Raw genomic sequence first — 51,931 nt, forward strand, 5'->3', positions numbered from 1 at the left:
ACGGGCTTCCCACGCCGGGCCGCAGAGGGGCCCCGGCACCGCAAAGAGACACCTCGCGGCGCAGCCGCCCCACGCACCGCTCCCACCTCCGCTCCGCCGCGCTGCGCCACCGGAAGCCGGAGCCCCGCGGGGCGGCCCTTAGAGGGCGGCCGGAAGGACCGGCCCCCACCGGCCCCTCCCCCGCGCCGGACCGCCCCCGCGCCCAGCCGTTGAGCGCCAGCGCCCCCTGCTGGCCGGGCCGCGCTCAGCTCGCGAGGGCGCCGTGGGCCGGGCGGGGGGGGGACGCGCCGGCTCGGGGCCAGCTCCTTTCGGGGCGAGCGAGCGAGCGGGAAACCCCTGCGGGCCCCGGTCACGGCCGGGCAGAGCCGCGCGCCCTCCGAGAGCTGCTCAACAGGGCTGCCCCTCGTGACACATACCGAGCCGTCCGCGACGGGAGCGGGCAGAGGAGGAAGGGGCCGGCGGCCGCGGGGCCCTGGCCGCAGGCACGGCGAGGGGTGGGGGGCTGGGGCCCGTGGGGCCGCCCTGCTGGGTCACTGCCCTGCGCCGCACCGCGCTGGGGGCTGGGGCCCGACCGGCGCCGGGGGACCGGGGGCAGCCACGAGCAGAGGGCCTGAGCTTAGCCACGGCCAGCAGAACACCCCGAAGCGTGAGACGCTGCAAGGCCAAGGTGGTCCTTGGCAATGGGGGCGCCTGGGCTCGGCCTCCGCCTTACCTGTCCTGGGTCTGCGTGGCGTTCCAGGGGAATGGTGTTTTCCTTGTGCGGAAGGTGGGCTGGCCGGTCGGCCGTGCCCCGGCCGTTACCGATCCTGCCAAAGGCGCTCGCACGCTCTGGCCCATTACTGCTGCGGTGCCGCGCTGTAGCGGAAAGAAGAGGTGTTGTGTTATCTCACAAAAAGCCTCCTATGGTCAGTTGAAGAAATAACCTCTTTCCGTGGCACTGACTCTTTTCGTACAGTCCATAGCCGGCTTTCGGCTTTTGTCTTTACAGCATTCAGTTTGCTTTCTGCCAAGCTTTCTACCTGCTGTGAAACATTTGGATGGTTTTTTCTTTTTGGTTTTTTTTTCCCCTACTTGCTCCACAACTCCCACACCAACCACCCAGCGCGGCTCGCCTTTCAGCCCCCAGACCGAGGAGCCTTGCCCTGGGACGGCCCTTACATGTCAGCAGAGTTGTTCCAGCTCTCACCCTGTCCCTACCCAGCTGAGGACGTCTGTGTCCGTGGGAGGCACCCAGAAACTCCCCCTGCTGCGTGGCAGTCCCCTGCCCCGTCAGAGAAAACTGCGGCAATATCGGCTAAGTTTAAAAGCGTCGGCAGGAGGTGCAGAATACGTAAATAAAGCGGCGGTTGGCTGCCGGGTATGGGTGCAATATAAATACATTTTGTTTGGCCTTCGTGCCTATTCAGCGTTGAACGGCACCGCAGCCCACCCAGCCCGGGGCTCGGAGAAGGGTCTCTCCAAGGGCACAACCTAAGGCAGCGCAGGAAGCCCAGCTGCCACGCTCCCAGTCGCTACGGGACGCTCGCTTACAGTTACACTAACGAGGGTACGGATGAGGCTGGAACTAGCAGAAATGCTGACTCTTCTGGCCTTTTATTCGTGGAAGGTACAGCGCGCGAGCCTCGGCAGCTCACAGGAGAAGCGTGCAGTGCTGCCTGACTCTCATTCTCAGCTCACGTACTACTGCCAAAGCTCCTGCCCTGTGCTGTGCCAGATGCCGGCTGGCGTGAGCACCTGGGCTCCTGAGGGACCCCCTTGTCCTGAGAGCCAGAAGTACTCACTTCCCTTTGCATGAGGCCTGTAGGAGATATACCCTGCAATTTAAAAAATCTGTATCAAACGTGGCAGACTCAAAAGAGGGCATTTTTAAAAAGGCAGGTTTGTTTTCTTTTTTAACTTTACGATCTACAGCCTAGCAAAGAGAGCTCCCTTTCAGTGTCAGTCGCTTGGCTTTCTCCCCTACTGACGAGGGTCCCAGCCGCCCGGTGAGATCTCGCTGGAGATATTCTCAGTTTCCCTCGAGTACGTGGCTGCCCTGGCCCGAGGCCAGCGAAGAAGCTGACTTTGCCCGTGCCTGAATCAGCAACACGTCCAGCAGGCGACTTGCAGAGCCCAGGGAACCCTCGTAAAGAGGTTTGGGGGTGGGGCGCGCCACATCTGCGGCATCGGCCGTGGGAAAGGACCGGCGCAGTAAAACAGGTGGGTGAAACCGCGGCGCGCGCCAATACGTGCTGCTGCCTGGGGCATCGCTTTGCTGCGGGTCAAGTCAGATGCTCTCTGTAAGAGCGGGTCAGGGTAAAGGCAGCAGCAGATTTCTTTTCTGCTCATTTTAACAAAGGCTGGACGGAGCCCATAGAGGAAGGCACTACGCGTCTTGCTGGGTTTGTTTCCCTGCCTTCTCGTAAGCTGTCGCGGAAACTTGCACGAGGAAAGCCTGTGCAAGCTGATGATGACAGCCACACACGGTTGAAGAGGGAGCAGATGGTGAGAGCAGAGGTACGCGCTCAGGCTGCGCGCTGGAAGCTAATGCTAATGCTGCAAAATAAAGAGTGGATTTTCTTTTTTGGGTTTAGGTGAGCGCTAAACATTACACGTGCGTGTGTGCGTGTGTCTCTCGCAGGTTTTTGTCATACACCCCACCCTCCCACCCCAAAAAAACAACCCACACATGCCACGCGTTAAACAGTGGTTTTCCATTGTATTTAGACGTGCTTACATAGGTGTGTTGGTTTGTTACTTTTTTTAATGCAGAAACAGCAATACGATAGATTTAATACAGCTAGCAGTTAGACGGGTGTAGCTTTAGAGCGTCGGCTGTTTACAAAGCAACTGCACACCTTCTTTAACTCACAGTTTAAACAAATGAACTTGCAGTGCATCACACGTGCTTTGTACAGTCACGTTCCACACGGCAGGTCAGGTGCTTCACCCTGCCTTGTCCTTGTTCCCCCGACTCCGACGGGACCGCCGAGGCCATCCTGGGGACAGCGCCGCTTTCTAGCAGCTGGGTTGCTTGCCTGGACGCCCCACAGACAAACAGTCATTTCCCCACTGAACCTCTTCTCAAATATTTTCCTACCCCTGCAGGCCCCACGTCCTTTGGTTCATATTTCCTTTTTTCCGGGCTTTATGCACAGGACCGATGATTTCCAGAAATAGAAACAGAGGCTGATTCAGTCCAGGCTAAACATTCTCTGACCTAAACCAAACTGCCTTCGAAGAGATAGCTGTACTGTGGGCACCACCTCGGGAACAGAAGTTGCCCTGTCATAAAAAAAAAAAAAAAAAAAAGAAGGAAAACTAGGCATTTCAGGCTGAGGAGGCTGAACGGTGTGCTGGGGGCGGTGGGGAGTTGGAAAGAAACAGTTCAGACGATCAGAGCGAGCTTAGCGTTGCAAAGCGTGCCATTATTTTTAATTTGGCAGTCAGAAGAAAATAGATTCCGACACTGATTTCCTGTGTGCTGCGGGAGTTCTCGCCTCAGCATTCCTGTGCACCATTTTACTTTTGTGTCCCGTCTGCTTTGCTTTTGCGCTGTAGCTCTCCGGTTCTAGCTACGCTTCCCACCACCCCCGTTACTCTTTGACAAGCCCAGCTCTCACTGTGCTTCCCTTCCCGTATGCGCGTGCAGGGAAAAGCCCGCGCGTCTGCCACTACAGGACACGCTCTGGGAGGCAGGAGAGATGACGACGCTCCCTGACAGAGGACACAGCTGAGGGGCGGTCCGCCGGGGCTGGGGAGATGGCAGCACCTTCCCTCAGCTGCCCCATCCGAGCACGGGTGCAGGTGAGCACTGAGGAGAGACAAGCAGGCAGGAGCCGCAGAGCGAGAGAGAAAATAAAATTCACGGGTGGGTGCTACTTACGTCTCATTTTTAGCGCAAGGGATGAATTCTCAGCACATTCTTGGAGCTGCCCCTTTGGGACTCACGGAGAAGAGGGAGGTTGGCCACGCGGTGCAGCCCAGCTCTGCTTCCCCTAAATGGTTTTACTGTTCAGGTGTTGCCCTAATCTGGCCGGTACCCCTGCAAAGAGTTTGGGATTTCTGCTGCCTCTCCGGGCCAGCCGCAGACCCTGACTTCATCGCAGCGAATGACCCTGCACTCCTCAGAGCGGTTGCCGAGTCACATCCCGCTGCCTTCCCTGCAGAACTGGAGACCCTTTTTCAGCCCTTGCCCCCTCTTCTCTCAGCTCGTTGCCCATCCCTTTTTCAGGGCCGGCACCGATCCCGCCTCCAGCTCGCCCTGTCTCCACCTGCGAGCGCCCAACAGGAGCTAAATGTCTCCTCAAGGACGCACGGAAGAGACGCGCAGGCAACCCAGCACAGACCCCCTGCAAACATCTTCTTTCCATTTTCTTTCCTCTCCTGACACGAAGAGATGACTTAGGAAAAGCGTACTGCTCGCATTTCACCTGCACTGCTTCTACTTTCACTTTCGCTCTCCTTGGCAGTAATTAATAGCGGTGGTTGGGGAGGGCTGGGGCATTCCCCCAAAGCGGCTGCAGTTACATCCGGGCGGTTGTGGCACTCCATTAGCTTTGTCATTTTAAATCTAAATCTTCTGGAATTGTTAGTTCTCGTCAGGAATCACCCGCACCTGCAAATTTTCTTAATGCCTACGCTTGAACCCAGCCACTGTTTAACAGCTCACCTTTATTTCTGTTCATTTAAGAATCTAAAGCTTCGTTTACTGCTTGGGTTGGAAGCAGGAGCTGTCGCTGCCTCTGAACTTTCTAACAGCCCTGTTACAATTTCAGTATTACCCACTCCCAATTTAGCTTTCCAGTTCAATTTTCATTGTAGATTCTAAAACTGTCCTTATTTTGTTTCTGATCAGGAGTCATTAATGCCTGCAGTTGATGTAATAACGGCTGTATTTAGATTGAGCTATTAATGACTCGCAACTCTATTTATGGCATAAAAAAGGACTGCCTTTATTTTTTTTTTAATTACAGATTAGGAATAATGACTGCCTGGTTTGCTCAGTAATAGGTGCGATTAAATTTAGTCACGACTCCTCCCTAAATAAAATGTATTTATTTGCACTCTAACAATTTAACCTTCCCTTTACCGGCCAGGGGCACCGACAAGTGCCCGTGCGTACCTCCGCTCCCCCTGCGCCGGCTCCCCAGGGAACAGCCTCTTACCCTGACCAGAGCCTGCAGCGGCCCGTTGTCGTCCCAGCTCCTCGCCCTCGAGAAAGCGGCCGCCTGAAGCGGCAGCAGATCCGCTGCTGCCCAAAGGGGACGGAAATGGCGCGGGGTAAATGATAATATGAAATGATAAATGAATGAAATGATCTCACAAGGGGGAAGAAAACCAGCAAAGCAAAAAACAAACCCCAAACAGAACACCATACCACTAACCCGTCTCACCGCCCCCTCAGCGCCCGAAACAACATCCCGGGAGAAAAAAAGCAAAGCAGGCCACAAGGGACCTTTCTAGTACAGATGCTGCCAAAGAGTGCCAAGCTCTGGAATCCTTACCTCAGGCAACGCCTCCGCTTCTCTAAACGCCAGAGCACGCCTGCGCGGGGGGCTGAGACAGCCCCAAAGCTGCGACCGCCCGAGGGAACACGGGAGCACCGACGGCAGAGAAGCCCAGGGCCAGAGCCGGGGCTCTTCGACCCCCGGGCCCCGCCCCCGCCCTTCCCACAGCGCCCCGCAAAAGGGGCGGGCCGAGCCCCCCCCGAGGGATGAAGGCTCGCAGGGTGGCAGCAGAGAGCAAAGTGCACCGCACAGCACCAAAGTGGGTGGGTGGGGCCAGGTGGGTCGGACATCAGACGGCCCGCCTGCCCATCGCCGGGGGCAGGGCCCGTTGCTAAGAGCGTGGCGAGGGGTATCAGGACCGCCCTCAACGGGCTATCGCAAGGGGTCAACACCTGTCGCTAGGGGCTGTGCCTACACGGTTCCGGCCCCCACGGTGACGTCACCACGTAGCGTGCGGGGGGTCACTAAGTGGCGTGGAGAAGTGAGCGCGGCAAAATGTCGCTACAGCCCGTGCACGGCTGCTGGCTGCAGTACCGCGGTTTGGTCGCACGGTGGCAGCAGAGAGCTAAAAGGTCGCCACTGCGCATGCGCGGCTGCCCACCTGCGGTACGAGGGTTTGGGCGCTCGGTGGAAGTAGGGGGCAGAAAATAAAGCGCCACCGCGCATACGGAACTGCCTGGCTGCAGTACCGGCATCTGCTTGCACGGTGGGAGCAGCGACCAGAGGAAAACTTCAGCCTGGGGAACGGGCAGCTTCCCGTCTGCAGTAGCCGGTTTTGATCGACCGGTGACTGCCGCGATCGGGTAAGGGGCGGGTGGAAATCTCTACCAGGGTAGCGCAGCTCCCGCCTGCAGTCCCGGGGTTCGGTCGCTTGGTGGAAGCAGCGAGCAGAATACAAAGGGTGGCCACTGCGCATGCGCGGCTGCCCACCTGCAGTACCGCGGTCTGATCGCTCGGTGGCAGCAGAGAGCAAAAAGGCCCACTGCGCATGCGCGGCTGCCCACCTGCAGTACCGCGGTCTGATCGCACGGTGGCAGCAGAGAGCAGAAAGAGACGCCACTGCGCATGCGCGCCTGTCCACCTGCAGTACTGCTGTTTGATCGCACGGTGGCAGCAGAGAGCATGAAGAGACGCCACTGCGCATGCGCGGCTACCCACCTGCAGTACCGCGGTCTGGTCGCACGGTGGCAGCAGAGAGCAAAAGGGCGCCACTGCGCATGCGCAGCCGCCCACCTGCAGTACCGCGGTTTGGTCGCACGGTGGCAGCAGAGAGCAAAAAGGCGCCACTGCGCATGCGCGGCCCCCCACATGCAGTACCCGGGTTTGATCGCACGGTGGCAGCAGAGAGCAAAAAGGCGCCACTGCGCATGCGCGGCTGCCCACCTGCAGTACCGCGGTCTGATCGCACGGTGGCAGCAGAGAGCAGAAAGAGGCGCCACTGCGCATGCGCGGCTGCCCACCTGCAGTACCCGGGCTTGATCGCACGGTGGCAGCAGCGACCAGCAGAAAAGGCGCCACAGCGCATGCGCGGCTGCCCACCTGCAGTACCCGGGTTTGATCGCACGGTGGCAGCAGAGAGCAGAAAAGGCGCCACTGCGCATGCGCGGCTGCCCAGCTGCAGTACCGCGGTCTGATCGCACGGTGGCAGCAGCGAGCAGGAAGAGACGCCATTGCGCATGCGCGGCTGCCCACCTGCACTACGAGGGCTTGGGCGGGCGGTGGAAGCAGGGGCAGAAAGTAAAGCGCCACAGTGCATACAGAACTGCCTGGCTGCAGTACCGGCATCTGCTTGCACGGTGGCAGCAGCGACCAGCGGAAAACCGTCACCGTCGGGAACGGGCGGCTGCCCGTCTGCAGTACCCGGTTTTGAGCGCTCGGTGACTGCCGCGAGCAGGGTAGCGCAGCTCCCCCCCGTGCTGTTCCGCGGTTCGGTCGCTCGGTGGCAGCAGCGAGCACAAAAAGGCGCCAGTGCGCATGCGCGGCTGCCCACCTGCAGTACCGCGGTCTGGTCGCTCGGTGGCAGCAGAGAGCAGAAAAGGCGCCACTGCGCATGCGCGGCTGCCCACGTGCAGTACCCCGGTCTGGTCGCACGGTGGTAGCAGAGAGCACAAAGGCGCCACTGCGCATGCGCAGCCGCCCACCTGCAGTACCGCGGTTTGATCGCAAGGTGGCAGCAGCGAGCACAAAAAGGCGCTACTGCGCATGCGCGCCTGCGCACCTGCAGTACCGCGGTCTGATCGCACGGTGGCAGCAGAGAGCAGAAAAGGCGCCACTGCGCATGCGCGGCCGCCCACCTGCAGTACCGCGGTTTGATCGCAAGGTGGCAGCAGCGAACACAAAAAGGCGCTACTGCGCATGCGCGCCTGCCCACCTGCAGTACCGCGGTCTGATCGCACGGTGGCAGCAGAGAGCAGAAAAGGCGCCACTGCGCATGCGCGGCTGCCCACCTGCAGTACCGCGGTTTGATCGCACGGTGGCAGCAGAGAGCAAAAAGGCGCCACTGCGCATGCGCGGCTGCTCACCTGCAGTACCGCGGTCTGATGGCACGGTGGCAGCAGAGAGCAGAAAGAGGCGCCACTGCGCATGCGCGGCTGCCCACCTGCAGTACCGCGGTCTGATCGCACGGTGGCAGCAGAGAGCAAGAAGGCGCCACTGCGCATGCGCGGCTGCTCACCTGCAGTACCGCGGTCTGATCGCACGGTGGCAGCAGAGAGCAAAAAGGCGCCACTGCGCATGCGCGGCTGCTCACCTGCAGTACCGCGGTCTGATGGCACGGTGGCAGCAGAGAGCAGAAAGAGGCGCCACTGCGCATGCGCGGCTGCCCACCCGCAGTACCGCGGTTTGGTCGCACGGTGGCAGCAGAGAGCAAAAAGGCCCACTGCGCATGCGCGGCTGCCCACCTGCAGTACCGCGGTTTGGTCGCACGGTGGCAGCAGAGAGCAGAAAACACGCCACTGCGCATGCGTGGCTGCCCACCTGCACTGCGAGCGTTTGGGCGGTCGGTGGAAGCAGGGGCAGAAAGTAAAGCGCCACTGTGCATACGGAACTGCCTGGCTGCAGTACCGGAATCTGCTTGCACGGTGGCAGCAGCGACCAGCGGAAAAACTTCACCCTCGGGAACGGGCGGCTGCCCGTCTGCAGTGCCCGGTTTTGATCGCTCGGTGACTGCCGCGAGCAGGGTAGCGCAGCTCCCCCCGTGCTGTACCGCGGTTCGGTCGCTCGGTGGCAGCAGCGAGCACAAAAGGCGCCACTGCGCATGCGCGGCCGCCCACCTGCAGTACCGCGGTTTGATCGCTCGGTGGCAGCAGCGAGCACAAAAAGGCGCCACTGCGCATGCGCGGCTGCCCACCTGCACTGCGAGCGTTTGGGCGGTCGGTGGAAGCAGGGGCAGAAAGTAAAGCGCCACTGTGCATACGGAACTGCCTGGCTGCAGTACCGGCATCTGCTTGCACGGTGGCAGCAGCGACCAGCGAAAAAACTTCACCCTCGGGAACGGGCGGCTGCCCGTCTGCAGTACCCGGTTTTGAGCGCTCGGTGACTGCCGCGAGCAGGGTAGCGCAGCTGGCCCCCCGTGCTGTTCCGCGGTTCGGTCGCTCGGTGGCAGCAGCGAGCAGTGACACATCGTCGCCACTGCGCATGCGTCTGTTCCGGGTGCGGTACCGCACTTTGGCCGCACGGTGTCAGCAGGGTCCACCATCGCCACTCCGCATGCGCGATTCCCGGCTGCCGTAGCACAGCACGGCGCCAGCGGCACGACGTCCGTCACTCTTCTCTGGGGCAAGACCCGCGCCGGCTCTGGGTCACGTTCGCCGGGATAACGGAACTGTTACTGCGTGCGCAGAGCTCATGTTTCTCTGCACCTTCCCCACTCCCGCAGCCCCAGCAGTGTCAGTCATTGCCTCCGCACCGCCCACCACCAAAGTGCCTCGAGCATTTTAGTCCTTCCGTCTCGACTGCTTTAAAAATCAGGTGGCCGTTACCGTCCTCCCTCCTGCCCCACTCACCCCCACCCCACGCCCTAGGGAGGAGAAGCAGCACAAACGACCTGGGGAGAAAGGTCCCCTTTCCCACCCCCCACCCCCCCGGAGTGAGCCCCATCAGTTGCTGTAGGCCTGCGGCATCAGGGCTGTGACAGGGAGAGCAGCAAGTCAACAGGTCCTAGAGGGTTAAAGAAGAAAATCAATCAGGGGAACACAGCTGCCCTTCCGAAGGCAGGCTGCCTGCGGTGAGGGGGGCAGCTGTGCGTCAGGGCACGGGGCAGCCAGGCAGACCAGGTGCCAGTGGCTGACCTGCAAAGGACTTGTGCGCTGCTGAGCCTTGGGCTTCGTTGGCTTGGCAGCGCCTCGCCTCGCCTCTGCACTGCCAGGACCCTGCTCTGCTCATCCTGCGTAAGCACAAGGCTTCAGCGAGCACAGAACAGGAGGCCAGGGAGAGGGAGGACGTCACCGGGGGAAAAAAGAGTCATGCGGGGGGGCCATGTCAGGGGAAAGCGTTTGGGAGGGCACAGACACACGCAGAGGGAGGGCGGGGGAGGAGGCGGACACCGCTGGACAGGGGCATGTCTGGGCAGACACGCCACGGGGAACATGCATGGGGATGACTGACACCAGGGGGTCCCCCCAGGATAATCCACAACGGGCAACTCACCTGGGCTAACCTGCAGCAGATGATCCGCTCCAGATAACTGACCCGCTCCGGCGAATCCATTCCAGATAAGCCCCAGCAATGCCCCTCAAACTGCCGGTGTTTCACCCCAAATTTTCCCCAGTTTAGCGTTTTCGGTGGTTTATTTAGTTTTGGTGATTTCCGGTTGGATGGTTTGGCTTTTTTTGTTGTTGTTCGGGTTACTTTGGTTTTGTTCGTTTGGGGTTTTTTTTTTTTTTTGCTTTTCCATAAGGTAAAAGTTGGGATTGCTTTTCCAAACGGTTCACTTCCGGGTTTTTTTCACCCTTTCCACAACATTGAAATTGGCGATTTTTTGCTTTTGTGCATGAGAATGGTTAGCAGGGTTCCGCCCCCCCACCCCCGCTTTTTTTACCCCCCTCCTTTCCAACTGCACAAACCCAGCAGGAGTGGGCTTTCCCAAGAGCCCCGAATTGTTGTCTTTCCCCCAAACCTGTTTGGGGTTTTTCACCCCCCATTGCAGACCCAGACTCAGGGGCTTTGGAGTGTGTGTCTGCCCTGGCAGCAGCTCCCAGGCTGCCTACGCAGCCCCAGAGGGGAAAGTCCCCATTTGGGGGAATCGGCCCCAAATCGGGATGGGAGAAGGAGAACGGGGAAGGGGCAGCATTTGAAAGCGCTTTTGTGCCTTCAGTTGATTGGGGGGTGGGCTGTGTGTCTAATTTTTAAATCTTCTCTATAAACATCTCTATCAACGTGGTTTCTTTGCATTTTAAAACCTTACATAGCATAGACATTTGCACTATGTGTCTACTTACACATCCTTACGGAGTACATCTATATTTTATATATACTATCTGTTTTACATTTACATACAACATCTGTTTAGACTTAGCTATTATATTTACACTTACACCTATTTAGGCTATTTACACTTACACAGAATATCTCTTTACACATACCTGTTTAGACTTCCATATTAACACGTACATAAAACAGCTATTTAGGCTAGCTATCTGCTTACTTACCCTTTGACACTTCAATCTTTTTCGACTTCTCTATTTAGACATCTACTTACAGTTATACCTCGGCTTATTTCACTCTATATAACCTCTATTTAGATTACACATCTACTTAGACTATGTAACACACACTAAGCGTAGATGCTCGCTCTAGTCAGACTTTCTTCTGCTTTGAATTCCTTCATCTATCCTTTTCACTTTAAACTCCTTTATTTTTTGATCTAGATATATAGACGGTCGAGTTACTTTTGTGTTTTAAAACCCTGCATCTCGATGCAGAATTTTTGTATCCCGAAATCCGTTATATAATATAGGAGAGATAAGTTCTTATCTCAAAATCCCTTTATGCATCTATAAATTAATATTACACATGTCAATATATATAAGAGGTTTTTGTAATAGCCCCCCTGAATTTTCAGGCATTTTGGGGCTGTAACCCCCCTTTTTGGGGGGGAACCCCTACATGACGCCCCCACTCACCTGTTCCTCTGACGCATTATCAGCTCCCCCAGTGACACCGGGGCACCCCACATGACATCGTCACACCCCCCCCAGGACTCCCCCAATTTTATTCACCCCCAAGAAGGGCACTAAACAAGGGAACCTGCTCCAACCTGCAGCTCATTACTTTAATAGTGCCATTTACAAAGGTACACGCACACCCCTCCCACACCCCCCAGAAAAGGGGGAGCTCTGCTAAAATCTAAAAGGTGGGGCAGCCCCCCCAAACAGCTGCAGCCCCCCCAGCCCCTGTCCGCAGGCTGGCGCCTGCCCCACGGCAGAGCAGGAGCGTGCCAGAGGACGGTGTCACGTCTCTCTCGGGCTCCGCTCGGACATGTTCCCGCACTGGGACGGGCTCCCCGGGGTGACAAACAGCCCCGGTCCCTGGGGGCCCCGACTCTCCCCACCGGGCAGCCCTCGCGGCCGCACCTGCGGGGCACCCGCTGGAGACAGAGCCAGGAGCCTCCAGGCCGAGGGATGGCCCCTTACCTTCACCACGCTTAACGACCGGCAGGCATCTCTTGAGCATCACGAGACACTTAGACGACATCTGAAAAACAGAAATCCCAAACTATATTTCAGCACGTTAATAAAATAGCACAGAAGAAAATGGAGGAGCTCAGTCAGCATACGGGGTAGGAAGGAAATTGAGCCGCAGCAAGATTCCAGGCAAACGGGTCACGTCAAAACACAACACATCCTTTAAAAGCTAGAGTGATTGGAACGCTTGAAAACGGTATTAAGACTAACCGATACCATTTTGAACAGATCCTTCGCGTAACACTGAACGCTCTGGCTGGTGCTGGAAAACGTCTCATCCCTTCCTTACGGCACCGCTGCGGGGAGATAACCCCGTGAGGCTGCGGGGCAAAGTTGTACCGGAACCGGAACCTCCGCTTACAGACCCACCGCAGCAGCTACAGCCCTCGCCCTGCCGCCGCACGTCTTGCTGCCTGGCTCCACGAAGCCTGAAGTGAAGCGTGTCAAACTTGAAAGAGTAACGTAAAAAATTAAGAATAAATCTCAGTAATTCACTTTGTGCTGAGAAGGCGGGCGCGTGTTTACGCACATCCAATATGAGCGTCTAGGCTCTAAAAGCTTTCCATTTTCCTTCTGCGTTCATTCAACTCGCACAGCCGTTCACGCCCGCCATAAGATTATCTATCTCCAAAATACACAGCAGCAACGTGACTGGGGGGTTTTGGCGTGTTACGGAGTCGGGAGGGACGTCCGCCCGGCTGCCCCGCCCAAGAGATGCTGCTGAACTGCCAGGGAACCGCGCGTCGAAAGCGAGACTGAAATAAAATACTTAAGAGCGCTCCCTCAAAATACCGGCAGGAAACACCCCCCCACAACATTCAGTCGCCCCTCATTAAATATTTACAACAAATACCTACCTGCTTAAGTACACCTAACAAATCGTACCCTACATCTGCTTGGCAGTTACAGCTGAAAGAGCGCAAGTCACATCGTAAATCAGACGATGTTAGCTTTTTTTTAAACTTTCATTTATGACAGAAGAATCGGTGAGTGAAGAGATCCCCGATACGGTTTTACTTTTTTTGGGGAAAAAAAATACCACAACAAAAAACCACGCAAATCAAATCCCCACTGTTGCAATACACGGGGCTACCAAGAAGGACCGGCAGACCTGCTAATGCGTTCGGCTGTACCGAAGCATGCAGGGGAACCGCATTTTATGGTATCTCGACTGTTACAACTGAGAACCCAAGCACTACCAATGCCATCAACCTTTGGAGTATGTGCTGTGCTTGGATCTCCGCAAGGACCATGGATTTTTTTGTCTTTAAAAAAAAGCAATACTTTGCAAGTCTTGTGCTGATGAGTTCTGCTGACAAAGACACTGTCTCTAAGATGCACTCTGATGGCAAGTTCATAGAATGCAACCTCACTGAATAAGAAATATCTCAATTCTTCAAAATCTCTTCCTAACAAAAGTCACACTGTGGGGCTTTCAGATGGGTCAGATTATGCATCCTTTCACAACAAGAAACACACCAGCTAACCAGGATATTCTTGCAGTGGCCAGGTGCCTCTTCATCATGTAAAAAAGGAAAAAACCCAGAGCCAGCAATAAGTATCACACAGGTCAACACAGATCTCTTCCAGAGCACCCCCCTCATCAAAACGAACATGCCCATCGGCTCACCTGCTCTGCACAGATTCCAGCATCACACCCCGCTTCCGTCATCGCTTGTGGCACCAAACGTATCAACACACAGTAAACTACCGTTACGCTCGTGAGAAATCACCGCCCCGTGACTTCCTCATTACTACCCAGCTCACTTCTAATGCTCATACGCCGTTCCAAAGACGGCCCACGTGTTACCTACAAAACTGAAGAGCTCGACGACGGACCACAGCATTCTCTGGTCTTAGATGCTGGCCGCTGCCCCACCTTCTCAGACCTCTCATAGGCGTGCGGCAGCAGCACTCCGAGCCTGCCAGCGGCACCTGCAAAAAGCCAAGCGAAAAGGCACCTCCTGAGATGCTGCCCGATGCCACAGCCTGCCCGCACCGATCCCCGTCTCGCACCCCTTTCCCTCGACAGCCTCCCACCCGGCCTACGTCACTTGCAGCTGAACACGGCACCTCGCCCGCCGTCCGTAACACCCAAACGACACGCGTTGCTTATAACTTCACCAGCAACACAACACCTCAGAAAAGAGCTGCTACTTCAGCCCACCAATCACCACTCGCCTTGCTCGACTTGCCTCCTTTGCTCATTGCTACGCTACTTCAAAACCAAAACAAAAGACAAACGCAAGGAGCAATGGAGTCATAGAGGCATCGGTCACATCTTCCCTCTATATACACCACGCACCGACTCACCCGCTTACATCGGTCCCCTCAGTTCCCCTCCGTCGCCCTGCACGACTCGTCCCTCGGCATCTCCAAAACCAATACGAAACAAGTCGCCTGGTTGCACAGCAGTACCTTAACTGTTCCTGAACACCGACTATAACCTGCCATTAAAAACAAACATATGACATCAAACATGAAGCCCTACGCACGTACAAGCTTGAACACCCTGCAGAGGTAATCTGCTCAGCTGAACTCTAGCTGCCTCTCCCAGATAGCCACGGTCACGGCCTCCGAGCCCACAAAACGTCACGGTGATTACGGTCCTTGCCTGCTGAGGAGGGCCACTCCATCCGAGATGACGGTACCACCTTTCCCCCAACAGCCTTAGCACAGCAACAGATGAACCCTAAGCTCTCATCGCTGTGCCACCTACCCGACTCTACACGGCCAGCAAGGCGGCTCCGAGCCAAACTCACAAAACGCACACACCAACGCTATGAGAAACACTACAAACTGCGCGCCTCCAAGACGAGAGAACGCTCTCGGCAAACACAGAGACAACTGGACGGAAGAGCTCGTCCAGCAACAAGACCTGCAGAACCCTGACAGGGATGCAAGGAGGCCCTAACGAGATCCAAAATGATTAGAAGAGCGTCAGGGCCCGTGACAAGAAGTTCCTCTCAAAACTGAGAGGGAGGAGGCACAAGAAGCCCAGCTACAAGACCTAAGAACGTAAGGATGCAGGGAAGAAATCACGCTCCCTGAAAACAGACAGCGACAGAGCAGAGCTGTTCACGCATCTGGGAACGACGCCGCAGACGACAACTGCCCAGAAACTCCTCAAACATCAGAGCGATCCACGCTTTAAACTGTAACGCAAAAAGAAGCACCCGATGGGCGCCGGCCCCACAATTAGAACCTTGCCAGCCCCTAGGGATAGCGCTGTGCTCCTGAGAGCAAAGAGAACAAAGTCACCAGCCCCATGCGCCCCCTCACTGCGACCCAGCTCGCCTGAAATGCTCCTCAAATAGCCTTCGGTCGCATCTTCCCTTTAATCCCGCACACGGACCCGCTGCCTTAGTGTGCTCTACTCAGCTCTGCTCCATCACCCTGCACAGCTCCATCTTCATCCTCTGCAAGAACAGCATGATAGAACAAGTCACCTGGACGCACAGCAACAGCTTAACCATTCCACAGGTCTTGCTTCCACGTAGGAATACCATCTAGAGCCCAACTACTGCATGCCATTAAAGGAAATACCTTCAATCAAATGTTAAGCCCCACGCACGTACAAGCTTGAACAGCTGAGAGGTGCCCTCTGCTCAGCTAGCACTCTAGCTGCCTCTCCCAGGCAGCTACGGTCATCCCCTCGGCACCCACAAAACACCCCGGAAATTACCATCCTCGCCCGCTGCCAACGGCCACTCGCTCCGACGAGGGTTGTACGGGCGTTGCCAAAACAGTCTACGCATATTAACATTAACCATATACTCTTATTGCTATTCTTTCCCCCGCTCTACCATTGCTACACCCCCAGGCGGAGCAGCTCTGACACAGGCATCGACGTGCACGGACCGACACCGCTCACAAATACTACAAGCGACGCGATCGAGGCACCTAAGAAAACTCTCACCGAGACGACGGACTTCCGGCCCAGAGATGCCACCGGGCGAGAAGATCTATACGGCAGTGAGGAAGAAGCTATAGCATCCGCAGAGAAGTCACCTACCATCATCACCTGCAATAAAACCATATACCCACAACTAGGACGACGTACGAGCGACAAGCCACTCTTAAAGACCTCAGAACGTTCAGGTGCAGGGAACAGGTCCCAGAAAAGGGCTCTGCGTATTCAGACTGCTCCTCAGCAGCAGTATCGAGGCCGCCTTAATCACCGCTGCAAAAAGATGACCTTCTATAAAGGTCTAATATTTCAGACACAAGACAAATCTATGCAGTAGACTTAAAATGCGAGAAAGGAAGCTCTCGGTTACCATTATGCCGATGAGCCAGGGCTTGCAAAACCCTCAATATTGCTACCTAGGTGCCTGCTCAGCACGGAGAACAACAGACACATCGAGACCCGAGTACAGTAAGGAACAAAGACAGACTACAAAATCCACACAACAGCACAAGCACAGGCAGGAACTCCCCCTGCCTGGCAGATGCTTCTGTTTTGCAGAAAGGACACCACAACCTCTCTCGGCCCAAACGTGTCCGGTCTCTGAACGGTACCCTCCGCTGATTTTACAACCCCTGCCTGCCCCACCTGCGCTTCCCCCAACCGACCGGCCACCCGCACAAAGACCGCATCGGCCCCTCAGCTTCCCTTCCAAATCTGGGGGCTCAAAAGCCATCCTTTAAAAAGGCCACACAGGCTACGTAGGATGGGGCTGCGGTCACACGGATACTCTTCATCTCCAAACGTGCGGTGCCATCACTCAGCATCGCACCACTCAACGCCGGCCACTTCCGCAACAACAGCCTCCTCGGAAGCGCCGTGAACTTCCGCTCCCCCACGCTCTAATGAGGCTGGATGTCGCGGCCGCCGCCACCTACGGTGCCTAGAGAACCAGAGAGACAAGGCGACCCCTGCGCCTGGAAGCGGCCGCCCGCTCACAAACAATTCCACACCTCAAAAATAACAGCTGCTACGGCTCCCTGTTCATCGCTCACCTTGCCCAACGAGCTCGGGGCAGACATCCCGCTTTGCATATAGTTTTGTGAGTCCCTTCATTAACTAGTCACATAGGTGCTCACACTGCACGACCCCTCCGTTGTCACGTGCTGACCTACCTTCTCACGATGCTCTGTTCGCCCCCTCCCTTCCGTGTCCGGCTCCCTACCGCGCATCTGCACCAACAGCCACATTCCAGACTCATCCTTTCCCCTACCGTGCCAACACGGCTCCGCTCACCTCCCAATCCGTGCCTCCCGGGTCAGTGGCCACGTCAGGTGCCTGCTCGCATTCTCGGTCCGTCCCCGATGGCTGGGGAACCGTCACTCACCTTCAATGCCGGGCCCACTTCTGGGGAAATACGGAGAGGCACACAGATGTTGGACACTGCTTTCCAAAAGCAAGAGCTCACCACGCAAAACAAACTAACAAATCCTTTTGACCGACTTGTTCGGCAACACAGAGACCCCAAAGGCAGAAATCCCAGACGAGTGACCTCACAGCCCGCCCCGTCACAGCACACGACGCCATCTGCTCGCCTTTGCCGTCACGCCTCGCTCGACTGTCCTGCTTAACCCTCGACCTGTTACTTAAACTGCAAGAAAAAGTCAAACCACGCAACACACAAAAATCACAGTTCGTGTCAGATGACTCAAGCGCAGGCGGACACTGATAGGCCAAACACCAAAAGCAGTATGGGAAGCAAACAGGCGTGGCTGGTGTAGCGACACACTCCTTTTGTAGGTAACTCACTCCTGAGCGACTCCATGAACAGCCGCGTGGAGAACCTCTTGGCAGACAGCACGCTCGAGCGGCCGCGCTGACACATACGGGGAAGGAGACTGGGCTACCGGAGGCTGCTTGCACACAGAACACGACCATTAGCTAACACTTAAACACCCCTTTCCCAACCATTCCCCGGTACCAAGACTTCAAAAACCCCTCCTCTCCTCCTGAACTGTCAGGGAAGGAACCTCACTCCTTCCCGACAGCTCCTGCCCTGTATTTGCACCCCTAAAGCCCCTCTGTCAGCCGCTCCTCGGGAGCTGCCCTTCCCACCTCTGCCCCGCGTTCTGCGAGCACCTCCCACCTTCCGGCTTCCCGCAGACTCCGTGCTCTCTACAGGCCCACAAAATAACAGAAGCCCTGATGCTTATAATCTACGAGGGACCTGCCGCAAGCTGCAAAGGTTCTCGGGACAACGTGGTACTCTGCGGGCGATCGGGAAAGGCGACGAGCAGTCCCGTACACCGACACACACTATGCGTTACGTCCCTGCTGCTTTCTGAAGGAAGGCTAGAGCTCCATATACAGATGTGTACAACACACTCACCCTAACCCCTACCGCAGCATCTCACCATCAGTCCTATTGAGAGATAACGTCAACAACTTGCACAACACAGGCAAAACTGGTGGAAAAAATATAAGGTTCTACCTTCAGTCAAGTCAAAATTCCTGGAAAACAAGACAAAACAAACAAAAAACCTACCACACACAAAAAAACCCAACAAACCACAAACAAAAAAACCCAGACAAAACCATAACACCCCCACAAAACCAAATAATCCAAAACACACTATTAGACCATCTTGCTACCCCTGAACACCCAACAAAAACTTACTGACCCAAGGGAAAACAAAAGCTCGTACAAGTGTACTTCCTAATATATATCTGCTGCTCAACTTTGACTGCTCCTTAATCTCTTACCTCAACCAGAAACCTCCCCATCTCTGAATGTCAAAACACACCTACCCAAAGAGCTTAGACAGCTCAAAACCTGCAACCAACTCAAGGAACAGTACCAGAGAAGCCCAGGAGCAGAATGAGCCTCCTGAAAAAAGGCTGGGGCTCATCTACCCCAGCGGAATGGCAAAGCAGAACGAAATCTTTTAAGAACCCCTTCTCAAAAAATATCTCTGGTTATAAAGTAAATCATTTATTGTAAAGCCATCAACCATTCGGAGTCACCTCAACGCTCTCTCTCGCTCAGTCCCTTAACAGAACTAGATCAGTCTCAAAGGACAAAAAACACGAAAAGAAACGTGGAAATACACAAGCGTATCGGGAACCGTATGAAGCAGCTAAATTAACACCTCAGTAGCTGGGGCAAAACTAAATTGTAAAGGACAACAAAAAAACACCCCAGGAGACACATGGATTAAAACAGATGAAGGCTCTCTCTTCTCGCAGAAGCTCAAGAAGAGACCTGAGCCAACGGTACACAGCTCTGGGGTATCGGATACCGAAAAGAAACATACTCGAGACAGAAAACAGACTGCTGTGGGGCACAAAGGTGGCTTTGGCAAAGGTTCTGCCGGGACAAGAGTCACAGTTACAGGGAACGGACAGCGGCCGGCAGGGGAAACGCCGTCGGCGTGGAGGGGCCAGCGGGGGAAATGCCGCCCTCAGCTAACGCTGCGCTATCAAGCCTTAAGCGAAAACTGCAGAGTAGTTACAGGAGACGGGCATAAGATGGATGCTGAATATCACTTGATGGTCACAAAATCTCATGGGGATGGGCACCACGTAGCCTCACGGACACCCCTTAGACCCAAACGCTTAACGAAAGACGCTTCTTGCCAAAACACAAGCTCGACGAGGAAAAGCCAAAGCTGATGCGGGGGCAACTACTAAAATCTCAGTACGTGAGCAGGCATTACTTAAGATGGTGCGGTGGTTCTGCTGGGTCCGTCCAACCTGAGCAACGGGTTCTAACGCCTGTCCAGCAGCGTCCATGGTCTCTCTCACGGCCTCCCACATCAGAAACCTCCCCTGCCCAGGACCGCGTTTTGCATGTTCCACCCCTCCCCATCCCCGCAATGAAAATCAAACACAACAAATAAGCAGTCTACTTCATCTTCTTGGCCTCCAAAAGAAGCTTCCTTCCTCTGCTGAGCGTCGACACCAACATCCTCGTGCCGTTCCTCAAAAGCAAGCTGGTCCTCGGGTGCCCGTACTGCCAAAAGAAGACAAAACGATTATGCTCTTATAACGAGCTCCATCATCCTCTCCTCCTTCAGGAAATCGAGTCCCGATTGCTACATACCAGAAGTTTGTGCAGTAGATGGCCGAGGCCAGCCCCGTAAATGAAGCACTCTGTGACCCTGCTTTCTCTTTTGGCCACAGCACCCGCCACTGGGGAGCCCCAAACCCCTTCGTGACTCCCTACGAAAACCAGATACAACTAGTTCAAAACATCTGGCAGGTGAGAGATGACCGACAAACACGTACAGCCCACCTTACCCTCAAACCAGCCAGAGAGCTGACTTCCTCCCCCACTGAACTCTCATCTTCGACAAATTCACCAAACAGAACAATGTTTACACTGAACAGAACAAAACCCTTACCCTCTGACACTCTGAAACGGGTTTGTGCACCCACAAAATATATATATTCATGCTACCGACCCACGTACCACACTTCCTCAGGGTCAGCCCCACAAAGACAGGAGAACGCCCAATGCTCTCTCCATGGATACCCCGATGCTCCGCTCCCTTCTTTGCTGCTCCTGTCACGGGAAAACGCTGGGAATAAAAAAAGGTTCAGAGAAGCAAAACAATAAACAATAGGGAGAGGGACCAGCGCAAAGGAATAGAGAGAGGAAGAGACGAACAGGAAGGACAGACAACCCCATCCTGAGCACAGCCTCTGGGAGAGGGAAAGAGGAAACAGCAACCGTTATTACCGCAGATCAACCCTGACCAAAGCCTCCTTCCACAGGGGCTTCTGGACACACCGCTCCTTCCCCGCGCTACTGCTACGGGCCCCTGCGCCGAGGGGGAATCCAGTGCAGGCAGAGAGAGGCAGAGAAAAGTAGCCACAGGCTACAGGACAGAGAGAGGGAGGACTGAAAAGACGGGGAGGCAGGGAGCCACTCAGAGCGAGATGGAGAAAGAAGGTGCGGGGGGGTGCAAAAAAAAAAAAAAAAAAACAAACAAAAAAAAATTTTGCAGCAGGTAAGGAAAGAGACGGGGCCGGGGGAGAGACAGGGAGGGCCCAGGACGCACAAGAGAGGCAACGGGGCCCCAGTGGCCCAGGACTCACCGCGACTCTCGCTCTCAGCGCTGCTGGCACAATTTAGCCGTTCACATGCTTCTTTCCCCTCCTCTCCTCCCTGCCTCTTCTGCAGCTCCAGACTCTAGGCCGACCTCCACCTGAAGAGGATACGTGGGTGTCTTACCGCTCTTACGAGATGAGGCTTCCTCGGCACGTAGCCTAGCTCGCTCGTGCACTACACGCCCGTACCCAACTCCGGGTTACGCGTACGGACCCTGCGGTGCACGTTGGTGGCCTGGCCCGCTGCGGACTATGAAGGGGGATCCTTCCTCCCTCACCTGCAGGGACAGGCTCTCTCTTGCCTGCAGCAGGAAGGCAGCTGGCAGCCAGAGCGCCTTCAGTTTCTTCTGCTTTACCTTTCGTTGGCGTCTCCAGCTTCAGCCGAGGCAGCTCCTGTCCACAGCCGGGAAGGGCTCTGTGTGTCCCTTTTCGCCCCGGCGCCGCGAGGATGGCAAAGCCGGGCAGAGAGAAGCCACGCAAGCCTGAGACGGCCGCAGTCGACGGCGTCCCCGGGGGAAGGACAGACAACCACGTCCTCAGCACGGTCTCTGGGAGAGGGAAAGAAGAAACAGCGACCGTCATTACCGTCGATCGACCCTGACCAAAGCCTCTCCTTGCGCAGGGGCTTCCGGACACAGCGCCCCTTCCCCGCGCTACTGCTAAGGGCCCCTGCGCCGAGGGGGAATCCAGTGCACTTGAGGGCCGGCTCGCTGCCTTCACGACAGGGCCTGGGGGCGGCCAAGGGCTACGCAGCACGCTTCAGGGGAGGTGCCGGGGCTGGGGGCAGGCGCACGGGGCAAGGGGGGGGCAAGGGGAGGCTGAGCGGGAGGCTGAGCGGGAGCTCCGGCGAGCCGGGGAGGCGGCCATCATCTGCGCCCTGGGCAGGGGGAAAAGGTCCTCCTCCTTTCCCTCTTCCCTTCTGTCAGCTCCCGGGGAACTCACCGCTTCTCGGGGAGCGGCCGCACCTGCAAGCCCCCAGAAATCAACATGAATCCAACCCCAAAAATACACCGCGCCTACCGTACGCGGCACGGCCGCCCGGCACCCGAGCGCCGGAAGACCGCGCCTCCTGCCACGCCCCGGCGAACCACGTGACAGGGCCGGCAGCCACTGCGCCAGGACTACACCTCCCGGCATGCTCTGCGCCACAACACGGCCGCCCGGCAGCCGCGCGCCGCAAGGACTACACCTCCCGGCATGCTCTGCGCCACAACACGGCCGCCCGGCAGCCGCGCGCCACAAGGACTACACCTCCCGGCAAGCTCTGCGGCACAACACGGCCGCACGGCCAGCCTCCAGGCGCACCACCACAGCTCCCGGCACGCCGCCAGCCCGCCCTCCCCGCTCTCGGACCCTGCGGGCCACCGTCCCGGCCGCCGATGCACCCGGAAGCCCCACCGAGCCCTCAGCACAGCCTCGCTCTCCCCACCGCCCGCTCCGACCCGGCGCTGCCCCGCCGCAGCCCTCCTCGGGGCTTGACCCGGGACGCAGCGCTCCACCACCCAGCCCCCGCTCACCTCCACCCTCGCTACAGTCGCAGCCCACTGACGCTCGGCCACAGCTCCGCTCCGCTCCGCCCTCGGCTCACACTGGCCCCCCAGAGCCGGGCACCACCCCTTTTCCAGGGAGGAGCCGGCACCATCAGCCCCACCGCCCGCACCTGGGGCTCCTCCAGCCCCCGCGCGCAGCTGAGGCACAGCAGCAACGGGGGGCCCCCTCCCCTCACCCCCACAGTGCACCACCTCCTCCCCTGGGCTCCATCACAGCCCCTTGCCCCACGCAAAGGCAGCGCAAACGCAGCCCTGAGGGCAAACGAGAGGGCAGGTGTTTGTGCAGGCGCGCACGTAACAAGTCCCAGGAGCCATTCGTGGGTCAGGGTCCCCAACGCTCCCCCTGCCCCAAGGCCACCTCGGCCGCCGTTGCCGCAGCCGCACGGAGCTGGTGTTGGCTGCGATAGTGCTCATTTTCTCCACAGTAGCTAGGAAGGGATACGTTTTGGATTTATGCTCAAAACACCGTTAATAATGTAGAGATGTTTTCGTTCTTGCTGAGCACTGCTTCCACAGTCAGGGCCTCTTCTGGTTCTCTCAGTGCCCCACCAGCAAGTAGGCTGGGAGAGGACACAGCTGGGAAAGCTTTCCCAGCTAACTGACCAAAGGGATATTCCATACCATTTGACATCACGCTCAGCACACGCAGCTGGGGGAAGAAGGGGGAGTCCTTGGGGGCTACGGCATTTCTCTTCCTAACTAACCGTTACACATGACAGAGCCCTGCTTTCCCAGAGGTGGCTCAACACCTGCCCGCCGAAAAGGAGGAGTGAATTAATTCCTTGCTTTGCTTCCACGCACAGCTTTTGCTTTACCTATTAAACAGCCTTGATCTCAACCCATGATTTTTCTCACTCTTACCCTTCCAGCTCTCTCCCCCAGCCCACTGAGGGTGGAGCGAGCAAGCAGCTCCCTGGTGCAGAATAGCCAGCTGGGGCTAAGCCACGGCACGCGCTTGTCCCGGTTTGGCAGGGAACGGACCGTCCGTCGCCTGGCTCCTGGGGCGACGGGCTGCTGGGCAGAGGGGGAGGCCACCAAAGGTGAGGAGCAGGGCACGGGACAGTAGGAAGAGAGAAGAGAAGAGCGGCATCCGGCTGGACGGGCGGGGGGGCGTGTGTGCATGTAGTGAGAAGGCACGAGGCAGGGAACAGGACGGCCAGAGAAGGACAGGGAGCCTGACGGAGGTGGAGATAAAAGCAGCAGAGAGAGGGGAAGAGAGGCAGCAGAAAGAGGGAAGAGCAGGACACAGACCAACAAAGAAGGAAGAGGAGCAGGCTGGAGACGCACAAAGAACCTGGGGCAGGCAGCACGACAGCGAGGGAGGAAAGAAGAATAGGGGCAGGAAGCTGGACCGAGCGCGATGGAGAAAGACAAGATAAGCGACAAGAACAGGGCAGAAAGGGAAGAATGAAGCCACGGGGACAGGGAGCCGAGACAGCCAACGACGGAGGGAAGGGGCCGGGGAGGGAACACCACAAAACAAACCACGGGGCTACGTGGTACAGAGCACGAGAAGGCAGAGAATTAAGAATTAGGGACAGGGAGCCAGAAAAACAACAACAAAACAACACCCAAAACAAAGGGAGATGGGGAGCAAAAGGAATCGCAATGCGTACAGAAAGAAGAGAGAAACAATTCTAAAAGAGGGTCACGGGGAAGCCAGAGACAGCAAGATGGAGAAAGGACAAAAGCTACAGGCTACAGGGCAGAGAGGGAAGAATTAATGGATAGACACAGAGAGCTGGGCAGAAAGAGGTGGAGAAAGGCTGACGATCACACGGCCAACAGGGAAGAGAGAAGAGAGGGAGGAATTTTAAAAACAGGGGCAAGAAGCCAGAGAGAGGGAGAGAGAGGCAACACTAAAATGGGGACAAGCCACAGGGCGGCGAGGAGGGAACCGATGAATAAGAACAGGAGACCAAAGAGAACACAACGTAGAATGGAAAAAAGGAACAGCGGCCCAACAGGGAAGGAGGAATTAAAGATCAGGCACTGGGAGGCAGACAGAGACAAACGAAGAAACAAGTGGAAAAAAAAAACAAAACCAAAAACACAACAACAGCAATGGGCTACAAAGACAGAGAGAGAGGGAAGAAAGAAAACATAGCAGCAAGGAGCTGGACAGAGAGAGATGAGGACAAACAAATAGCACGGGTCTACGTGACAGAGAACGTGGAATTAGAACACAGAGAGAGGGAGCCGGACAGAGAGAGAGGCCGAGAGAAACATCTAGACGGGCTACAGCGGGCAGAGGCAGGAATTAAAACCTAGGGACAGGGAGCTGGACAGAGAGAGACGGAGGTCACAGGGAACAGCGGCGGGTGCAGGAAGAACAGGAATTCATGAACAGGGAAAGGGAGCTGGACAGAGAAGAACTCAGAAAGGCAAGAACAGTAGCAGGGTACAGAGCAGACGAATTAAAAAGCGCGGGGGGAGCGTTGAGGCAGACAGAGAGATTAAGAAAAAAGCCACGGGCTACGTGGCAAAGCAGGAGGAATTCAGAAACGGGGATGGCAACCAAGGGAGAGTGAGCTGGTGAAGGACAACGGGCATTCCAAGTGAGGGACGGGGAGCTGGGAAAAGCGAGGCAGAGAAAAACAGAATCACAGAGAGAATCACACAAAGCCAAAAAAGAAGAAACTGAACAACAGGAACAGGTGTAACCAAAGCGATGAAATCAGCCAACCAGAGACGGTGTTCCATTACGGGAACATGGAGCGTACGAATCAGCGCACCTGTTGATCTGCATTTTAGTCCCTAGGCGATCGTTAACGTCAGCAGAACAACAGACAACGTGCTTCTGTCAGAAAAGGACGACAAAACGCGGTTTCGTGGAGCGGACTGAGAGAACTAGCCAAGACTGCCAAGATTAACAGCCAAGAAGGTAAAAGGCAATTCTGGCAGGGGGAGATCGCGACCACCGACTCACGGACCACCACCGAGCCTGCGCAGCGATTTACATACGGAACGAGCAAGTTTGTACCGATCAGCAGACAGGACAATAATGAATACGTATGAATACGTAAAATTTTGATCTACAAATTGAACGGGAAAGGTGCGTGAGGTACGCACGCCAGGAGGAGCGATCCCCCGTGCATCCGGCGCCGTGAATGAAGAATGCCTGCTCTTTAATACTAAATTGGTCTTGAGGAGTTGTTTCCGATTTTACCGCGTTTTTCGGTAACACAGGGAGTCAGACCGAGAGAGCCAGAGAAAGACAAAAATACCGACAGGCTACAGGACAGAGCAGGAGGAGTAAAAAAATAAAAACGGAGCCAGAGCCAGGCAGAGAGAGGCGGAGAAAGAACAAGTAGCCACAGGCTACAGGACAGAGAGAGGGAGGACTGAAAAGACGGGGAGGCAGGGAGCCACTCAGAGCGAGACGGAGAAAGAAGGTGCGGGGGGGGGGCGCAAAAAAAAAATAATTTTGCAGCAGGTAAGGAAAGAGAGGGGGCCGGGGGAGAGACAGGGAGGGCCCAGGACGTACAAGAGAGGCAACGGGGCCCCACTGGCCCAGGACTCACCGCGACTCTCGCTCTCAGCGCTGCTGGCACAATTTAGCCGTTCACATGCTTCTTTCCCCTCCTCTCCTCCCTGCCTCTTCTGCAGCTCCAGACTCTAGGCCGACCTCCACCTGAAGAGAACACGGGGGTGTCTTACAGCTCTTACGAGATGAGGCTTCCTAGGCACGTAGCCTAGCTCGCTCGTGCACTACACGCCCGTACCGAACTGCGGGTTCCAACTGTGGGAAGAAGGGGGAGTCCTTGGGGGCTACGGCATTTCTCTTCCTAAGTAACCGTTACACATGACAGAGCCCTGCTTTCCCAGAAACAGCTCAACACCTGCCCGCCGAAAAGGAGGAGCGAATTAATTCCTTGCTTTGCTTCCACGCACAGCTTTTGCTTTACCTATTAAACCGTCTTGATCTCAACCCATGATTTTTCTCACTTTTACCCTTCCAGCTCTCTCCCCCAGCCCACTGAGGGTGGAGCGAGCAAGCAGCTCCCTGGTGCAGAGTTGCCAGCTGAGGCTAAGCCACGGCACACGCTTGTCCCGGTTTGGCAGGGAACGGACCGTCCGTCGCCTGGCTCCTGGAGCGACGGGCTGCTGGGCAGAGGGGGAGGCCACCAAAGGTGAGGAGCAGGCCACAGGACAGTAGGAGGAGAGAAGAGCAGCATCCGGCTGGACGGGGGCGGGGGGGGGCGTGTGTGCGTGTAGTGAGAAGGCACGAGGCAGGGAACAGGACGGCCAGAGGAGGACAGGGAGCCTGACGGAGGTGGAGATAAAAGCAGCAGAGAGAGGGGAAGAGCAGGACACAGACCAACAAAGAAGGAAGAGGAGCAGGCTGGAGACGCACAAAGAACCTGGGGCAGGCAGCACGACAGCGAGGGAGGAAAGAAGAACAGGGGCAGGAAGCTGGACCGAGCGAGATGGAGACAGACAAGATAAGCGACAAGAACAGGGCAGAAAGGGAAGAATGAAGCCACGGGGACAGGGAGCCGAGACGGCCAACGACGGAGGGAAGGGGCCGGGGAGGGAACACCACAAAACAAACCATGGGGCTACGTGGTACAGAGCATGAGAAGGCAGAGAATTAACAATTAGGGACAGGGAGCCAGAAAAACAACAAAAAAAACACCAAAACAAAGGGAGATGGAGAGCAAAAGGAATCGCAATGCGTACAGAGAGAAGAGAGAAACAATTCTAAAAGAGGGTCACGGGGAAGCCAGAGACAGCAAGATGGAGAAAGGACAGAAGCTACAGGCTACAGGGCAGAGAGGGAAGAATTAATGAATAGACGCAGAGAGCTGGGCAGAAAGAGGTGGAGAAAGGCTGAAGATCACACGGCCAACAGGGAAGAGAGAAGAGAGGGAGGAATTTTAAAAACAGGGGCAAGAAGCCAGAGAGAGGGAGAGAGAGGCAACAATAAATGGGGACAAGCCACAGGGCAGCGAGGAGGGAATCGATGAATAAGAACAGCAGACCAAAGAGAACACAATGTAGAATGGAAAAAAGGAACAGCGGCCTACAGGGAAGGAGGAATTAAAGATCAGGCACTGGGAGGCAGACAGAGACACATGAAGAAACAAGTGGGAAAAAAAAAAAACAAACAACAACGGCAACGGGCTACAAAGACAGACAGAGAGGGAAGAAATAAAACATCGCAGCAAGGAGCTGGACAGAGAGAGATGAGGACAAACAAATAGCACGGGTCTACGTGACAGAGAACGTGGAATTAGAACACAGAGAGAGGGAGCCGGACAGAGAGAGAGGCCGAGAGAAAAACCTAGACGGGCTACAGCGGGCAGAGGCAGGGATTAAAACCTAGGGACAGGGAGCTGGACAGAGAGAGACGGAGGTCACAGGGAACAGCGGTGGCTGCAGGAAGAACAGGAATCCACAAATAGGGAAAGGGAGCTCGACAGAGAAGAACTCAGAAAGGCAAGAACAGTAGCAGGGTGCAGAGCAGAGCAGACGAATGAAAAAGCGCGGGGGGAGCGTTGAGGCAGACAGAGAGAGATTAAGAAAAAAGTCACGGGCTACGTGGCAAAGCAGGAGGAATTCAGAAACGGGGATGGCAACCAAGGGAGAGTGAGCTGGTGAAGGACAACGGGCATTCCAAGTGAGGGACGGGGAGCTGGGAAAAGCGAGGCAGAGAAAAACAGAATCACAGAGAGAATCACACAAAGCCAAAAAAGAAGAAACTGAACAACAGGAACAGGTGTAACCAAAGCGATGAAATCAGCCAACCAGAGACGGTGTTCCATTACGGGAACATGGAGCGTACGAATCAGCGCACCTGTTGATCTGCATTTTAGTCCCTAGGCGATCGTTAACGTCAGCAGAACAACAGACAACGTGCTTCTGTCAGAAAAGGACGACAAAACGCGGTTTCGTGGAGCGGACTGAGAGAACTAGCCAAGACTGCCAAGATTAACAGCCAAGAAGGTAAAAGGCAATTCTGGCAGGGGGAGATCGCGACCACCGACTCACGGACCACCACCGAGCCTGCGCAGCGATTTACATACGGAACGAGCAAGTTTGTACCAATCAGCAGACAGGACAATAATGAATACGTATGAATACGTAAAATTTTGATCTACAAATTGAACGGGAAAGGTGCGTGAGGTACGCACGCCAGGAGGAGCGATCCCCCGTGCATCCGGCGCCGTGAATGAAGAATGCCTGCTCTTTAATACTAAATTGGTCTTGAGGAGTTGTTTCCGATTTTACCGCGTTTTTCGGTAACACAGGGAGTCAGACCGAGAGAGCCAGAGAAAGACAAAAATACCGACAGGCTACAGGACAGAGCAGGAGGAGTAAAAAAATAAAAACGGAGCCAGAGCCAGGCAGAGAGAGGCGGAGAAAGAACAAGTAGCCACAGGCTACAGGACAGAGAGAGGGAGGACTGAAAAGACGGGGAGGCAGGGAGCCACTCAGAGCGAGACGGAGAAAGAAGGTGCGGGGGGGGGGCGCAAAAAAAAAATAATTTTGCAGCAGGTAAGGAAAGAGAGGGGGCCGGGGGAGAGACAGGGAGGGCCCAGGACGTACAAGAGAGGCAACGGGGCCCCACTGGCCCAGGACTCACCGCGACTCTCGCTCTCAGCGCTGCTGGCACAATTTAGCCGTTCACATGCTTCTTTCCCCTCCTCTCCTCCCTGCCTCTTCTGCAGCTCCAGACTCTAGGCCGACCTCCACCTGAAGAGAACACGGGGGTGTCTTACAGCTCTTACGAGATGAGGCTTCCTAGGCACGTAGCCTAGCTCGCTCGTGCACTACACGCCCGTACCGAACTGCGGGTTCCAACTGTGGGAAGAAGGGGGAGTCCTTGGGGGCTACGGCATTTCTCTTCCTAACTAACCGTTACACATGACAGAGCCCTGCTTTCCCAGAAACAGCTCAACACCTGCCCGCCGAAAAGGAGGAGCGAATTAATTCCTTGCTTTGCTTCCACGCACAGCTTTTGCTTTACCTATTAAACCGTCTTGATCTCAACCCATGATTTTTCTCACTTTTACCCTTCCAGCTCTCTCCCCCAGCCCACTGAGGGTGGAGCGAGCAAGCAGCTCCCTGGTGCAGAGTTGCCAGCTGAGGCTAAGCCACGGCACGCGCTTGTCCCGGTTTGGCAGGGAACGGACCGTCCGTCGCCTGGCTCCTGGAGCGACGGGCTGCTGGGCAGAGGGGGAGGCCACCAAAGGTGAGGAGCAGGGCACAGGACAGTAGGAAGAGAGAAGAGAAGAGCGGCATCCGGCTGGACGGGCGGGGGGGACGTGTGTGCGTGTAGTGAGAAGGCACGAGGCAGGGAACAGGACGGCCAGAGGAGGACAGGGAGCCTGACGGAGGTGGAGATAAAAGCAGCAGAGAGAGGGGAAGAGCAGGACACAGACCAACAAAGAAGGAAGAGGAGCAGGCTGGAGACGCACAAAGAACCTGGGGCAGGCAGCACGACAGCGAGGGAGGAAAGAAGAACAGGGGCAGGAAGCTGGACCGAGCGAGATGGAGACAGACAAGATAAGCGACAAGAACAGGGCAGAAAGGGAAGAATGAAGCCACGGGGACAGGGAGCCGAGACGGCCAACGACGGAGGGAAGGGGCCGGGGAGGGAACACCACAAAACAAACCATGGGGCTACGTGGTACAGAGCATGAGAAGGCAGAGAATTAACAATTAGGGACAGGGAGCCAGAAAAACAACAAAAAAAACACCAAAACAAAGGGAGATGGAGAGCAAAAGGAATCGCAATGCGTACAGAGAGAAGAGAGAAACAATTCTAAAAGAGGGTCACGGGGAAGCCAGAGACAGCAAGATGGAGAAAGGACAGAAGCTACAGGCTACAGGGCAGAGAGGGAAGAATTAATGAATAGACGCAGAGAGCTGGGCAGAAAGAGGTGGAGAAAGGCTGAAGATCACACGGCCAACAGGGAAGAGAGAAGAGAGGGAGGAATTTTAAAAACAGGGGCAAGAAGCCAGAGAGAGGGAGAGAGAGGCAACAATAAATGGGGACAAGCCACAGGGCAGCGAGGAGGGAATCGATGAATAAGAACAGCAGACCAAAGAGAACACAACGTAGAATGGAAAAAAGGAACAGCGGCCTACAGGGAAGGAGGAATTAAAGATCAGGCACTGGGAGGCAGACAGAGACACATGAAGAAACAAGTGGGAAAAAAAAAAAAAAAACAACAACGGCAACGGGCTACAAAGACAGACAGAGAGGGAAGAAATAAAACATCGCAGCAAGGAGCTGGACAGAGAGAGATGAGGACAAACAAATAGCACGGGTCTACGTGACAGAGAACGTGGAATTAGAACACAGAGAGAGGGAGCCGGACAGAGAGAGAGGCCGAGAGAAAAACCTAGACGGGCTACAGCGGGCAGAGGCAGGGATTAAAACCTAGGGACAGGGAGCTGGACAGAGAGAGACGGAGGTCACAGGGAACAGCGGTGGCTGCAGGAAGAACAGGAATCCACAAATAGGGAAAGGGAGCTCGACAGAGAAGAACTCAGAAAGGCAAGAACAGTAGCAGGGTGCAGAGCAGAGCAGACGAATGAAAAAGCGCGGGGGGAGCGTTGAGGCAGACAGAGAGAGATTAAGAAAAAAGTCACGGGCTACGTGGCAAAGCAGGAGGAATTCAGAAACGGGGATGGCAACCAAGGGAGAGTGAGCTGGTGAAGGACAACGGGCATTCCAAGTGAGGGACGGGGAGCTGGGAAAAGCGAGGCAGAGAAAAACAGAATCACAGAGAGAATCACACAAAGCCAAAAAAGAAGAAACTGAACAACAGGAACAGGTGTAACCAAAGCGATGAAATCAGCCAACCAGAGACGGTGTTCCATTACGGGAACATGGAGCGTACGAATCAGCGCACCTGTCGATCTGCATTTTAGTCCCTAGGCGATCGTTAACGTCAGCAGAACAACAGACAACGTGCTTCTGTCAGAAAAGGACGACAAAACGCGGTTTCGTGGAGCGGACTGAGAGAACTAGCCAAGACTGCCAAGATTAACAGCCAAGAAGGTAAAAGGCAATTCTGGCAGGGGGAGATCACGACCACCGACTCACGGACCACCACCGAGCCTGCGCAGCGATTTACATACGGAACGAGCAAGTTTGTACCGATCAGCAGACAGGACAATAATGAATACGTATGAATACGTAAAATTTTGATCTACAAATTGAACGGGAAAGGTGCGTGAGGTACGCACGCCAGGAGGAGCGATCCCCCGTGCATCCGGCGCCGTGAATGAAGAATGCCTGCTCTTTAATACTAAATTGGTCTTGAGGAGTTGTTTCCGATTTTACCGCGTTTTTCGGTAACACAGGGAGTCAGACCGAGAGAGCCAGAGAAAGACAAAAATACCGACAGGCTACAGGACAGAGCAGGAGGAGTAAAAAAATAAAAACGGAGCCAGAGCCAGGCAGAGAGAGGCGGAGAAAGAACAAGTAGCCACAGGCTACAGGACAGAGAGAGGGAGGACTGAAAAGACGGGGAGGCAGGGAGCCACTCAGAGCGAGACGGAGAAAGAAGGTGCGGGGGGGGGGGCGCAAAAAAAAAATAATTTTGCAGCAGGTAAGGAAAGAGAGGGGGCCGGGGGAGAGACAGGGAGGGCCCAGGACGTACAAGAGAGGCAACGGGGCCCCACTGGCCCAGGACTCACCGCGACTCTCGCTCTCAGCGCTGCTGGCACAATTTAGCCGTTCACATGCTTCTTTCCCCTCCTCTCCTCCCTGCCTCTTCTGCAGCTCCAGACTCTAGGCCGACCTCCACCTGAAGAGAACACGGGGGTGTCTTACAGCTCTTACGAGATGAGGCTTCCTAGGCACGTAGCCTAGCTCGCTCGTGCACTACACGCCCGTACCGAACTGCGGGTTCCAACTGTGGGAAGAAGGGGGAGTCCTTGGGGGCTACGGCATTTCTCTTCCTAACTAACCGTTACACATGACAGAGCCCTGCTTTCCCAGAAACAGCTCAACACCTGCCCGCCGAAAAGGAGGAGCGAATTAATTCCTTGCTTTGCTTCCACGCACAGCTTTTGCTTTACCTATTAAACCGTCTTGATCTCAACCCATGATTTTTCTCACTTTTACCCTTCCAGCTCTCTCCCCCAGCCCACTGAGGGTGGAGCGAGCAAGCAGCTCCCTGGTGCAGAGTTGCCAGCTGAGGCTAAGCCACGGCACACGCTTGTCCCGGTTTGGCAGGGAACGGACCGTCCGTCGCCTGGCTCCTGGAGCGACGGGCTGCTGGGCAGAGGGGGAGGCCACCAAAGGTGAGGAGCAGGCCACAGGACAGTAGGAGGAGAGAAGAGCAGCATCCGGCTGGACGGGGGCGGGGGGGGCGTGTGTGCGTGTAGTGAGAAGGCACGAGGCAGGGAACAGGACGGCCAGAGGAGGACAGGGAGCCTGACGGAGGTGGAGATAAAAGCAGCAGAGAGAGGGGAAGAGCAGGACACAGACCAACAAAGAAGGATGAGGAGCAGGCTGGAGACGCACAAAGAACCTGGGGCAGGCAGCACGACAGCGAGGGAGGAAAGAAGAACAGGGGCAGGAAGCTGGACCGAGCGAGATGGAGACAGACAAGATAAGCGACAAGAACAGGGCAGAAAGGGAAGAATGAAGCCACGGGGACAGGGAGCCGAGACGGCCAACGACGGAGGGAAGGGGCCGGGGAGGGAACACCACAAAACAAACCATGGGGCTACGTGGTACAGAGCATGAGAAGGCAGAGAATTAACAATTAGGGACAGGGAGCCAGAAAAACAACAAAAAAAACACCAAAACAAAGGGAGATGGAGAGCAAAAGGAATCGCAATGCGTACAGAGAGAAGAGAGAAACAATTCTAAAAGAGGGTCACAGGGAAGCCAGAGACAGCAAGATGGAGAAAGGACAGAAGCTACAGGCTACAGGGCAGAGAGGGAAGAATTAATGAATAGACGCAGAGAGCTGGGCAGAAAGAGGTGGAGAAAGGCTGAAGATCACACGGCCAACAGGGAAGAGAGAAGAGAGGGAGGAATTTTAAAAACAGGGGCAAGAAGCCAGAGAGAGGGAGAGAGAGGCAACAATAAATGGGGACAAGCCACAGGGCAGCGAGGAGGGAATCGATGAATAAGAACAGCAGACCAAAGAGAACACAATGTAGAATGGAAAAAAGGAACAGCGGCCTACAGGGAAGGAGGAATTAAAGATCAGGCACTGGGAGGCAGACAGAGACACATGAAGAAACAAGTGGGAAAAAAAAAAAACAAACAACAACGGCAACGGGCTACAAAGACAGACAGAGAGGGAAGAAATAAAACATCGCAGCAAGGAGCTGGACAGAGAGAGATGAGGACAAACAAATAGCACGGGTCTACGTGACAGAGAACGTGGAATTAGAACACAGAGAGAGGGAGCCGGACAGAGAGAGAGGCCGAGAGAAAAACCTAGACGGGCTACAGCGGGCAGAGGCAGGGATTAAAACCTAGGGACAGGGAGCTGGACAGAGAGAGACGGAGGTCACAGGGAACAGCGGTGGCTGCAGGAAGAACAGGAATCCACAAATAGGGAAAGGGAGCTCGACAGAGAAGAACTCAGAAAGGCAAGAACAGTAGCAGGGTGCAGAGCAGAGCAGACGAATGAAAAAGCGCGGGGGGAGCGTTGAGGCAGACAGAGAGAGATTAAGAAAAAAGTCACGGGCTACGTGGCAAAGCAGGAGGAATTCAGAAACGGGGATGGCAACCAAGGGAGAGTGAGCTGGTGAAGGACAACGGGCATTCCAAGTGAGGGACGGGGAGCTGGGAAAAGCGAGGCAGAGAAAAACAGAATCACAGAGAGAATCACACAAAGCCAAAAAAGAAGAAACTGAACAACAGGAACAGGTGTAACCAAAGCGATGAAATCAGCCAACCAGAGACGGTGTTCCATTACGGGAACATGGAGCGTACGAATCAGCGCACCTGTTGATCTGCATTTTAGTCCCTAGGCGATCGTTAACGTCAGCAGAACAACAGACAACGTGCTTCTGTCAGAAAAGGACGACAAAACGCGGTTTCGTGGAGCGGACTGAGAGAACTAGCCAAGACTGCCAAGATTAACAGCCAAGAAGGTAAAAGGCAATTCTGGCAGGGGGAGATCGCGACCACCGACTCACGGACCACCACCGAGCCTGCGCAGCGATTTACATACGGAACGAGCAAGTTTGTACCAATCAGCAGACAGGACAATAATGAATACGTATGAATACGTAAAATTTTGATCTACAAATTGAACGGGAAAGGTGCGTGAGGTACGCACGCCAGGAGGAGCGATCCCCCGTGCATCCGGCGCCGTGAATAAAGAATGCCTGCTCTTTAATACTAAATTGGTCTTGAGGAGTTGTTTCCGATTTTACCGCGTTTTTCGGTAACACAGGGAGTCAGACCGAGAGAGCCAGAGAAAGACAAAAATACCGACAGGCTACAGGACAGAGCAGGAGGAGTAAAAAAATAAAAACGGAGCCAGAGCCAGGCAGAGAGAGGCGGAGAAAGAACAAGTAGCCACAGGCTACAGGACAGAGAGAGGGAGGACTGAAAAGACGGGGAGGCAGGGAGCCACTCAGAGCGAGACGGAGAAAGAAGGTGCGGGGGGGGCCCAAAAGAAAAAATAATTTTGCAGCAGGTAAGGAAAGAGAGGGGGCCGGGGGAGAGACAGGGAGGGCCCAGGACGTACAAGAGAGGCAACGGGGCCCCACTGGCCCAGGACTCACCGCGACTCTCGCTCTCAGCGCTGCTGGCACAATTTAGCCGTTCACATGCTTCTTTCCCCTCCTCTCCTCCCTGCCTCTTCTGCAGCTCCAGACTCTAGGCCGACCTCCACCTGAAGAGAACACGGGGGTGTCTTACAGCTCTTACGAGATGAGGCTTCCTAGGCACGTAGCCTAGCTCGCTCGTGCACTACACGCCCGTACCGAACTGCGGGTTCCAACTGTGGGAAGAAGGGGGAGTCCTTGGGGGCTACGGCATTTCTCTTCCTAACTAACCGTTACACATGACAGAGCCCTGCTTTCCCAGAAACAGCTCAACACCTGCCCGCCGAAAAGGAGGAGCGAATTAATTCCTTGCTTTGCTTCCACGCACAGCTTTTGCTTTACCTATTAAACCGTCTTGATCTCAACCCATGATTTTTCTCACTTTTACCCTTCCAGCTCTCTCCCCCAGCCCACTGAGGGTGGAGCGAGCAAGCAGCTCCCTGGTGCAGAGTTGCCAGCTGAGGCTAAGCCACGGCACGCGCTTGTCCCGGTTTGGCAGGGAACGGACCGTCCGTCGCCTGGCTCCTGGGGCGACGGGCTGCTGGGCAGAGGGGGAGGCCACCAAAGGTGAGGAGCAGGGCACAGGACAGTAGGAGGAGAGAAGAGCAGCATCCGGCTGGACGGGGGCGGGGGGGGGCGTGTGTGCGTGTAGTGAGAAGGCACGAGGCAGGGAACAGGACGGCCAGAGGAGGACAGGGAGCCTGACGGAGGTGGAGATAAAAGCAGCAGAGAGAGGGGAAGAGCAGGACACAGACCAACAAAGAAGGAAGAGGAGCAGGCTGGAGACGCACAAAGAACCTGGGGCAGGCAGCACGACAGCGAGGGAGGAAAGAAGAACAGGGGCAGGAAGCTGGACCGAGCGAGATGGAGACAGACAAGATAAGCGACAAGAACAGGGCAGAAAGGGAAGAATGAAGCCACGGGGACAGGGAGCCGAGACGGCCAACGACGGAGGGAAGGGGCCGGGGAGGGAACACCACAAAACAAACCATGGGGCTACGTGGTACAGAGCATGAGAAGGCAGAGAATTAACAATTAGGGACAGGGAGCCAGAAAAACAACAAAAAAAACACCAAAACAAAGGGAGATGGAGAGCAAAAGGAATCGCAATGCGTACAGAGAGAAGAGAGAAACAATTCTAAAAGAGGGTCACGGGGAAGCCAGAGACAGCAAGATGGAGAAAGGACAGAAGCTACAGGCTACAGGGCAGAGAGGGAAGAATTAATGAATAGACGCAGAGAGCTGGGCAGAAAGAGGTGGAGAAAGGCTGAAGATCACACGGCCAACAGGGAAGAGAGAAGAGAGGGAGGAATTTTAAAAACAGGGGCAAGAAGCCAGAGAGAGGGAGAGAGAGGCAACAATAAATGGGGACAAGCCACAGGGCAGCGAGGAGGGAATCGATGAATAAGAACAGCAGACCAAAGAGAACACAACGTAGAATGGAAAAAAGGAACAGCGGCCTACAGGGAAGGAGGAATTAAAGATCAGGCACTGGGAGGCAGACAGAGACACATGAAGAAACAAGTGGGAAAAAAAAAAAAAAACAACAACGGCAACGGGCTACAAAGACAGACAGAGAGGGAAGAAATAAAACATCGCAGCAAGGAGCTGGACAGAGAGAGATGAGGACAAACAAATAGCACGGGTCTACGTGACAGAGAACGTGGAATTAGAACACAGAGAGAGGGAGCCGGACAGAGAGAGAGGCCGAGAGAAAAACCTAGACGGGCTACAGCGGGCAGAGGCAGGGATTAAAACCTAGGGACAGGGAGCTGGACAGAGAGAGACGGAGGTCACAGGGAACAGCGGTGGCTGCAGGAAGAACAGGAATCCACAAATAGGGAAAGGGAGCTCGACAGAGAAGAACTCAGAAAGGCAAGAACAGTAGCAGGGTGCAGAGCAGAGCAGACGAATGAAAAAGCGCGGGGGGAGCGTTGAGGCAGACAGAGAGAGATTAAGAAAAAAGTCACGGGCTACGTGGCAAAGCAGGAGGAATTCAGAAACGGGGATGGCAACCAAGGGAGAGTGAGCTGGTGAAGGACAACGGGCATTCCAAGTGAGGGACGGGGAGCTGGGAAAAGCGAGGCAGAGAAAAACAGAATCACAGAGAGAATCACACAAAGCCAAAAAAGAAGAAACTGAACAACAGGAACAGGTGTAACCAAAGCGATGAAATCAGCCAACCAGAGACGGTGTTCCATTACGGGAACATGGAGCGTACGAATCAGCGCACCTGTTGATCTGCATTTTAGTCCCTAGGCGATCGTTAACGTCAGCAGAACAACAGACAACGTGCTTCTGTCAGAAAAGGACGACAAAACGCGGTTTCGTGGAGCGGACTGAGAGAACTAGCCAAGACTGCCAAGATTAACAGCCAAGAAGGTAAAAGGCAATTCTGGCAGGGGGAGATCGCGACCACCGACTCACGGACCACCACCGAGCCTGCGCAGCGATTTACATACGGAACGAGCAAGTTTGTACCAATCAGCAGACAGGACAATAATGAATACGTATGAATACGTAAAATTTTGATCTACAAATTGAACGGGAAAGGTGCGTGAGGTACGCACGCCAGGAGGAGCGATCCCCCGTGCATCCGGCGCCGTGAATAAAGAATGCCTGCTCTTTAATACTAAATTGGTCTTGAGGAGTTGTTTCCGATTTTACCGCGTTTTTCGGTAACACAGGGAGTCAGACCGAGAGAGCCAGAGAAAGACAAAAATACCGACAGGCTACAGGACAGAGCAGGAGGAGTAAAAAAATAAAAACGGAGCCAGAGCCAGGCAGAGAGAGGCGGAGAAAGAACAAGTAGCCACAGGCTACAGGACAGAGAGAGGGAGGACTGAAAAGACGGGGAGGCAGGGAGCCACTCAGAGCGAGACGGAGAAAGAAGGTGCGGGGGGGGCCCAAAAGAAAAAATAATTTTGCAGCAGGTAAGGAAAGAGAGGGGGCCGGGGGAGAGACAGGGAGGGCCCAGGACGTACAAGAGAGGCAACGGGGCCCCACTGGCCCAGGACTCACCGCGACTCTCGCTCTCAGCGCTGCTGGCACAATTTAGCCGTTCACATGCTTCTTTCCCCTCCTCTCCTCCCTGCCTCTTCTGCAGCTCCAGACTCTAGGCCGACCTCCACCTGAAGAGAACACGGGGGTGTCTTACAGCTCTTACGAGATGAGGCTTCCTAGGCACGTAGCCTAGCTCGCTCGTGCACTACACGCCCGTACCGAACTGCGGGTTCCAACTGTGGGAAGAAGGGGGAGTCCTTGGGGGCTACGGCATTTCTCTTCCTAACTAACCGTTACACATGACAGAGCCCTGCTTTCCCAGAAACAGCTCAACACCTGCCCGCCGAAAAGGAGGAGCGAATTAATTCCTTGCTTTGCTTCCACGCACAGCTTTTGCTTTACCTATTAAACCGTCTTGATCTCAACCCATGATTTTTCTCACTTTTACCCTTCCAGCTCTCTCCCCCAGCCCACTGAGGGTGGAGCGAGCAAGCAGCTCCCTGGTGCAGAGTTGCCAGCTGAGGCTAAGCCACGGCACGCGCTTGTCCCGGTTTGGCAGGGAACGGACCGTCCGTCGCCTGGCTCCTGGGGCGACGGGCTGCTGGGCAGAGGGGGAGGCCACCAAAGGTGAGGAGCAGGGCACAGGACAGTAGGAGGAGAGAAGAGCAGCATCCGGCTGGACGGGGGCGGGGGGGGGCGTGTGTGCGTGTAGTGAGAAGGCACGAGGCAGGGAACAGGACGGCCAGAGGAGGACAGGGAGCCTGACGGAGGTGGAGATAAAAGCAGCAGAGAGAGGGGAAGAGCAGGACACAGACCAACAAAGAAGGAAGAGGAGCAGGCTGGAGACGCACAAAGAACCTGGGGCAGGCAGCACGACAGCGAGGGAGGAAAGAAGAACAGGGGCAGGAAGCTGGACCGAGCGAGATGGAGACAGACAAGATAAGCGACAAGAACAGGGCAGAAAGGGAAGAATGAAGCCACGGGGACAGGGAGCCGAGACGGCCAACGACGGAGGGAAGGGGCCGGGGAGGGAACACCACAAAACAAACCATGGGGCTACGTGGTACAGAGCATGAGAAGGCAGAGAATTAACAATTAGGGACAGGGAGCCAGAAAAACAACAAAAAAAACACCAAAACAAAGGGAGATGGAGAGCAAAAGGAATCGCAATGCGTACAGAGAGAAGAGAGAAACAATTCTAAAAGAGGGTCACGGGGAAGCCAGAGACAGCAAGATGGAGAAAGGACAGAAGCTACAGGCTACAGGGCAGAGAGGGAAGAATTAATGAATAGACGCAGAGAGCTGGGCAGAAAGAGGTGGAGAAAGGCTGAAGATCACACGGCCAACAGGGAAGAGAGAAGAGAGGGAGGAATTTTAAAAACAGGGGCAAGAAGCCAGAGAGAGGGAGAGAGAGGCAACAATAAATGGGGACAAGCCACAGGGCAGCGAGGAGGGAATCGATGAATAAGAACAGCAGACCAAAGAGAACACAACGTAGAATGGAAAAAAGGAACAGCGGCCTACAGGGAAGGAGGAATTAAAGATCAGGCACTGGGAGGCAGACAGAGACACATGAAGAAACAAGTGGGAAAAAAAAAAAAAAAAAACAACAACGGCAACGGGCTACAAAGACAGACAGAGAGGGAAGAAATAAAACATCGCAGCAAGGAGCTGGACAGAGAGAGATGAGGACAAACAAATAGCACGGGTCTACGTGACAGAGAACGTGGAATTAGAACACAGAGAGAGGGAGCCGGACAGAGAGAGAGGCCGAGAGAAAAACCTAGACGGGCTACAGCGGGCAGAGGCAGGGATTAAAACCTAGGGACAGGGAGCTGGACAGAGAGAGACGGAGGTCACAGGGAACAGCGGTGGCTGCAGGAAGAACAGGAATCCACAAATAGGGAAAGGGAGCTCGACAGAGAAGAACTCAGAAAGGCAAGAACAGTAGCAGGGTGCAGAGCAGAGCAGACGAATGAAAAAGCGCGGGGGGAGCGTTGAGGCAGACAGAGAGAGATTAAGAAAAAAGTCACGGGCTACGTGGCAAAGCAGGAGGAATTCAGAAACGAGGATGGCAACCAAGGGAGAGTGAGCTGGTGAAGGACAACGGGCATTCCAAGTGAGGGACGGGGAGCTGGGAAAAGCGAGGCAGAGAAAAACAGAATCACAGAGAGAATCACACAAAGCCAAAAAAGAAGAAACTGAACAACAGGAACAGGTGTAACCAAAGCGATGAAATCAGCCAACCAGAGACGGTGTTCCATTACGGGAACATGGAGCGTACGAATCAGCGCACCTGTCGATCTGCATTTTAGTCCCTAGGCGATCGTTAACGTCAGCAGAACAACAGACAACGTGCTTCTGTCAGAAAAGGACGACAAAACGCGGTTTCGTGGAGCGGACTGAGAGAACTAGCCAAGACTGCCAAGATTAACAGCCAAGAAGGTAAAAGGCAATTCTGGCAGGGGGAGATCGCGACCACCGACTCACGGACCACCACCGAGCCTGCGCAGCGATTTACATACGGAACGAGCAAGTTTGTACCGATCAGCAGACAGGACAATAATGAATACGTATGAATACGTAAAATTTTGATCTACAAATTGAACGGGAAAGGTGCGTGAGGTACGCACGCCAGGAGGAGCGATCCCCCGTGCATCCGGCGCCGTGAATAAAGAATGCCTGCTCTTTAATACTAAATTGGTCTTGAGGAGTTGTTTCCGATTTTACCGCGTTTTTCGGTAACACAGGGAGTCAGACCGAGAGAGCCAGAGAAAGACAAAAATACCGACAGGCTACAGGACAGAGCAGGAGGAGTAAAAAAATAAAAACGGAGCCAGAGCCAGGCAGAGAGAGGCGGAGAAAGAACAAGTAGCCACAGGCTACAGGACAGAGAGAGGGAGGACTGAAAAGACGGGGAGGCAGGGAGCCACTCAGAGCGAGACGGGGAAAGAAGGTGCGGGGGGGGCCCAAAAGAAAAAATAATTTTGCAGCAGGTAAGGAAAGAGAGGGGGCCGGGGGAGAGACAGGGAGGGCCCAGGACGTACAAGAGAGGCAACGGGGCCCCACTGGCCCAGGACTCACCGCGACTCTCGCTCTCAGCGCTGCTGGCACAGTTTAGCCGTTCACATGCTTCTTTCCCCTCCTCTCCTCCCTGCCTCTTCTGCAGCTCCAGACTCTAGGCCGACCTCCACCTGAAGAGAACACGGGGGTGTCTTACAGCTCTTACGAGATGAGGCTTCCTAGGCACGTAGCCTAGCTCGCTCGTGCACTACACGCCCGTACCGAACTGCGGGTTCCAACTGTGGGAAGAAGGGGGAGTCCTTGGGGGCTACGGCATTTCTCTTCCTAACTAACCGTTACACATGACAGAGCCCTGCTTTCCCAGAAACAGCTCAACACCTGCCCGCCGAAAAGGAGGAGCGAATTAATTCCTTGCTTTGCTTCCACGCACAGCTTTTGCTTTACCTATTAAACCGTCTTGATCTCAACCCATGATTTTTCTCACTTTTACCCTTCCAGCTCTCTCCCCCAGCCCACTGAGGGTGGAGCGAGCAAGCAGCTCCCTGGTGCAGAGTTGCCAGCTGAGGCTAAGCCACGGCACACGCTTGTCCCGGTTTGGCAGGGAACGGACCGTCCGTCGCCTGGCTCCTGGAGCGACGGGCTGCTGGGCAGAGGGGGAGGCCACCAAAGGTGAGGAGCAGGGCACAGGACAGTAGGAGGAGAGAAGAGCAGCATCCGGCTGGACGGGGGCGGGGGGGGCGTGTGTGCGTGTAGTGAGAAGGCACGAGGCAGGGAACAGGATGGCCAGAGGAGGACAGGGAGCCTGACTGAGGTGGAGATAAAAGCAGCAGAGAGAGGGGAAGAGCAGGACACAGACCAACAAAGAAGGATGAGGAGCAGGCTGGAGACGCACAAAGAACCTGGGGCAGGCAGCACGACAGCGAGGGAGGAAAGAAGAACAGGGGCAGGAAGCTGGACCGAGCGAGATGGAGACAGACAAGATAAGCGACAAGAACAGGGCAGAAAGGGAAGAATGAAGCCACGGGGACAGGGAGCCGAGACAGCCAACGACGGAGGGAAGGGGCCGGGGAGGGAACACCACAAAACAAACCACGGGGCTACGTGGTACAGAGCATGAGAAGGCAGAGAATTAACAATTAGGGACAGGGAGCCAGAAAAACAACAAAAAAAACACCAAAACAAAGGGAGATGGAGAGCAAAAGGAATCGCAATGCGTACAGAGAGAAGAGAGAAACAATTCTAAAAGAGGGTCACGGGGAAGCCAGAGACAGCAAGATGGAGAAAGGACAGAAGCTACAGGCTACAGGGCAGAGAGGGAAGAATTAATGAATAGACGCAGAGAGCTGGGCAGAAAGAGGTGGAGAAAGGCTGAAGATCACACGGCCAACAGGGAAGAGAGAAGAGAGGGAGGAATTTTAAAAACAGGGGCAAGAAGCCAGAGAGAGGGAGAGAGAGGCAACAATAAATGGGGACAAGCCACAGGGCAGCGAGGAGGGAATCGATGAATAAGAACAGCAGACCAAAGAGAACACAACGTAGAATGGAAAAAAGGAACAGCGGCCTACAGGGAAGGAGGAATTAAAGATCAGGCACTGGGAGGCAGACAGAGACACATGAAGAAACAAGTGGGAAAAAAAAAAAAAAACAACAACGGCAACGGGCTACAAAGACAGACAGAGAGGGAAGAAATAAAACATCGCAGCAAGGAGCTGGACAGAGAGAGATGAGGACAAACAAATAGCACGGGTCTACGTGACAGAGAACGTGGAATTAGAACACAGAGAGAGGGAGCCGGACAGAGAGAGAGGCCGAGAGAAAAACCTAGACGGGCTACAGCGGGCAGAGGCAGGGATTAAAACCTAGGGACAGGGAGCTGGACAGAGAGAGACTGAGGTCACAGGGAACAGCGGTGGCTGCAGGAAGAACAGGAATCCACAAATAGGGAAAGGGAGCTCGACAGAGAAGAACTCAGAAAGGCAAGAACAGTAGCAGGGTGCAGAGCAGAGCAGACGAATGAAAAAGCGCGGGGGGAGCGTTGAGGCAGACAGAGAGAGATTAAGAAAAAAGTCACGGGCTACGTGGCAAAGCAGGAGGAATTCAGAAACGGGGATGGCAACCAAGGGAGAGTGAGCTGGTGAAGGACAACGGGCATTCCAAGTGAGGGACGGGGAGCTGGGAAAAGCGAGGCAGAGAAAAACAGAATCACAGAGAGAATCACACAAAGCCAAAAAAGAAGAAACTGAACAACAGGAACAGGTGTAACCAAAGCGATGAAATCAACCAACCAGAGACGGTGTTCCATTACGGGAACATGGAGCGTACGAATCAGCGCACCTGTTGATCTGCATTTTAGTCCCTAGGCGATCGTTAACGTCAGCAGAACAACAGACAACGTGCTTCTGTCAGAAAAGGACGACAAAACGCGGTTTCGTGGAGCGGACTGAGAGAACTAGCCAAGACTGCCAAGATTAACAGCCAAGAAGGTAAAAGGCAATTCTGGCAGGGGGAGATCGCGACCACCGACTCACGGACCACCACCGAGCCTGCGCAGCGATTTACATACGGAACGAGCAAGTTTGTACCGATCAGCAGACAGGACAATAATGAATACGTATGAATACGTAAAATTTTGATCTACAAATTGAACGGGAAAGGTGCGTGAGGTACGCACGCCAGGAGGAGCGATCCCCCGTGCATCCGGCGCCGTGAATAAAGAATGCCTGCTCTTTAATACTAAATTGGTCTTGAGGAGTTGTTTCCGATTTTACCGCGTTTTTCGGTAACACAGGGAGTCAGACCGAGAGAGCCAGAGAAAGACAAAAATACCGACAGGCTACAGGACAGAGCAGGAGGAGTAAAAAAATAAAAACGGAGCCAGAGCCAGGCAGAGAGAGGCGGAGAAAGAACAAGTAGCCACAGGCTACAGGACAGAGAGAGGGAGGACTGAAAAGACGGGGAGGCAGGGAGCCACTCAGAGCGAGATGGAGAAAGAAGGTGCGGGGGGGGCCCAAAAGAAAAAAAAAAATTTTTACAGCAGGTAAGGAAAGAGAGGGGGCCAGGGGAGAGACAGGGAGGGCCCAGGACGCACAAGAGAGGCAACGGGGCCCCACTGGCCCAGGACTCACCGCGACTCTCGCTCTCAGCGCTGCTGGCACAATTTAGCCGTTCACATGCTTCTTTCCCCTCCTCTCCTCCCTGCCTCTTCTGCAGCTCCAGACTCTAGGCCGACCTCCACCTGAAGAGAACACGGGGGTGTCTTACAGCTCTTACGAGATGAGGCTTCCTAGGCACGTAGCCTAGCTCGCTCGTGCACTACACGCCCGTACCGAACTGCGGGTTCCAACTGTGGGAAGAAGGGGGAGTCCTTGGGGGCTACGGCATTTCTCTTCCTAACTAACCGTTACACATGACAGAGCCCTGCTTTCCCAGAAACAGCTCAACACCTGCCCGCCGAAAAGGAGGAGCGAATTAATTCCTTGCTTTGCTTCCACGCACAGCTTTTGCTTTACCTATTAAACCGTCTTGATCTCAACCCATGATTTTTCTCACTTTTACCCTTCCAGCTCTCTCCCCCAGCCCACTGAGGGTGGAGCGAGCAAGCAGCTCCCTGGTGCAGAGTTGCCAGCTGAGGCTAAGCCACGGCACGCGCTTGTCCCGGTTTGGCAGGGAACGGACCGTCCGTCGCCTGGCTCCTGGGGCGACGGGCTGCTGGGCAGAGGGGGAGGCCACCAAAGGTGAGGAGCAGGGCACAGGACAGTAGGAGGAGAGAAGAGCAGCATCCGGCTGGACGGGGGCGGGGGGGGGCGTGTGTGCGTGTAGTGAGAAGGCACGAGGCAGGGAACAGGACGGCCAGAGGAGGACAGGGAGCCTGACGGAGGTGGAGATAAAAGCAGCAGAGAGAGGGGAAGAGCAGGACACAGACCAACAAAGAAGGAAGAGGAGCAGGCTGGAGACGCACAAAGAACCTGGGGCAGGCAGCACGACAGCGAGGGAGGAAAGAAGAACAGGGGCAGGAAGCTGGACCGAGCGAGATGGAGACAGACAAGATAAGCGACAAGAACAGGGCAGAAAGGGAAGAATGAAGCCACGGGGACAGGGAGCCGAGACGGCCAACGACGGAGGGAAGGGGCCGGGGAGGGAACACCACAAAACAAACCATGGGGCTACGTGGTACAGAGCATGAGAAGGCAGAGAATTAACAATTAGGGACAGGGAGCCAGAAAAACAACAAAAAAAACACCAAAACAAAGGGAGATGGAGAGCAAAAGGAATCGCAATGCGTACAGAGAGAAGAGAGAAACAATTCTAAAAGAGGGTCACGGGGAAGCCAGAGACAGCAAGATGGAGAAAGGACAGAAGCTACAGGCTACAGGGCAGAGAGGGAAGAATTAATGAATAGACGCAGAGAGCTGGGCAGAAAGAGGTGGAGAAAGGCTGAAGATCACACGGCCAACAGGGAAGAGAGAAGAGAGGGAGGAATTTTAAAAACAGGGGCAAGAAGCCAGAGAGAGGGAGAGAGAGGCAACAATAAATGGGGACAAGCCACAGGGCAGCGAGGAGGGAATCGATGAATAAGAACAGCAGACCAAAGAGAACACAATGTAGAATGGAAAAAAGGAACAGCGGCCTACAGGGAAGGAGGAATTAAAGATCAGGCACTGGGAGGCAGACAGAGACACATGAAGAAACAAGTGGGAAAAAAAAAAAACACAACAACGGCAACGGGCTACAAAGACAGACAGAGAGGGAAGAAATAAAACATCGCAGCAAGGAGCTGGACAGAGAGAGATGAGGACAAACAAATAGCACGGGTCTACGTGACAGAGAACGTGGAATTAGAACACAGAGAGAGGGAGCCGGACAGAGAGAGAGGCCGAGAGAAAAACCTAGACGGGCTACAGCGGGCAGAGGCAGGGATTAAAACCTAGGGACAGGGAGCTGGACAGAGAGAGACGGAGGTCACAGGGAACAGCGGTGGCTGCAGGAAGAACAGGAATCCACAAATAGGGAAAGGGAGCTCGACAGAGAAGAACTCAGAAAGGCAAGAACAGTAGCAGGGTGCAGAGCAGAGCAGACGAATGAAAAAGCGCGGGGGGAGCGTTGAGGCAGACAGAGAGAGATTAAGAAAAAAGTCACGGGCTACGCGGCAAAGCAGGAGGAATTCAGAAACGGGGATGGCAACCAAGGGAGAGTGAGCTGGTGAAGGACAACGGGCATTCCAAGTGAGGGACGGGGAGCTGGGAAAAGCGAGGCAGAGAAAAACAGAATCACAGAGAGAATCACACAAAGCCAAAAAAGAAGAAACTGAACAACAGGAACAGGTGTAACCAAAGCGATGAAATCAGCCAACCAGAGACGGTGTTCCATTACGGGAACATGGAGCGTACGAATCAGCGCACCTGTCGATCTGCATTTTAGTCCCTAGGCGATCGTTAACGTCAGCAGAACAACAGACAACGTGCTTCTGTCAGAAAAGGACGACAAAACGCGGTTTCGTGGAGCGGACTGAGAGAACTAGCCAAGACTGCCAAGATTAACAGCCAAGAAGGTAAAAGGCAATTCTGGCAGGGGGAGATCGCGACCACCGACTCACGGACCACCACCGAGCCTGCGCAGCGATTTACATACGGAACGAGCAAGTTTGTACCAATCAGCAGACAGGACAATAATGAATACGTATGAATACGTAAAATTTTGATCTACAAATTGAACGGGAAAGGTGCGTGAGGTACGCACGCCAGGAGGAGCGATCCCCCGTGCATCCGGCGCCGTGAATAAAGAATGCCTGCTCTTTAATACTAAATTGGTCTTGAGGAGTTGTTTCCGATTTTACCGCGTTTTTCGGTAACACAGGGAGTCAGACCGAGAGAGCCAGAGAAAGACAAAAATACCGACAGGCTACAGGACAGAGCAGGAGGAGTAAAAAAATAAAAACGGAGCCAGAGCCAGGCAGAGAGAGGCGGAGAAAGAACAAGTAGCCACAGGCTACAGGACAGAGAGAGGGAGGACTGAAAAGACGGGGAGGCAGGGAGCCACTCAGAGCGAGACGGAGAAAGAAGGTGCGGGGGGGGCCCAAAAGAAAAAATAATTTTGCAGCAGGTAAGGAAAGAGAGGGGGCCGGGGGAGAGACAGGGAGGGCCCAGGACGTACAAGAGAGGCAACGGGGCCCCACTGGCCCAGGACTCACCGCGACTCTCGCTCTCAGCGCTGCTGGCACAATTTAGCCGTTCACATGCTTCTTTCCCCTCCTCTCCTCCCTGCCTCTTCTGCAGCTCCAGACTCTAGGCCGACCTCCACCTGAAGAGAACACGGGGGTGTCTTACAGCTCTTACGAGATGAGGCTTCCTAGGCACGTAGCCTAGCTCGCTCGTGCACTACACGCCCGTACCGAACTGCGGGTTCCAACTGTGGGAAGAAGGGGGAGTCCTTGGGGGCTACGGCATTTCTCTTCCTAACTAACCGTTACACATGACAGAGCCCTGCTTTCCCAGAAACAGCTCAACACCTGCCCGCCGAAAAGGAGGAGCGAATTAATTCCTTGCTTTGCTTCCACGCACAGCTTTTGCTTTACCTATTAAACCGTCTTGATCTCAACCCATGATTTTTCTCACTTTTACCCTTCCAGCTCTCTCCCCCAGCCCACTGAGGGTGGAGCGAGCAAGCAGCTCCCTGGTGCAGAGTTGCCAGCTGAGGCTAAGCCACGGCACGCGCTTGTCCCGGTTTGGCAGGGAACGGACCGTCCGTCGCCTGGCTCCTGGGGCGACGGGCTGCTGGGCAGAGGGGGAGGCCACCAAAGGTGAGGAGCAGGGCACAGGACAGTAGGAGGAGAGAAGAGCAGCATCCGGCTGGACGGGGGCGGGGGGGGGGCGTGTGTGCGTGTAGTGAGAAGGCACGAGGCAGGGAACAGGACGGCCAGAGGAGGACAGGGAGCCTGACGGAGGTGGAGATAAAAGCAGCAGAGAGAGGGGAAGAGCAGGACACAGACCAACAAAGAAGGATGAGGAGCAGGCTGGAGACGCACAAAGAACCTGGGGCAGGCAGCACGACAGCGAGGGAGGAAAGAAGAACAGGGGCAGGAAGCTGGACCGAGCGAGATGGAGACAGACAAGATAAGCGACAAGAACAGGGCAGAAAGGGAAGAATGAAGCCACGGGGACAGGGAGCCGAGACAGCCAACGACGGAGGGAAGGGGCCGGGGAGGGAACACCACAAAACAAACCACGGGGCTACGTGGTACAGAGCATGAGAAGGCAGAGAATTAACAATTAGGGACAGGGAGCCAGAAAAACAACAAAAAAAACACCAAAACAAAGGGAGATGGAGAGCAAAAGGAATCGCAATGCGTACAGAGAGAAGAGAGAAACAATTCTAAAAGAGGGTCACGGGGAAGCCAGAGACAGCAAGATGGAGAAAGGACAGAAGCTACAGGCTACAGGGCAGAGAGGGAAGAATTAATGAATAGACGCAGAGAGCTGGGCAGAAAGAGGTGGAGAAAGGCTGAAGATCACACGGCCAACAGGGAAGAGAGAAGAGAGGGAGGAATTTTAAAAACAGGGGCAAGAAGCCAGAGAGAGGGAGAGAGAGGCAACAATAAATGGGGACAAGCCACAGGGCAGCGAGGAGGGAATCGATGAATAAGAACAGCAGACCAAAGAGAACACAACGTAGAATGGAAAAAAGGAACAGCGGCCTACAGGGAAGGAGGAATTAAAGATCAGGCACTGGGAGGCAGACAGAGACACATGAAGAAACAAGTGGGAAAAAAAAAAAAAAAACAACAACGGCAACGGGCTACAAAGACAGACAGAGAGGGAAGAAATAAAACATCGCAGCAAGGAGCTGGACAGAGAGAGATGAGGACAAACAAATAGCACGGGTCTACGTGACAGAGAACGTGGAATTAGAACACAGAGAGAGGGAGCCGGACAGAGAGAGAGGCCGAGAGAAAAACCTAGACGGGCTACAGCGGGCAGAGGCAGGGATTAAAACCTAGGGACAGGGAGCTGGACAGAGAGAGACGGAGGTCACAGGGAACAGCGGTGGCTGCAGGAAGAACAGGAATCCACAAATAGGGAAAGGGAGCTCGACAGAGAAGAACTCAGAAAGGCAAGAACAGTAGCAGGGTGCAGAGCAGAGCAGACGAATGAAAAAGCGCGGGGGGAGCGTTGAGGCAGACAGAGAGAGATTAAGAAAAAAGTCACGGGCTACGTGGCAAAGCAGGAGGAATTCAGAAACGGGGATGGCAACCAAGGGAGAGTGAGCTGGTGAAGGACAACGGGCATTCCAAGTGAGGGACGGGGAGCTGGGAAAAGCGAGGCAGAGAAAAACAGAATCACAGAGAGAATCACACAAAGCCAAAAAAGAAGAAACTGAACAACAGGAACAGGTGTAACCAAAGCGATGAAATCAGCCAACCAGAGACGGTGTTCCATTACGGGAACATGGAGCGTACGAATCAGCGCACCTGTTGATCTGCATTTTAGTCCCTAGGCGATCGTTAACGTCAGCAGAACAACAGACAACGTGCTTCTGTCAGAAAAGGACGACAAAACGCGGTTTCGTGGAGCGGACTGAGAGAACTAGCCAAGACTGCCAAGATTAACAGCCAAGAAGGTAAAAGGCAATTCTGGCAGGGGGAGATCGCGACCACCGACTCACGGACCACCACCGAGCCTGCGCAGCGATTTACATACGGAACGAGCAAGTTTGTACCGATCAGCAGACAGGACAATAATGAATACGTATGAATACGTAAAATTTTGATCTACAAATTGAACGGGAAAGGTGCGTGAGGTACGCACGCCAGGAGGAGCGATCCCCCGTGCATCCGGCGCCGTGAATAAAGAATGCCTGCTCTTTAATACTAAATTGGTCTTGAGGAGTTGTTTCCGATTTTACCGCGTTTTTCGGTAACACAGGGAGTCAGACCGAGAGAGCCAGAGAAAGACAAAAATACCGACAGGCTACAGGACAGAGCAGGAGGAGTAAAAAAATAAAAACGGAGCCAGAGCCAGGCAGAGAGAGGCGGAGAAAGAACAAGTAGCCACAGGCTACAGGACAGAGAGAGGGAGGACTGAAAAGACGGGGAGGCAGGGAGCCACTCAGAGCGAGATGGAGAAAGAAGGTGCGGGGGGGGCCCAAAAGAAAAAAAAAAATTTTTACAGCAGGTAAGGAAAGAGAGGGGGCCAGGGGAGAGACAGGGAGGGCCCAGGACGCACAAGAGAGGCAACGGGGCCCCACTGGCCCAGGACTCACCGCGACTCTCGCTCTCAGCGCTGCTGGCACAATTTAGCCGTTCACATGCTTCTTTCCCCTCCTCTCCTCCCTGCCTCTTCTGCAGCTCCAGACTCTAGGCCGACCTCCACCTGAAGAGAACATGGGGGTGTCTTACAGCTCTTACGAGATGAGGCTTCCTAGGCACGTAGCCTAGCTCGCTCGTGCACTACACGCCCGTACCGAACTGCGGGTTCCAACTGTGGGAAGAAGGGGGAGTCCTTGGGGGCTACGGCATTTCTCTTCCTAACTAACCGTTACACATGACAGAGCCCTGCTTTCCCAGAAACAGCTCAACACCTGCCCGCCGAAAAGGAGGAGCGAATTAATTCCTTGCTTTGCTTCCACGCACAGCTTTTGCTTTACCTATTAAACCGTCTTGATCTCAACCCATGATTTTTCTCACTTTTACTCTTCCAGCTCTCTCTCCCAGCCCACTGAGGGTGGAGCGAGCAAGCAGCTCCCTGGTGCAGAGTTGCCAGCTGAGGCTAAGCCACGGCACACGCTTGTCCCGGTTTGGCAGGGAACGGACCGTCCGTCGCCTGGCTCCTGGAGCGACGGGCTGCTGGGCAGAGGGGGAGGCCACCAAAGGTGACGAGCAGGGCACAGGACAGTAGGAGGAGAGAAGAGCAGCATCCGGCTGGACGGGGGCGGGGGGGGGGCGTGTGTGCGTGTAGTGAGAAGGCACGAGGCAGGGAACAGGACGGCCAGAGAAGGACAGGGAGCCTGACGGAGGTGGAGATAAAAGCAGCAGAGAGAGGGGAAGAGCAGGACACAGACCAACAAAGAAGGATGAGGAGCAGGCTGGAGACGCACAAAGAACCTGGGGCAGGCAGCACGACAGCGAGGGAGGAAAGAAGAACAGGGGCAGGAAGCTGGACCGAGCGAGATGGAGACAGACAAGATAAGCGACAAGAACAGGGCAGAAAGGGAAGAATGAAGCCACGGGGACAGGGAGCCGAGACAGCCAACGACGGAGGGAAGGGGCCGGGGAGGGAACACCACAAAACAAACCATGGGGCTACGTGGTACAGAGCATGAGAAGGCAGAGAATTAACAATTAGGGACAGGGAGCCAGAAAAACAACAAAAAAAACACCAAAACAAAGGGAGATGGAGAGCAAAAGGA

At 55.0% G+C, this 51,931-nt stretch overlaps 3 long non-coding RNA genes across 4 annotated transcripts; all 3 read right to left on the reverse strand.

The window, feature by feature from the left end:
• Nucleotides 1–11,746: 11,746 nt before the first annotated feature.
• Nucleotides 11,747–13,916, reverse strand: LOC142055895 (uncharacterized). The gene is made up of 2 exons (XR_012660118.1): nt 12,383–13,916; nt 11,747–12,182 (listed from the first exon to the last, which is right to left on the reverse strand). It is a non-coding gene; the product is annotated as an uncharacterized LOC142055895 (long non-coding RNA).
• A 1,665-nt stretch (nt 13,917–15,581) lies between these two features.
• LOC142055894 (uncharacterized) lies at nt 15,582–26,777 on the reverse strand. The gene is made up of 3 exons (XR_012660117.1): nt 26,266–26,777; nt 21,548–21,739; nt 15,582–21,289 (listed from the first exon to the last, which is right to left on the reverse strand). It is a non-coding gene; the product is annotated as an uncharacterized LOC142055894 (long non-coding RNA).
• Nucleotides 26,778–26,964: 187 nt separating this feature from the next.
• Nucleotides 26,965–50,884, reverse strand: LOC142055896 (uncharacterized). Of its 2 annotated transcripts, none has more exons than XR_012660120.1 (3): nt 47,718–50,884; nt 32,399–46,994; nt 26,965–31,673 (listed from the first exon to the last, which is right to left on the reverse strand). It is a non-coding gene; the product is annotated as an uncharacterized LOC142055896 (long non-coding RNA). The 2 variants fall into 2 exon arrangements; XR_012660119.1 differs by having other exon boundaries at nt 32,399–40,867; nt 41,591–50,884.
• Nucleotides 50,885–51,931: the final 1,047 nt, after the last annotated feature.

This window comes from Phalacrocorax aristotelis, chromosome 4, assembly GCF_949628215.1.
Source record: "Phalacrocorax aristotelis chromosome 4, bGulAri2.1, whole genome shotgun sequence".
Taxonomy (NCBI): Eukaryota; Metazoa; Chordata; class Aves; order Suliformes; family Phalacrocoracidae; genus Phalacrocorax; species Phalacrocorax aristotelis.